Source organism: Sparassis crispa (assembly GCF_003851025.1).
Source record: "Sparassis crispa DNA, contig_000002F, whole genome shotgun sequence".
In the NCBI taxonomy this organism is placed as follows: Eukaryota; Fungi; Basidiomycota; class Agaricomycetes; order Polyporales; family Sparassidaceae; genus Sparassis; species Sparassis crispa.
In genome coordinates, this window is record NW_020939749.1 from 148,159 (window position 1) to 206,024 (window position 57,866).

Below are 57,866 nucleotides of genomic sequence, written 5' to 3' on the forward strand. Positions count from 1 at the left end.
CCAACAAATGTGAGCTAGGCTCAACAGAAATACAGGAGCTAAGCTCAATAAAAAAATATGAGCTGAGCTCAACAGAAAATATATGAGCCTAACTTAATAGAAATAAATGAGCCAGGCTCAACAGAAATATATGAGCTAAACTCAACAGAAAATATATGAGTCTAACTTAATAGAAATAAATGAGCCAGGCTCAACAGAAATATATGAGCTAAACTCAACAGAAAATATATGAGCCTAACTTAATAGAAATAAATGAGCCAGGCCCATTAAATGTGAGCTAGGCTCAACAGAAATATACGAGCTAAGCTCAAAAAATATATATATGAGCTGAGCTCAACAGAAAATATATGAGCCTAACTTAATAGAAATAAATGAGCCAGGCTCAACAGAAATATATGAGCTAAACTTAACAGAAAATATATGAGCCTAACTTAATAGAAATAAATGAGTCAGGCCCAACAAATGTGAGCTAGGCTCAACAGAAATATACAAGCTAAGTTCAATAAAAAATATATGAGCTGAGCTCAACAGAAAATATATGAGCCTAACTTAATAGAAATAAATGAGTCAGGCCCAATAAATGTGAGCTAGGCTCAACAGAAATATACGAGCTAAGCTCAAAAAATATATATATATGAGCTGAGCTCAACAGAAAATATATGAGCCTAACTTAATAGAAATAAATGAGCCAGGCTCAACAGAAATATATGAGCTAAACTCAACAGAAAATATATGAGCCTAACTTAATAGAAATAAATGAGTCAGGCCCAACAAATGTGAGCTAGGCTCAACAGAAATACAGGAGCTAAGCTCAATAAAAAAATATGAGCTGAGCTCAACAGAAAATATATGAGCCTAACTTAATAGAAATAAATGAGCCAGGCTCAACAAATGTGAGCTAGGCTCCACTTCAGGGTACCCTTCTGACCTAGCTCTTAGCTTCAACATAATCTATATTGTGTAGTAGCTAAGAGCCTCTCAGGTGTCAGACAGACCAAAGTACCAATACATTTCCCTGGGCATTATATGGGATTACCCAGGGCAAAGGCAGGGTATAGGCCGGTCCAATGGTGTAATTATCATATGGGATGTCCTATAGTACTAGGGCATTGATATTTATATCCCAGTATTACTGGTTGTCCCATGGTGCCAGGGGTATGTAGAGATGTCCCACTATTAGTAAAAGATGTATTTTCAGGCTATTATATGGTAGTTTTTTAATACATTGTTATACAATTATACATCAGAAAAAACCCAATTCACTCTAGACACCACTATGGTCTCCCTAGTCTCCCTAGTCTTGATAGCTCTGACTAGGTGATAGATAGGCCTCATTAGTAATAGAGAGCAGTCTTACCAGTCCATCTGGTCCAAGATTGTCTAGAGAGCTTCAGTGAATCTTGTATCATTGTTACAGCCTTCAGAGGTACTGAATGCACTCTAATGCTAGGAGATGTACATCTGAACTTCCCCAGTCATGTCAGTGAGTACTAGGAAAGTGCGGTTAGACATAATCACAAATCTATGTATTTAATTCTTCTAAGTAATGGAACATTAAGAAATCATCATGCCGTAGGTATAGATTCACATAAAATGATGTAGCCTGGTCCAGAGTCTCTGCAGATGTCCATGATGGTACCACTAATTGTCCTTAGTGTGGTATCAAGTGACAACTCTGTACAATCTGTGTGACTGGAATGATTGAACTTCGGCGGGCATTATGTCAATGAGAATATGGAATCTTGTACATACTAATATCTGAGATCAGTAAGCGAAAAGGTGTAAACTATTCAACATAGGCCAAAAGGTCCTTGAATTGTCTGCCATATTCTTCAGGAACTCTGAAAATTGCATGGACTCGAGCAACACATAAACCTTGGAACTATGTCAGTACACTCAGGCAGCACAGAATGGTAAATAAAAAATTTGCCTTCAAGTGATTTATTTTACTTCTTGTCCAAGGGATTGAGGAAATGTTCTTGTGCAATCACTGTGTCAAAATGCCCTGAAACTGCCTTATGCAATCCCCTCATGGTGGTGTTGCCTGGATAGTATCCTTTGTTAGAGTACATGAGACTTGTCGTGCCACTGGAAGACTGATTTACACATATTTGTAGACTGCAAACTGTGTTCGATCATGAAGACCTTGAGCTGCAATAGGGACTTGCTGGTTAGGTGAGTGTTTATGCAAGAAATCCTCCAGATTTTGCACAAATCTTGTGCATCCAAAGTTCTTAACTAGAGAGTGAACAGGTGTGTTAGGAAAGTCGGGTTGCTTGGCAATTTTGTAAGGAAGATTTGAAGGTGAGTTCTGGGAATTTTGGTTCTGAGGTTTAAGTCGTGGCAGTTCAGCTCACTGCAAATAGGCATCAAACACTACTGCCAGGTAACTGGGGTATTGTTATACAACAATGGCCACCACTGGTGCAAGGGCATGCTCCGAAATCCCGACATCGCTCCCAGTGCTAGCATCAATCGCTGGATAGTCGCGATCCTCATATTCCATTTCACCCTAGTTCATGTTCCTGGTACCTCTCATGAACCAGATGGCCTTTCGCAATGTCCCCCTCAGCCAGGCGATAGTGAAATTGAAGAAGATGACGACTTTGATGATTGGATTGACCACATACACAGTTTCCTATATTTCGTCAACCCGATTCATCGCATCGCGCCCTCGAGAACTATTGCGACATTTTTGAACGAAGAAGTCTCCGAGATCTGCGAGAGTTCCAACCTCATTTCTCACACCGATATTGCAAAAGCTGCTGACATTTATCTTGACTTAGTTCGCAACTGGCTCAATACTCTCGTTCATCCCCCAGAGCTTTCCGACGTCGAGTATATGAACTTCACGCGATACTGCGTCAACTTCTTTATAGATGATCAGCGACTTTGGCGAAAAGATTCGCAAGGAGCGCACAAGCTTGTTGTCAGTCCAGAAGATCGCATGCAAATTCTCCACTCTTGTCACGACCTACAAGGACATCATGGTATTTTCGCGAAGCGCTCTCTCATCTGCGAGCGATTTTGGTGGCCTCAGTCACATAGCAACATCACATGGTATGTTTGCACTTGCCATATGTGCCAACAGCGACAGACGCGACAAGTTCGCATCCCTCCGAGCGTTGCGACATCTGCTCTGCTTTTTGCGAAGACTCATATGGACACAATACATCTTCCGACATCGAATGGGTACAAATATCTCATCCAAGCTCACTGCATTCTCTCCTTCTATCCAGAATGGTGCGCACTTCATGCTGAAAATGCAAAATCTCTCAGAGAGTGGATTTTCCAGGATATTCTATGTCGCTGAGGATCTCTGAGCGAAATAGTCACAGATAATTGGTCAGCCTTCATGAAAGCGACAGCATATCTCGCAAAGTGATACCATATCAATCATATTCGCATTAGTGGCTACAAATCACGAGCAAATGGCATAGTCGAGCGACCTCACTTCGATATCCGACAAGCCACCAGTCCAAGTACCCAAATTATAATACCCTACAGTAATTACTGCCAAGCTCAATACAATGTGACCAGTGATACCCATACCAAGAGACATTATAATGTCCTGCTAAGTCTCCGTAGCTATCATGATGTGCCTTGAAAAAACATACGACAGGCTCTGACATGCAGAATAAAAAACAGAAAGCCTGTTTTGGCATTAAATATGATCTAAAACATATGGAAAATAAAAAAAACAAAACATACAGAATTTTACACTTCGGCTACTTCCCAATGGACAGCTCAATTGCCAAATTTGGCAAAACATATCCTATTCATTTTCGAGCAATAGCATACGGATTCCGCACAGTGCAGCACGAAATACTCGGTTTCTGGGTGCATATCATGGGAACTAACATAATGGGCCCACAGGGCCACTACACAGAGACTCTAATATCAAGCAGCATGGCAAAAGCAAAAAAAAGCACAGGTAACTAATGAATGCGCAAAAAGCGAAGCGGAAAGGGTAAGAACGAGGAAAGCAAGACAAAGTGGCGACAACAATGACGAGCGAGAGTAACTGCATTGTGGAGAGAGTGACGAAAGCAAGAGCGTGGAAGAAAGTGCGACGAATGTAAACAAAATGGCGATATGCAGCTAGATATGCCAGACACAGATCCTCGACGACACGATGGGGGTGCAAACAAGAGGTCGACAACGCGGGGGAAGTAGCGAGCAGATCAAGCCTGCGACTTCCTCTTCTTGGTGATAGAGCTGGAGTTCTGAGTCTCAGCCTTCCTGTACAACGTTTCAGTACACATACACATGATGAGTCAATGCGATCCATATCTTTTCGACAACACAGATGAGCCCTTCCATGCAGACAGTGTTGATGTCATGCCGTGGAGAGACAGACTCTCCTGAGAGGTGGTAGAGCCATCATGGTTGGACGAAGAAGAGCCGCTCAGTGATGACAAGATCTGGTCGAGTGTCCAAGCCACGTCAGCGACAGCAGCACGGCAGTCATTTTCCTAATCTGCAGAAGCCTTTCCAACAACCACCATGCCCCACCATGCCAGGCAGACAACCACTAGGAGAAGGCCGTTGGGGCCCGTGATGCAGAGTGAATCCCAAACGACAGCACTCCGATCCTGCTGCAGCTTCCCATCATCGCCAACTGCCCGAGTAGAGGGCTGAAGAGATGTCCACCAACCCCACCACCCCTTTGCAAATGCAACGGAGTCATCAATCTCCATGTCCCTCGCCAGCCGCGCTATCTTCATCCAGCTAGCCACCTCGGCCAGACGTGCCTTATTTCCTCCCAACCTCTTCACTGTAGCCGGCGCCTCCTTCTCGAGGAGCACTAGGCTTGTCAGCATCCGCGACCACTCGCTGCCCCAACCTCGTTCACGAATGAGGTTCTCGTAAAGCTTCTTCTCATGGTCCGAGAAGCATGTAAGGTCGAGGACCGGGATCGTTGCTACAAGGTCACTGTCCCTCGCAGTTGAGGTAGAGCTGGGAATGGCAGGAGTGACGGGAGATGGAGACGAATTGATATCAGACCTGGAGTTCGAACTATGTAAGGCGGACTGGCTCCAGAGAGGTGTGGCACCGGGTAGAGATAGCTGCACAGAGGTCTCTGTCGCACTAGCAGAGATCAGATCAATCACAAAAGGGTGTGTGCCTCCAGTAACAGGTTGGGAGGATATAGAGGTCTCCGCTGTAGTAATGGAAGTCGGAGCGGACAAAGAGGGGAGTGCGTCGCTAGCCACGGGTTGGGGTGGCACGACAGCAGCAGAAGGAGATGAAGTTGCAGAGGATGAAAATACATCGCCCGACCTCCCAACGGTGAGTGACTGGAAATCAGTCAGCGGCACCATGACCCTGTTGATGACAGTCGGCAAAATGAACAGACCTCTGGCACACGCTGTCTCATGCACGCGTCCATCCTCCCGTACCAGCGTGGGGATTGACGTCAATGTTGGTTGCGAGGGCGTCGGGAATGAGGCAGTGGCATTGCTGGACACGTCAACCGATTCCGCCTGAGCAGAAGGAACTGGAAGGGATACCGAAGCCGAAGAAGTTGCAATGACAGCCCCGAATGGGTTAACGACCACAGACGCAGTGGACGATATGCGTACAGGTGAGGATGAACCAACGTGAGAGGACGAAGAGGCTTGACCAGAAGGACCGGGCTCCGCCTTGGCCTGAGCAGAGGTTTTGACTTGAGGGGCGGGACTGCCATCTGCCATGGCAACATCAGCAGTGCCTGGCGCAGTGCTGCTGCTCGCCATGCACAACACCCGCTTGTCGCATTCAGGTTGAGCTTAGCACGGAGGTTAGAGGAGGCATCGAGAGCGGAGGATATTGGGGGAACGTACGATACAGGCACTCGGCAAAGTGAACCATCGAGGCCTTCACGTCGGCGTAGCCAATGGGATCAAACTCTGGCCAGCAGAGGTTCACGAGACCTGGGGTCTGGCCCGCGTGGGCGCTGCGTAAGCAACGGTGATTAGCCAGCGATCAACGCGTGCATAAAAATAGGCAGCTTACCTGCGCACCTCGATAGCGCCGTTGAGGTCTGCAATGGGTCCTGCAAGCAGAATAGAGACGGCCATACTGAATTTGTCAGACAGGTAGTCTGCAAGAGGCTTCAGCCAATACATGGCACTGGTAAGCTCGCTGAAAACATACACATTAGAGCAGCAGGGAAGCAGAGAAAATTGACGTACTGATGATAGCGTTCGGCTTGCTCTGGGCCATCAGCCAATGGCATCTCACGGAGATGCTTCCAATTCTTCACTGCCTTGGCGTGGTCATCGGCAACGCTCTTCTCGAAGGTGGTCCGACACTAGTAGGCACCCTTTATGTATACAATATCCCCACTTGACTGGGAGAGAAATTGTGCACAACCTGGCCACCATTGTAATGTGCACATTGTAGATATATTGTACACAATATTGTCCAGATTGTACATGCATTGTATAAATGTATTGTACACATTATTAACAAACCTGTACATGCATTGTGCACATTGTATACAACATGTACAAAATAAAGTTACACTCAGCCAGGATTGAACCGCTGACCTCCTGACACATGCTTACATAAGCCACTATTGTATACACACTTTTCCACTCAGCCATTTTGTCTTATTGTTTTTTCAACCTCAGTTGTATATAAGACTACAATCTATGTTAAGAAATATTATAATGTCTTGTAATAGCCACTACAGTTCACTTATTACACATAATCTAACTCTTTACTAATAAATATTGAACTTATATAATAGCTTTATTACAACATATTTTAGCACTTCGTAGAGGATTAGATTATATGTAATAAGTGGACTGTAGTGGCCATTACAAGACATTATAATATTTTTTAACATAGATTGTAGTCTTATATACAACTGAGGTTTAAAAAAACAATAAGACAAAATGGCTGAGTGAAAAAGTGTGTAAACAATAGTGGCTTATGTAAGCATGTGCCAGGAGGTCAGCGGTTCAATCCTGGCTGAGTGTAACTTTATTTTGTACATGTTGTATACAATGTGCACAATGCATGTACAATCTTGTTAATAATGTGTATAATACATTTATACAATGCATGTACAATCTGGACAATATTGTGTACAATATATCTACAATGTGCACATTACAATGGTGGCCAGGTTGTGCACAATTTCTCTCCCAGTCAAGTGGGGATATTGTATACAAAGGTGTGGCCCATAACCGGGTCCGAAACTCCAGAGGCTCTGCAGCGTACTTCGCCTTCGTGATGGTGGCGCGAACTGCGACATCTTTGGGCATGGGGCCACCATTCGCAATGGCCTCATAAGTTAGCCTCTTCATTTCGAGGTTGTAAGCATCTTGTATGCGCTCGCGATAATATTCACGAGAGTAGGCGTGAAGAATCTGCGGCTTGTGCGGCATGCCAGGTGCTAGGTCCGTAAACGCTTGCATGATCTTCGCGCAAGCACCAGTGAGCTCGGCCTTCTGGTCGGAGTCAGACGTGACGATCTTCTTACAGTGGTGGTGGTACCACTGGCCCATACTCTGCATCGATCGCAAAGTGAGCTGTTAAACACGCAAGTTATGAAAAAATGAGTACGCACCAAACACAACTTCTGGAATACCTCCCGGTGATGCGCTGCCTCAGCATCTTCGAGCTCGGAGAAGTCCATCAGAGCCGCGATTTCCTCAGGAGAAGGATCTTCGAGGCCGTTGGGATCATCCGCCACAAGAGCATCATTGTCGGTGAGCAAGAAATCTCAGCCATGCTTGGCGAGTAGGTACTTGGCGACCTTTGTGTAAAAATCGCCTGTCTTCTTCACGGAGTCACAGGCCTCCCACTCGGTGCATTTGGAATAGAGATACTGGAGGAGGGTGCCACCAAACTTGCCTTTAGGACTGGGCTTCTTTCTCTTCTTGCCAGTGTATATCTTCATGACCTTGGGATGTGTCACCATCAGAGATAGACTTTAGAGTAGGAGCTATGTAGCACGCACTTAAGGTGAGGATGAGAGATAATACCAAATGGGGAAAGGAATAGAAGCGATGATCCTCGTGATGGCCAGTTTGACGCTCTGACCCGAATCATTCCGAGCCTCTTAGCCGACAGCCCCATATGAACCCCCACCCCACGCCTTTCACTCCTTGCCCCCGACCTCCATGGTCACTGCCTGCAATGATGAGTATGACTCCTACCTCTCTCCTCTGTCCGCTCAGGACATTTCTTCCATTGACCACGCCGCTGCAGATGCTCTCACCAGGCTGTCCATCACCTCTACGCCCTCTTCACCATCACCGTCTCCTCGCTTCCACAGCCTTCACTCTTCATTGTCGCAGGAGGCCCCGAAGACCACTACGTCTGGGCTGGTAGCAGACACTGGTAAAGTTTTTTTTTTTGATCCTGTCTTGATTGCACTCACGTTGACGAGATTGTAGTTCCATCACAAGCCGGAAAGGAGGAGTACGAGTGAAATCAAGTCCGCATGGGGTCTGCGATGCAATGAAGGAGAAGAGTCTATTCCAGAGATATGAGGTGGGTGGCCCGAAAGCGTAGCTAGGAAAATCTCTGTAGTCGCAATAATCGCTGGAAATGCATCGGGGTAAAATTGCACTGCTCTAAGGAGAACACTGAAATGCGGAAATGCAAGACTGCCCAGAAAATGCACAAATGCAAGACTGCCCAAAGACGCACTAACTGAATGGGATGAGAATGTGAATGAGGCTTTTGCAAGCATACCTTCTGGGACGGTGGGTTCTCCCCTTTCCTCTTCCCCTGCCATCATACTTAAAACTGGTCCTGACCTTTCCTGCCCTCCCGATACTGCATGCATCTGCTTAAGAATGGCTCTGCTGAACCACTGCCCATCACGCCATATCTCGCAATCCCGTCCCCTCATGCTCCTACTCAATCCAAGGGGTCATCCATCACTGGTCTCGCCCGAGTGCCTAATAAGCACCCACCTGCCTCGGAGGCATATCTTCTATCCTGAACTCAATCTCCCATCCATAGACGCCAGCATCATCCTTCGCAAATACACCCTCGTGGAAGCGCTTCTTCGCATTGAGATCTTTACCGAGCCCTTCAATCCGATCCTGTGGAAAGCATGGGCAGTCCGGATGCACGTCCTGCTGGTGAGGCCCTCATGGGCATATGATCCTTCGCCATCTGACCCTCACACGTCCCTCAGGTTCTCATGGTCCAAGCTCAGTCTGAAGCGGCCAGCGTGGAGATCATCCTACCCCTTCCATGCGATATCCCTGTCCTGGCCCAAGTGAAAATACACCTGGCAACAGCTCGCACTGTAGAAGGTGGTCATCAGATGATACCTCGAATTGCAGATCACCTTCCTGCGGTCATTCCTCATGGTTTGACTGCCCGCATTCTGTATGACGACCCCGCTGTCCGCGAGGACTTTGGTTTAGGCCACTCGTCGGATGGTCTCCCTGACATTGGTGCACGGTCGTCCTGTCCCTATTTTCCTGGAATCGTATTCCTCAGCTTTTTATCACCATCAGGAACCTTGCACCTTCAGGTTGAGACATTGCGCAATGCGGCCCGTGAACTGTACAATGTCATGCGTGGAATCACTGGTAGATGCGAGCTGGCAAATGGTACCTTGAGGTGGTTGCGGATCATAGTCGAGGAATTGGAAGTAGCATTCGGGCTCGTAGCATGCCCTCCTCCAATAACCAGCTTCCAACTGTTGTCGGACTAGGGGTCAGTTGTGTAGCACCCTGTAGTATCTCCAAAATGTAAGACCGCTTCGCAGATGTGATTCCCACCTCAGCGCACTCTGCATCCCTTCAACATTGCAATACGTGCAGAGGCTATGCCCGGGCCTTTATGTGAAGGCCCGTTGGGAATGCCAATTCAGGCGAAGGGCGAGACATTGTATCATGTGGAGCAAGCGAGGGAGACGGGCGTGACAGACTGCTGGTACGTTAAGTATTGTTTATAACACCATTTACTCACACTTTCTCTACAGGTACAAGGCTGTTGCTGCGATGCAGTTCTACCAAAATGCGAAGTTCCATTCCTTCTGTCCTCTACCATCCACCCAAGGCTGCGCAGCGCCGTGGGGAGAAGATGTACATCGTGTTCAGGGGTCTTGCTCTGGGGCCCGGTGTATATGAGACTTGGTACGTACTTACATTGTTCAGTACCTACGGGTATATAGTGACACAAACAGGGATGAGGTGAAAGCTATGTGCATCGGAGTCAGCAGATCCCTCTACCAGCAGGCCCTCAGTGAGCAACAAGCCAATGAGTTTCTCACTGATGCTCGCACTGTCCATAATTTAGTAGCGTTGTTGCCGCCATCTGCGCAGCTCAAGCAGATCCCATACGACTGTACTAACATACAGCTTCTATCATCGGTCGCCCGTACAATTAGCGGTGCATCCGTCACATTAAAAAGCCCCATAGTCGCATCGGGGGGAAACTCCTCGAGTCCGGCATCAGGGTTGCCAAGTCCTACCGTGCCACCATTGTGCACACCATCGCGTTCAGTGCTGCAGTCCCCAGGTGGCCGTAGTGCGAAGCGTCAGTCGGCATCAGTTAGTACGCGTCGGGCACAGACTCCGACGGGAAGCACATCATTGTTGTCGGTGGACTTTGCTAGTGACAGCGCATGTGCCATCTCGTCTCATGACTGTGAAGTTACCTGTGCGTGTGACCATAAGTGGTTTGCAGTATTTTGCGGGCGTGCTCCTGGTGTATTCAGTTCTGAGTAGGTATTTTTTTTTCTTTCGCTGCAGTTCTCACAGCCACACAGGTCTGTTGCGAATCAATTGACGGAGCATTCTCCAATTGGTTTCTACCAGGAGTTCGAAACTCAGGACCTCACAGTGGCGGAGTTTGTCTTTGCGCACTCTCGTAGCCATGTTCTCACTCTCGTGTGAGGGAGGGCCCTTCGTCGAATAGTACATCGCGCGGGGCTTGTACGGGCTATGTTGCATTGCGTCTCTTGTTGTTAGTGTATGTTGTGTATGGTCACGCTCCCTGCTGTTGCCATTGCTCGCCGTTGCTGTCGATGTATTTGTCATAGATTTGTGCATGAGAATATTGCAATGCATGTTTTTTTGTCTTTATTTTTTGAATGTTTGAATCTTCACAGTGAAAGAATCGTGCTTTGTTGGTTAGTGTGTTCCATTACCAATCGAACATCCTTGGTGGTGACGTGTTGGGCGTAGAAGTGCATTCACCTTGCGATTTTTTGGTTGTAGGGAGAGGAATTGTATTCTATAATGTATCTACAATACGAAATATAGTAGACAATACAAACGTATTACATCACATCAAAAACTGTGGTGAGAAGCGTTGAGATGCTGCAGAAACTGAGTGGAAGTTGAGTGAGTGTCTGGAGTAGCCTGAGGGAACTTGACGCGTCAAGCGACGTGTCGAGTGTGCCACAGCCAAGGCTCTATCTTGACTCTCACATCGACCATCATTCTCGCCACCCAAGTCGCGCTCTGTTTTCTATTTTCATGTAAGTGTGTTTGATTACATGCTTTTTTGTTTATTCTTCACATCCGTTAAGTCTGCTACTCCCGAGGAGACGTGTACGCTGGGTCAACACTTGGCCCTATGGCACTGACACTTGAGTCGTCCGTTGCGGCAGCTGCTCCTCCGCTTTTTTTCTTTCTTAGTTTCGCAGTGTTATATAGTGTTATGTGCACTGACCTGCTTTTTTTCCAGCCCCCACTCCTCTATTTGAATGTGATATGTGCAAGGTAGGTCTTTTTCAACACAACATGGCAGGATGGCTGAATTCTCGAACAGACCCACTCGGGGCATTTCTTCTCGCCCTATGCCACGATCGTCTCTACACCTCTCTCTCTGAAGCCGCTCATGCAAAAGGCAGTTGGTGTTGAATTGCTGCGGGAGGTCATAGGTCAGAACTGTTCGCCTCACCCAGTGTTGCCTCTCACATCACCACCATCGTTGCCTCTCTCACCACTGCCGTTGTTGCCTTTATCTATCTTTTCCTCCCCACTGTCTTTGTGCTCATCAGGAAGGACAATGCCAGTGTATGAAGGCGAGATGCTCCCACCTCCAATCCTCGAACCTGCGAGAACTTCGCAACCTGTACTTCCCTCGCTGTGGACTTCCCCTGCGTCGGTTTCTTTTCCACCTGCCACATGAAATACCGGTGGGATGCACGCAAAGAATGGGAAGAGGAAATGCAGGCAGGCTAAACGCCTGCAACTCAAGGCATCGCAAACTTTCACGTACAAGGTGCGCTCTTCGACAGCTTTGCAGCTGTGCGAGTTACATGCCATGGTGTCCAGGCTGCGTAGAGCCACCCTCCCGATCTGCAGTGATGGCTTTGTTGGGAAGGTTGTGGGGTCATTGAAAGAAAGGAAGCTGTGGGAGATGGACAAGTTGCTGAGACGTGGGTTTCGTGTGCATGCATGGGATGGCAGGTGCGTCACACTGTTGTCGCGCCCTTTCAGATCACTGACATCCTGCTCGATACGTCAGGACACCCCACGCTCTTCTAGATGCTGATAGGCAAATCATCGCCATTCTTGCAGGGCAGCCCAATGATGCAATGTGGGGAGAGGCTGTATCAAATGTGAGCACCACGTTAGCGTCTGTGGAGAAGACGTGCACTTTCTCACGCCTCCAGAGGAGTCATAGAAGGGGCCGCTTCCCGACACTCGCTACCGGCATCTCCCACGGAGGAGGCCAGCGCAAACCCCAAGACATATACAACACAGCCGCAAACCAGATGAAGCTGACAGAGCTCTGTTGCAATTGTGGAATCCAGCAGATCGCCAGCTTTGAAAATGGTAGGACAATATAATCTACATTGCGCTGAGGGATGCTCACATACATACATAGGTGCATTTGCAGCATTTGCGCCAAAGGCCTTTGGTCGAGCAGCAGTATGCCTGCAAGAGCTCTACAATCACAAACCCTCTCTACGCCAAAACTTCCCGAATAGTATCTACCCCACTGCCACCTTCAATTTTGGCCCCAACGCCGTGTGTTTTGACCACACCAATGAGAAGAATAGCCCAGCTACATAGTGCGCTAGTACTGCGCTCGGAAGATTCGACCCTAAACGCGGCGGCCACCTGGTGTTATTCGACCTCAAGTTGATCGTCGAGTTTCTGCCCAGCTCGACGATCCTAATTCCATCAGCTTTGTTGTGGCACGGAAACCTCGTGATCCGCGAGGGGGAGACTCGCCAGTCGTTCATGCAGTATTGTCCTGGTGGTTTGATCAGATGGGTGGAGTATGGCTTTCAAACTGAGGGGCAGTTTGCCTCTGAAGATCCAGCCGGCCAATGCGCATTTGATGACGCAGTCGATACGAGGACTAGCGATTCTCTCGGCCTGAGGTCTTACGTCTTGAAGGCTGAGGGCCCTCTCATTCCAACATTTGTGTGCTCTATGACGCGGAAGCAGACTTCTTTTTTCGCTGCAGAGATTGTTGTGCCAGCGACGTCCTCTGCCAGCAGTGTATTGTTAGCCACCATCTGCATTCTCCGTTGCACACCGTCGAGGTATGTTATAATGTTTCAACTTGAATCTTCCAATATCTGAAAATGCAATAGTTTTGGACAGGGACGTACTTCAAGAGGACTAACCTGCATGAGCTTGGACTTGTTGTGCAGCTCGGCCATAGGCCGAGCGTCCTCTGTGGTCTGCGTGACGAACCACGTTCCATCACTGTCCTGCATACAAACGAAATTCATACCGTGAAGGTCACGTTCTGTGTGTGCTTGGGCATGCCAGAGCACAAGCAGTTTCTACAGTTTGGGTGGTGACCTGCGACACCTCTGGAGCTGCAGTCCTGCACCACCATGCGCCTCCTCTGTCTTTTTCACACTCTCAACCTTCAAGGGAAGGTTACAGCATACAATTTCTACAAGTCATTGGAGCTGATGACGGATAACACGGGTCTCCTGAAACTTTTGGTAAGTGGCGAGTCACATATCTGTGGATTTTTCTCACCACATTTGTCATATTAGGACCGTCTTCCTGCCTTCATGCTCATGGTGAGGCAGTGGCGTCACATCAAAATGGCTAAGTGTGCAGGCCATAGCTATGACAGCGGAAGTATCAGCTCCACCAACCCTGGGGCTTTGGCCGTCCAGTGTCGAGCCTGCCTGCATTCTGGCATCAATTTATCTGACAGATGGAAGGATTCTTCTAGTGCAGATAGGTGCGTTTCTTCTATATATTTGTCATTTGTGTGCTCATGATCTTAATAGATGGCTATATACACTCTTCATCTCACACGAAGCCAATTTTCGCCTCTCAAATTGTGTGCATGCTTGTGACCAGCGAGACCTCTGGCTTGCACCCGGCATGGTGTACTTCGTCCACAACGAGCAATATGCAGATTTCATCAAGAATTTCATCAAACAAGAGGAGATCCGCACCTGTGTTGGGTTTGCCGCGCTGATGAATACTCTGAATCGAAAGGCGAAGGGCTTGCGATCTACTGGAGTGGGCAGTGTGAGCTGCTCGCGGCATGAGCTTTTTCGACCAATGGGATTAGGTGACTTGCAAAAGGGCGAACGGTATGGATGCACCATTATGATTTTTTTTTGTTGGCTCACAATCATACAGGTATTGCAACATGGACTATATATTCATCTCCAGTGTTAAGTCCGTCGAGGTCAAGAGGCTTATCGTGTCGTATGACATAGCCTGCTAATGGTACCAGAATTTTTGGCAGTGACACGAGCAAATTCCTGCCAGCCTTCAAATGATGCTGCCTGCAGATGCCCTAGATGCATTTGTTCCGAAGTTCCATCTCCCGGCTCATCAAGAGGAATGCCATGCGCCGTACTCTTTCAACTTTGCAAAGTGGTGTAGGCGGACAGACGGCGAGGGCGTTGAGCGCAACTGGACCGCACTGAATCCTGTAGCTCCCAGCACAAAGGAGATGGGTCCGGGCCACAGATGAGAGACGATCGACGACATCTGCGGCTTCCGTAACTGGAGGAAGATGGTCGAAGTCGGTGAGTTCCATTTCTGTCCCTACTCTGTTTTAAAGCCTTCAGCTGACGAATGCATTCATATAGGCAATGCATTTCTGTGTCAGATGCTGGAGGCTATCCCTGAGGCTGTCGTGCACTATGAGGATTTTGCAAAGTTCACAAGTGGATTGCGAGTGCAGCGTCCTGCTGATGTCGTGGCATGGGGGGTCATAGTTGAGGAATGGGAGGCAGACATATTGAAGCCTAACCCATACGCGTTGCCCAAGAGCAGTAAGTATTTCCCTTTTTTTGTTTCAATTCTTGTGTTGACGTTGCTTCTAGAGATCACACTCGCCAACGTTTATTTGAAATTGGCCAAAGAAGAGCAGGCTAGGATTCAGGAAGGCCAAGATGCACAATCGGACATTAGTCTGAGCTCATTTTTGCTGTTAGGTATGGAGCTCGAGGAGCAGCAGTAAGTACATCATACAATATATCACTGTCCAGTACTGAAAAAATGTTTGTGCTGCAGATGCAGCCTTCATCGCCTCGTGCGTGGTGAACTGACCACACTTCAGGATGCTATGCTGCAAGAGCAGCATGCAGCTCTTCTCAAGAAGATCTTATAGTTTCAAGAGGTTCGTCTGGCCTACATGCCGTCCCTCCCTACCTTCCGCGATGCAGACTCAGTCCACGCTGAGGCAGAGAACATCGAACTCACCATGCCATCTACCTTGTCTGTGATGCTTCGTGCTCGGATCTGTGTCCCTGGCTTGGGAGAGATGGAAGACGAGCTTCGATATGCTGATGCAATGGAGGCTCTGAACAACATCCGCTGCCAACTGCGTACACGTACTGTGTACAGTCACTCGAAGATGAAGAATGTCAAAGGACAGCGGCTGAACATCCGGGCTCATGCAGCTCAATCCAGTGTGAATGTGCACATACGAGCAGCCACATTGCGGTATTGCCACGTGCGTTCCACGTTGCTCTCTCTGCATGCTTGAGAGGATACTTTACAGGAGCTCAATGACGCAGATGTGCGGGGTCTGGGGGAGCGTGCTTTGATGAATGAAGAGAGGGCAGAGCAAGAACGGATATGCGAACTTAGCGGCTCCTCATCGAACAGCTTTGGCGTCAGGCACACGGGGGTGGTCGCAGTTGGAGAGGGCTGCTGCATGCTTTCTTGGCTGTGATATGATGTGGCGAATGAAGGCGGAGAGGCCGGGTTGGCTGACTGTGAGTATTGTCCACTGTGGCCATCTACATACTCGAACTAATTTTGTGAATACAGCTTTGAGAGTGGAATGGGTAAAGGTAAGGGCTCGTGCAGCAAGATGGCATGAGGAGGTCCGTTTACTCAATGAGGAGATGCGCCGTGTCATGGAGTATAGCCGCTGGCAGGCTGCCATCTGGAATGGAAGATGCGATCATCTCGACAGTGGGATGGATGCGGGTCTCGTCGAAGATCTTCGGGCATATGTCCTGATGGGGAGGAAACCCTTGAGTTGGCTGTGAAATCTGCCTTCGATGCAGTTGAAGTAGACATCGATCTCGGACTGGATGAAGATCTCGAGAATGATGTCGACCCTGTCTAAACCCGACGTCTCACTTCTGTTGCGTTCAATTCTCCTGTCCTCACACAGATTTTTGATGGCACGGATGCATCTCATATTTGCTCAGTTTCTGTCCTGCACCTTTTGTTCATCCCCCCTCTCCTGTGCTGTTTTTCTCCAGTGATGTCAGTTATGAGGAATAATCTTTAGTGCTTATAAGTTACAATTAAGGCTGAAATCCGGGTTTAATAAGCAGGCCATGTACAAGGATAATCTACTGGAGGATTATCTCTTTGAAGTATTCTAAGCTAATCTGAAGATAATCTAAAGGGATAATCCAGAGGATTATCTAAAGCCAAAATTAATTTAAAAACTTGCACTCAGCCAGGATTAAACTCTCAACCTCAGAAGAAAGTCACATGACCAAGAAACTTCAGACACTTTAACCACTACTCCATATAACCTTAACAGTTTACACTCATGCATAATATATATAGTAAATTTTGCTGAAAGGACTTAGACAAATTCTGCTCATCACAAAAGTAGTGACTGAGTTAGACATAAGAAAAAGGATGTTTCTAGTCACTTTAGGGTACCCTTCAGACCTAGCTCTTAGCTTCAACATAACTTGTAGTGTATTGTAGCTAAGGGCTTCTCAGATGACTGACTGACCATTGTACTAACACATGTTCCAGGGCATTATATGTGACTATCCAGTATAGATATGATATAGGCTGATCCATCTTATAGTACTAGTGTATTTACTAGTTGTTCTATAATGTCAGGGGTACAGAAGATGTCCCACTGTTTACTTCAGAGTATCAATGTTCTAGCTTAGTAGGATATCCCTCACAAGATTCATCACATATGCCCAGCTTACATCCTATCTATGGCCTGAGCAATCTTTTAATACTCTGAGACATGTATTGATACTATGATCATACTGCACTTAAGAGGCACTTAGCAATGACATACTATAGAACATTTTGTTGCTGAGAGCTAGAGATAAAAAGTACTCTAAAGTGAACAGTGGGACATCTTATGTACCTGACATTATAGAACAATTAGTAAATACACTAGTACTATAAGATGGACCAGCCTATATCATATCTATACTGGATAGTCACATATAATGCCCTGGAACATGTGTTAGTACAATGGTCAGTCAGTCATCTGAGAAGCCCTTAGCTACAATACACTACAAGTTATGTTGAAGCTAAGAGCTAGGTCTGAAGGGTACCCTAAAGTGACTAGAAACATCCTTTTTCTTATGTCTAACTCAGTCACTACTTTTGTGATGAGCAGAATTTGTCTAAGTCCTTTCAGCAAAATTTACTATATATATTATGCATGAGTGTAAACTGTTAAGGTTATATGGAGTAGTGGTTAAAGTGTCTGAAGTTTCTTGGTCATGTGACTTTCTTCTGAGGTTAAGAGTTCAATCCTGGCTGAGTGCAAGTTTTTAAATCAATTTTGGCTTTGGATAATCCTTTGGATGATCTTTAGGATTATCCCTTTGGATTATCTTCAGATTAGCTTAGACTACTTCAAAAAGATAATCTACTGAGGGGATAATCCCTCAGTAGATTATCCTTGTACATGACCTGCTTATTAAACCTGGATTTCAGCCTTAATTGTAACTTATAAGCACTAAAGATTACACTTCAGGGTACCCATTATCCCTAGCTCTTAGCAACAAGATTTTCTATAGTATGTCATAGCTAAGAGCTTCTTAAGTGTCAGACTGACCATGGTACCTATTATGTCCCAGGGCATTCTGTGGCATTGCCCAGGGCATAGATAGGGTAGTGGCTGGGCATATGGGATGATTATTATGTGGGATATCCTACTAGGCTAGGACATTAATTGTTTATTCCAGTATTACTGGTGGTCCCATGGTGTCAGGGGTATATAAGGATGTCCCACTGTTAGCAGAAGATGTATTTTTAAGCTGTTGTATATTTGTTGTTTCATATTTTCATCTACTGCCATACTGTATAAACCTTAATTACATAGTACAGTAAACCAGTGCTTTACTGATACTTCAAATGAGATGGGAGATCCACAAATAGTGGGATATCTCATACTAAGTTTTATATTCACCTGCAGTGTTATAATACTAATTACTATTAGTGGTATGTATAACATGTTCATTAGATCAAATAACAACTATAACAGGCCAAACAACAGTTCTTATTCTCGTGTTTCAAAAGTAATTGTATCTTTTCTGATGCAATGTTCAAATTGATGTGATGTCACCTTTAGTATATTGCATCCAACCTGAATATTCTATAACTTTCATTAATAACCAGAAGAAACACAGTAACTCAGTCTACTTATACACTAGCAAATAAGAGACACCTTAGTTAAGTCTGCTACTATAGAATGTACCTGAATAAAGCAAGGAAGACATTTGACCTAAGATTGCAGTAAAGTTGCATTCACAAACATATATCCAATGACTTCTTATACTCTGGGACATTATGCTATAGGATGGGATATCCCATTTAAGAACCTGTTACTCTCCAATCTTAATAATACAATGACTAATATAGGTCTTTAGGTAATTATAGTAGTCTAACAGATATATTCAGACAAATAATAGCCTGAATAACTGTCAGCATACAAATAAATCACATTTTAGGATGTCCTTAAAATGAGATGTCCTTAAAATGGAATATCCTTAAAATGGAATGTCCCATTTTTATACAAAGTGTTAATAAAGCACTGATTTACTGCACTATGTAATTATATTTTATATAATATGGCAGTAGATGAAAAGATGAAACAACAAATATACAGCCTAAAATACATCTTCTGCTAACAGTGGGACATCCTTATGTACCTCTGACACCATGGAACAACCAGTAATACTGGGATAAACAATTAATGTCCTAGCCTAGTAGGATATCCCACATAATAATCATCCTATATGCCCAGCCACTACCCTATCTATGCCCTGGGCAATGCCACAGAATGCCCTGGGACATAATAGGTACCATGGTCAGTCTGACACTTAAGAAGCTCTTAGCTATGACATACTATAGAAGATCTCACTGCTAAGAGCTAGGGATAAAGGGTACCCTGAAGTGAAAGATTATTCTTTATAACTGACAATGATGTTTTCTCCCATGTATTATTTATCTACCTGTCATCTTTAATGGCATACGACTTGTCCTCCCTTGCAGAAGGGATGCAGAGTGTGGATTTCCCCACCCCGTATTTGAGCTGCCAGCTGCCAGGTATTTTTTGTATGTTTTGCCAGCATGGCAAATTTCAGTATGTTTTTTTCTTTTTTGGTATATTCCGTATGTTTTGCCAGCATGGCAAATTCCAGTATGTTTTTTCTTTTTTGGTATTTTCTGTATGTTTTAAGCATCCCAAAAAGAGATTTTACATTTTATTCTGGAGGGCAAAGTACCCATATGTTTTTTTGACACACATCATAATGTCCGCAGAGAATTAGCGGGAGATTATAATGCAACCCGGTGTGGGCTGTACTGGTCACATTGTATTGAGCTTGACAGTGATTACTGTAAGGTATTATATTTTTAGTACAAGGACACCTGAGCTTCCTATCTTCGACTTTCGCGACTTTGTCGTAGATTGTCGCCTGACTTTGCGTTTACATCGCGAGCCCTCGTTTCTTCACAGGTTGCATCCCCCTTTGGCTTAGGTCGAGGTTCTGGGACCCACTCGCAATATTTTACAGTTGCGATGCCCTTCCCTTACACACAGAGCGACCCTGCTTCTCATCTTGTTTAGTTGAGTTTAGGTGTTTGTGTTGGGTGTGCGCTCATCAACATTTTTGCACAATCTATGAAGGCTCTTTTGGTCACTCTCACACCTGAAGAGCTGCTTTCTATTTCGCCTGAAGTTTGAGTGAAGTATCATGATGCTGTTACTCCCCATCGCGTTCCAGTCTCGAATTCACCTGTAGTCGCAATGAACACAATACAGGTCAGTGACGAGAGGACATGATGACCAACCGCGACTATTGTTGAAGATGAAGACGAGGACTCCGACCCTTTTCCTTTCACATCAAATTCACCCAATGCACCTGCGATCCCAGTGCCCTCATACTTAGTTTGCGACGGCATTCTGATGTGCCCAGGGGTCTTAGTCGTGCCAGACCCTTATGAGACATAGCTTAAAATGCTCGCACCTGTCCAAGAACCAGAGATTCTTATAGTCACAAAGGAGTCTCATGCTTTGCGATCAATTTGGGGGCCTTGTCGATAACAAGAAGCGAATAGAGAGCATCATCAACCCAGGTTTCCAGATTGTCACAATGTCGGAAGAAGTGTGCCATGCTCTAGGGCTCGCATATGACCCAATTATTCATCTGAACATGCAATCAGCTAATGAAGAAGTTGATCCTTCACTCGGCTTAGTCCACAATGTCGCATTCCAAGTCGCCGACATTGTTGTCTATCTTCAGATTCATGTTATTCGCACTGCAGCCTACGACATTTTATTAGGTCGCCCTTTCAACGTTCTTACAGAAAGTGTCATCAAGAACTACCACAATGCAGACCAGAATATTACAATCTCATGTCCGAACACAGGACAGCGCGTGACAATTCCTACTTTAGCATGAGGTGCTCCAAGATTTTTGTCGGGTCTGGTTTTTTGCAACTCGAGGATTTGACCAAAAGTCGAGAAGATATTGCGATATTACTCAGATATGATCCAGGATCCATCGACCCTCTTTCCACTTTTTCTCTAGCCCAGCTTTCTTTCTTTAGCCCAGACTCTCTTACAGCTCAGTATCTCTCTGCTTGCAATTTTCCTTTTCCAGCATCCAGTTATCTAGCATCCACCAATCCCCTTTCCATATCATCCAACAATCATTTTAGTATATCCAGCGACTCATTCTCGAGAAGTTTCGCACTTCGCGACTTTTCACGCGACATCTTTGTCACTTCGAAGAAAAAGTATAAGCCAGTAGCTCAGAAGGTCCGACCTTTGCTCGCAACGTTACCTGACAAGTTTCGCATTATCCACCACATCAAAGGCGACCCTCTCGTGATGTTACTGCTACTCACTCCGAATCCTCCGACTTTCATTCCCACTGGTCGATACACCCAAGAACGTCGCAACAAATTTCAGAAAGCACACAAAGGTGATTTCCTTTCGCAAGCTGAGTGCGATCTCATAGATGATTTCATGTGCAAGCATGACAAAGCTTTCACCTGAAACGACAACGAGTGAGGTCGATTTCGTTCTGACTTCTTTCCTCCAGTTGAGTTTCCTGTCGTTGACCACAAGCCATGGGTCGAAAGGAATATTCCGATACCACCAGGCATTACAACGAAGTTTGTTGCATTATTTGGAAAAAGATCGCAGCTGGAGTTTATGAGCCCTCCAACTCATCCTACAGGTCACAATGGTTTTGTATTCTCAAAAAGGACGGAAAGTCGCTTCGCCTCATTCACAGTCTCAAGCCTCTCAATGCAGTCACAATTCAGCATTCAGGTGTCCCTTTGATTCCAGAACATCTCACTGAAAAGTTTGGAGGTCGCACTTGTGGTGCGATGCTCGATCTTTATGTCGGATATGATGAACGACTTATCGCGGAGTCATCACGAGATCTCACTACATTCCAGACACCCTATGGAGCACTTCACCTTGTCACTCTACCCATGGGATGGTCGAATTCTGTCCCAATATTCCATGACAACATTACTCACATACTTCGCAATGAAATCCCACATGTCACTATTCCCTATGTTGACGATGTTCCTGTTGCAGGCCCAACTTCATGATATATCATGTTGGATGGCACTTGCGAGACTCTCTCCAACAATCCAGGAGTTCGCCGATTTGTTTGAGAACACTTGCAGAACCTGAATCATGTCATTCAGTGAATTAAGTACAGTGGAGGCACATTTTCTGGCACCAAGAGTATTCTCTGTGCTGAGAAGATTATGGTGGTCGGACATTGATGCACATATGAAGGATGTCTACCCGACGAATCGCGAGTAGCTGTGATCCGAAATTGGGGACCTTGTTAGTCTCTTTCCGAAGTTCGCACTTTTCTCGAAACAGTCGGAGTCATTCGCATTTTCATTAAAAACTTCGCGAAGTGTGCCAGCGTATTCATAAAGCTCACACGAAAAGGAGTTCCTTTCGAATTCGGCGAAGAACAGATAGCTGCACAAAAGTCGCTCAAAGATGCACTTCACACGATCAATTATACATCGTCCTCTCCAGTTATTCTCGCTGTCGACTCTTCCTACATCACCATCGGATTCCACCTCTGTCAATGCGATGAGAAAAATCTGCGACTTCACTACTACAATCGCGAATGTCGCTTTTTGCAAGCAAAGCTCGAGATATACAGACTCTTTCGCACTCTTCGATATTTGCAACTTTACCTCATTGGAGTGCAGAATCTAGTCATCGAAGTAGATGCTCACTATATCAAGGGCATGCTCCGAAATCCCGACATTGCTCCCAGTGCTAGCATCAATCGCTGGATAGTCGTGATCCTCACTTTGCATTTCACCCTAGTTCATGTTCCTGATACCTCTCATGGACCAGATGGCCTTTCGCGACATCCCCCTCAGCCAGGTGATAGCAAAATCAAAGAAGATGACGACTTTGACAATTGGATCGACCACATACACAGTTTCCTACATTTCATCAACCTGATTCATCATGTCGTGCCCTCGAGAACTATCACAACATTTTCGAACGAAGAAGTCTCCGAGATCTGCGAGAGCTACAACCTCATTCCTCATACCGATGTCGCAAAAGCAGCCGACATTCATCTCAACCTAGTTCGCAACTGGCTCAATACTCTCATTTATCCCCCAGAGCTTTCCGACATCAAGTATACAAACTTCACATGATATTGTGTCAACTTCTTTATAGATGACCAGCAACTTTGGAGAAAAGACTCGCAAGGAGCACACAAGCTTGTTGTCAGTCCAGAAGATCGCATGCAAATTCTCCACTCTTGTCACGACCTACAAGGACATCAAGGTATCTTCGTGATGCACTCTCTCATCTGTGAGTGATTTTGGTGGCCTCAGTCATATAGCGACATCGTGTGGTATGTTTGCTCTTGCCATATGTGCCAACAGCAGCAGACGGGACAAGTTCTCATCCCTCCGACCATTGCGACACCTGCTCTGCTTTTCGCGAAGACCCATATGAACACAATGCATCTTTCGATGTCGAATGGGTACAAATATCTCATCCAAGCTCACTGCGTTCTCTCCTTCTATCCAGAATGGCGTGCACTTCGTTCTGAAAATGCGAAATCTCTCAGAGAGTGGATCTTCCAGGATATTCTATGTCGCTGAGGATCTCTGAGTGAAATAGTCACAGATAATGGGTCAGCCTTCGTGAAAGCGACAGCATATCTCGCAAAGTGATACCATATCAATCATATTCGCATCAGTGGCTACAAATCACGAGCAAATGGCATAGTCGAGCGACCTCACTTCGATATTCGACAAGTGCTATTTAAGGCAGCTGATGGCGACATGAAAAAGTGGTCGCAAGTCGTGCACTCTGTCTTTTGGTCAGAGAGAATTACAATCTGATGTCACATGGGCTGTTCGCCCTATTTCGCAGTTACTGGAGTTCATTCTATCATCCCACTGGACATTTCCAAAGTGACATATCTCCAACCCCCTCCGACTTCAATTCTCTCCACTACCGATCTTATCGCACGTCATGCTATTGCTTTGCAAAAGCATTCAGACCAACTCGCGACACTTCATTTGAAAGTCTACGAAGCCCGTATCCAAGCCGCGATTCATTTTGAGCATGACCACAATCAGACAATTCACGACTACAATTTTATTCGCGGAGTTCTCATTCTCATTCGCAACACACAGATAGAGCAGGCTCTCAATCGCAAAATGCATGCAAGATACCTCGGACCTCTCATTGTTGTTTCGCAAAATCGCAGAGGTGCATATATCCTTTGCGAACTCGACAGCTCGGTACTCGATCGACCCATTGCTGCTTTTTAAGTAATTTCCTACCTTGCGCGAAAGTATCTTCCACTCCCCAATGATTTCTTTGACCTCCCCAAATCGCAACTTCCGAGATGCAGAACTCGACAAGTCAAGGAGACGATGATGATTTAGATTTTGACCTTGCAGCGACTCCAGAAGATGACTCCGAAGATTGTGATGATGAAGAAGATTAGTTTTTATCCACAGACCACCTCCTCTCAGTTTCCTCCATATAGTTCCACAGTTCAACTCTCTCTGACTTCGCGCTCTTGTTTAATCTCTCACAACTTTTCTCTCTTTCATTATAGATCATTGCCTGACCTCACTGACTGAGGACAGTCACAGTTTCAGTTGGGAGAAGGACAAGTATACCATTCATAATGTTCCGACATCACAACATTTTTTGATTCTCTCATTTTTCTCTAAGTCCCCACTCAGTTCCTTTGCGATATTTTTCCATCTCTCAAAAATCACAAAAAGACGTATTCCCTTTCGCTTTCCACCAGAAATTTTCTCTTTCATACAGATACTGCATTACAGGATGTTTACAAGGACAGAAGATGACGAAGAAAGACGATGAAGAAATGTCACGACATTGCGCAGCATCGCGAGGACTCGGTTTACTTTGCACCAGCCCCTACTCCTCATCCTCATCCTTGCTTTTGCTTCAGATCTCAGTCGACCCCTCCAGCGACAGTTTTTGTGATCGTGCCCACGACATTTTCTATTCACAGTGATATTCTCGCGACTTCAGAGATCGCACTACCATTTCTATGCAGACTTGGATTCCAGTTTCGCATTTTGCATCACAGATATCGGAAGACCTACCAGAGCAGAGACGAGACAGAGAGCGATGAAGAGAGCACTAGGTCGACTTTCAGGCACAATCTTGAGGTAGCCTCAAAGCATCGGAAGTCATCGTATCATCACATTTCCAGTTCGCATTACAATGCAGACACTCGAGTGACATATTCGACTACTGCGCTTCACGATCCGATCAGACCGAGGACCGAGGATGGTTCATAATTCAGTTGGGAGGAGATGATATGCTCCCAGACCTCCTGGCCTCTAAAAACGTGTTTTTCAGCAATCGCTCAGACCTCACTACTCTATGTATTAGCCTCTGAGATGCATCCGACCCTTTTGCGACCTTCTGCAAACTTTCCGACAATGCGTGACCTCTCGTTTGACTTTGCTCAATTCCTCGCGACTTCTCTCTGAGATTCGACATTCTTTCGTCACTCATACGCCACTCTTGCATCTCTCCACTGTCGGATATGACTTACCTGTTGTCCTTTGGTCTAGTCCAATGCGCTCTGGCTAATTTTCTTCTAAGTCCGTACCTCCCCGACATCGTGCCACCTTTTTGGATGTCGCACTGACTCCCTGGTTCATCATGCCGACTTATCGGTGTCGCACGATGGTCGTGACCCCTTGTTTTGCAAATCTCATTCCTTTTATCGTTCGACTTTCCCCTTCAAGCCCCCTACCTTTGTGCTGGACTGGAGATGCCGTTAGAGTGTTCCATGTGGTTCAGGACAAGTAGCATATGTTGTCTTTCGATTTTCCTCTACTTTACCATTCTTCTCTATCGCTAACGTACGACATTCACCTCTCCACTCCCTTTACCTATTTTTCCATTGGTCCTAGACCATTGCGACTCTTTCTGATGTTAGGATCTATCTTTCGATATTTCACGACTTTCGCATTTCACTTCCCCATTTTCCCCCTCTATAAATACCTGCTGTATCTATGTCAATTATGGTCGAAGACCAGTAGGAGACTTCCCCCTTCACTTCAGATCACCGAGAAACTGTGTTTACTGCGATAGCGACTTCGAACTGCGATATACCCCACTGTGATATAGCGAGACTGCTATACTTTGAGACTGTATACTGCAACTGTTACGCGGCAGTGAAACACGAGCGTATAGTCGAGTCGTCACAAGACAAGGTCTTAGTCTAAGACACAAGTCCGTTCAAGTGACACTTCTGGCGATGTCCTCCCACTGAAGGTCGATCAGAGTTTGTTCTTATGACTCGTAGTAGCTGTCTGCTACTGACGGTCGATCTTAGTCAAAGGCAAGTGAAAAGCTGGTTTAATGATAACCAGGTCGAGATGGGGATCCAGCTCGATGAGGTTGTCTACTTATACAAAAGGTATCCGCAGTACTACACAGTAATATGGGATCGTTCATTGGCTAGATAAGGTGAAACGATGTCTGGGCAAGGTAACAGCGAGGAAGTAATATGTATGAGAAAGCTGAGTAAGGTCGTGAGAGATAATCAGTACTAATGGGGATAACAAGTCGTGTATCAGAATGAAGTAAAGATGAGGCATACATGCATGTCTTGCATGTGTGATAAGAAGAAGGTCCGGAGTTGGATCCGATGTAACCCTATGTTAGGAGTTCTGGACATCTTGGATAAAGAATCAGAGGTTGCGCTCCGATGAGTCGCGTGTTGGATCACGTGGTCTGGTAACATAAAGGGAGCAAAGAGAAAGAAAAAGGAAAAGACGCACCACAAGTGAGGAGCATTGTAACAGCAACTGTGATAGCAAACTGCGACACTGCAATAGTGACATAGCGATATAGCGATAGCAACCTGTGTTAGTCTTAATCCAACTTTTGCATTAGACTGACTGCAACTTCGTCGAGATGGTGAATACTGTGTTTCCTCATAGTGTTCTACCCCCACAGATAGTTCCCTTCCCATTTGCAATTTAGTTCGCCTTCGCCTACGAGTTTATCGTGTTGCGACTTTAGCTTCCTACCTTCGACTTTCGCGACTTTGTCGTAGATTGTCACCCGACTTCACGTTTACATCGCAAGCCCTCATTTCTTTACAGGTTGCATCCCCCTTTGGCTTAGGTCGAGGTTCTGGGACCCACTTGCTTTATTTTACAGTTGTGATGTCCTTCCCTCACACACAAATTGCACCCTACTTCTCATTTGTTTTAGTTGGGTTTAGGTGTTTGTGTCGGGTGTGCACTCATCAGCATTCCTGTCGACTTCACAGACATTCTAGTTGCCCTACAGAATCGCCCACAAGATCGACAAGCAGTGGTTTCTATGCCAGCTGTGGTTCCCACCATTGTATTACAATTGCCCACAACACTGGGTAGGCCATTGTGCACAACTCATGAACCATTGTAATTGTAATAACACTGGGCACATTGTAATACAATGACAATTACAATGCCGGCCACATTGTAATACAATGACAATTACAATGCTGGCCACATTGTAATTGAAAAAAAAAGTATTCACAGTGAGAGTTGAACCCCTGACCTCATGGCCAGATATTTGCTTATGTAAGCTACACAAGTTATGTGCTCTAACCACTACATTATTGGTGCTTGCTGTTGCTTCAAGCTCAATTGTATATAATGAGTCTGTCCACTACAATATAATATACAAGCTTCTATTACAAATACTTCTAATGCTTTAAAGTAATAGTATTAGATATAATATTAGAATGTGCATTATATCTTAAAAGGATATTAGAAAGAAACATAATGAGAAATAAGGAGTTAGAATGTTATATAATGGAACAGTAACAAGTGTTAGTATTTGTAATAGAAGCTTATATATTATAGTGTAGTGGACAGACTCATTATATACAATTGAGGTTGAAGCAACAGCAAGCACCAATAATGTAGTGGTTAGAGCACATAACTTGTGTAGCTTACATAAGCAAATCTCCGGCCATAAGGTCAGGGGTTTATCACTGTGAACACTTCTTTTTTCAATTACAATGTGGCCGGCATTGTAATTGCCATTGTATTACAATGTGCCCAGTGTTATTACAATTACAATGGCTGGTGAGTTGTGCACAATGGCCTGCCCAGTGTTGTGATGCCCAGTGTTGTGAGCAATTGTAATACAATGATGGCCACCACTAGTGTCTATGCAGCGAGCATTAGAAATGGTCAAGTGAATGCAGACGGTCAGACAAGAGCTCATCGCAGCAGAGAAAAGGACAAGTAGAGCCCGAACCAGAGTTGACCAAGTATGGTCTTTGATGCACAGTATGGTCACTCGTACAGTGTAAGAGATCTGGAGGGAGCATGGGGATGAAAACATCGGACACATTCTTGGATACACCAATAATGCAATACCCACATCCGCCCCTCGCTCATCACCAGAACCAATTTCTGTTCGACCTCGCCCTCCTCATTCACACGTATCTACAGGTCGATTCCCACTATCACAACCCTCCTTCTCACTTGCATCGACTTCTTCGCATCGCAGTCATCCTTACTGTGATGAACGTACACATGAATAAGGACCACGAACTGGCTGACGAATATGCTACAGATGTGGAGGTGATCATTATGTTCGAGGCTGCCCCCGATGACGATGAAGGCTATAATATATCTTGTGGGACAAGAAATGTTAGACGAGAGCTGATGTTACAATGCTCCTCAGTTATGGCACGTCTTTTTTTTTTCTTTTCTTCGTTCCCATTACTTTATCAGACCATGTGATCTACCACGTGACTCATCGGAATGCAACCTCCGATTCTCCACCCAGGCACTCAGAACCCCTAGTCTAGGGTTACACCGGATCCAACTCCGGACCTTTTTCTTATCACACATGCAAGACAAGCATGTATACCTCATCTTTACCTTGTTCTGATACATGACTTGTTATCCCCATTAGTACTGATTATCTCTCACAATCTTACTCAGCTTTCCCATACATATTACTTCCTCGCTGTTACCTTGTCCAGACATCGTTTCACCTTATCTAGCCAATGAATGATCCCGTATTACTGTGTAGTACTGCGGATACCTTTTGTATAAGTAGTTGACCTCGTCAATGTTACGCGGCAGCGAAACACGAGCGTCAAGTCGAGTTGTCACGAGACAAGGTCTTAGTCTAAGACACAAGTCCGTTCAAGTGACACTTCTGGCGATGTCCTCGCACTGAAGGTTGATCAGAGTTCGTTCTTATGACTTGTAGTAGCTGTCTGCTACTAACGGTCGATTTCAGTCAAAGGCAAGTGAAAAGCTGGTTTAATGGTAACCAGGTCGAGATGGGGATCCAGCTCGACAAGGTCGTCTATTTATACAAAAGGTATCTGCAGTACTACGCAGTAATGCGGGATCCTTCATTGGCTAGATAAGGTGAAACAATATCTGGGCAGGGTAACGGCAAGAAAGTAATATGTATGAGAAAGCTGAGTAAGGTCGTGAAAGATAATCAGTACTAATGGGGATAACGAGTCGTGTATCAGAACGAGGTAAAGATGAGGCATACATGCACGTCTTGCATGTGTGATAAGAAGAAGGTCCGGAGTTGGATCCGGTGTAACCCCAGACTAGGGGTTCTGGACATCTGGGTAAAGAATCAGAGGTTGCGCTCCGATGAGTCACGTGTTGGATCACGTGGTCTGGTAACGTAAAGGGAACAAGGAAAAGAAAAAGAAAAGATGTGCCACAAGTGAGGAGCGTTGTAACATCAGCTCCCGTCTAACGTTTCTTGTCCCACAAGAAATATTGTGATCTTCATCGTCGTCGGGGGCAGTCGCGAACATAATGATCTCCTCCACATCTGTAGCATGTCCGCCGACTGGTTCGTGATCCTTGTTCGGGGATACGTCCATCCCTGTAGGGATGACTGCGACACGAAGAAGTGGATGCGGTCGAGAAAGATGGTTGGGATAACGGAGATCGTCCGCTGGGTACGTGCGAACGAGGAGGGCGAGGTCGAACGGGAATTGGTTCTGGCAACGAGCGAGGAGTGGATGCGGGTATTCCATCAGTGGTGTATCCGAGGATGTGTCCAATGTCTTCGTCCCCATGCTCCCTCCAAATCTCCTGTGCTGTACGAGTGACCGTACTGCGCATTAATGACCAGACTTGGTCGACTCTGGTTCGGGCTCTACTCGTCCTTTCCTCTGCTGCGATGAGCTCTTGTCTGGCCGTCTGCATCCACTCGACCATTTCTAATGCTCATTGCATGGAAACCACCGCTTGTCGATCTTGCGGGCAATTTCGTAAGGCGACGAGGATATCTGTGAAGTCGACAGGAACACGGATAGCTGAGACCAGACGTGTGGCAAATTCTTGTTCGTCCGATGCGTGACTGAGTTCGATAGAAGGTGAGGGCGATGAGGCGCGGATAAAGGGTGTCTGTGCTCGAGAGGGTACTCCATTGACAAGCGTAGGCGATGCGGGTATGCTCATAATTGTGGAGGCGACTTCAGCGAGTATATTGTGAACAAGGTCGTCTATAGCGGAAGTGGGCATTGATGATATATCATCTTCTCCTCCTTTTATACCTTTCGGTCATTAAGGGGATCACGGTTATCTGTGATGTGAAATAGAATGTCGTGGATCCGGGTAATAATCAAATAGATGAAAATCCATTGGACGATAAAGAGTATTCCCACAGAGATAAGAGCTGCCTGATCAGTTCCAGGCATCGTTCTGATCACCCCAGCCGTTAGCGTGTGGGCTGTCTCACGTGAAGAGTGTGTGTTCGACAAGTCGTCTGATAAGGATTCGGTGGATGATCCAAAGAAAAGTGAGGGTTGTGCAGTGGAGGACGATTAGGAAGACGATGAGGAAAACCGTCGTGGTAGTCATTCCGGGTTTCTTCTCCTCTACTGGATTCTCCTGGTCCTTTTATATGCATCGAGGATTCGCTTGGCATTCTGTAAATTGTGGGTAGGTTCCCACGAGTTTTCTGCTGAAGAATATCCCTTCCACTTGACTAAGTACCTCAGATGACCTCGGTACGTCTTGTGATTCAGGATGGCTTCGACTTCATACTCTTCTTCGTTATCATCGACATCAGGTGGTGGGTTCACGTAATTCGGACCATGTATGTCGTTTTCACGATAAGGAGATAAAAGGGCAGCGTGGAATACGGAATGAACTCGCCAGGTCTTCGGGAGTTTGAGACGATAGTTGGCTGGTCCGATGACTTCGACAATTTCGAATGGCCCCTCACGCTTTGGTGCTATCTTGCGCGAGGCGTAATTGACCTTCAGGTTCCTCGAGTCTAGCCAGACCTTCTGTCCTAGTGTAAACTTCGGTGATCCTTGTCTGACTTGGTCCGCCATCTGTTGTCGGGCTAACTCATGCATGGCTAGTGCTTCTAGTCTTATCTTCTGCAACATGTCAAGCCTGGATTTAACTGATGGAATGTTCGTGGTCGGAAATACGGAAGGGAGTCCACGTGGTTTGTATCCCATCATGATGCGAAATGGGCTCATCTTCCGTGCCGAGTGTTCCCTTGTGTTATGACAAAACTCGAGGTCTGGCAGGCGGTTGGCCCATGTTTCAGGGTTGTTTCCGCAATAAAGTCAAAGATAGATTTCCAGCTCCTGGTTGACTCGCTCTGTTTCTCCGTCTGTCTGAGGGTGATAAGCTGTGCTCATTGATGATCTGATCTGGAGTAGTCGATTTAACTCTTGGAAAACCTTGGAGGCATATTGAGGTCCTCTATCCGAGATGATTCGGTCGGGTAGTCCAAATCGCAAGTATACTTTGTCATGAAAAATCTTGGCCGTTCCTTCGGCTGTGATCGTTTTGAGGCAGGGCGTAAGAATCACCCCCTTCGTAAGGTCATGGTCTACTATGACCATAATTGAATCAAAACTGTTGGAAACGGGGAGGTCGGTAATAAAATCGGTGGTACAACAGGAAAATGGTAATGCGTTTGGGTCGGCGGGAATTGGTTCCAAAGGAATACGAGTTGGATGAGTATTCAGTTTCATTTGTTGACAGGCGGCACAGCCTTCAACATAATTGTAGACAAATGTATACATGCCGGGCCACCAGAATTCACGACGTAACAGTTCAAGAGTATTGAACTTTCCAGGGTGACCCATGGCAGGGGAGTCGTGATGCAGTCGAACGAGGTCACGACGAAGAGTTTCGGATGGTGGAACGTAAATCTTTCCCTTGTAGAGGATGACACCATCGTGAACTTCCCAGTCGGAAAGCGATGATTTCATGGGGAATGGCCCTTTGTGCGCAATTGCTTCGAGGGCTTCGTGAACAATGAGGTCTTTTGCTGCGTGATTCCTGATTTCGTCGAATAGTGTCAGGGAAATGGATCGCACGAATAGTGCATTGGGTAAAAGAATGCAATCTTCATTGTCACTTTCACTGTCATCGAGTCCATTACGACGAGATAGCGCATCAGATTGGATCATCTGAGTGCCAGGGACATGGATGAGGTGAAGATCAAATTGTGATAATTTAAGACTCCATCGTGCTTGTCGGGGGTTTAACTTCTGAGCTGTACGGAAGTACGTGAGGTTCTTGTGATCACTGCGAACTTCGACGGGATGGGGAGAGCCTTCAAGATAATGGCGCCATTCAGTGAGGGCTCGAATGATTCCGAGGAGTTCGCGGTCGTAGATTTTGTAGTTCCGTTCAGCTGGATTGAGCATCTGTGAAATGTAGGCACAAGGATGGAGGTCTCCATTGATGTCGGCTTGGCGTAAAACTGCACCCATAGCAAACTTGGAAGCGTCAGATTCAACAATAAAGGGTTTTGCCTTGTCAGGCAATAACAGTACTGGGGCGGTACTGAATTGTTGCTTCAATGTGTCGAAAGCTGTCTGACATTCTGTTGTCCATTCAAAAGGTGGAGATCCAGTGGCAGTGCGCGTAAGATTCGTCAATGGTTTGGCAATATCCGAGAAGTTGGCAATAAACTTCCGATAGAAGTTTCCAAACCCTAGGAAAGAGCGAACACCTTTTACCGTGCTTGGTTCAGGCCATTCTGCAATTCCTTTAAGTTTGATAGGGTCCATGCCAATGTAGTTTTCTCGAATGATCATGCCTAGGAATTCAACTTCTTTAACGTCAAAGAAACACTTTTCCGGTTTAAGGAATAAGTCGTTATCTTTGAGTCGTTGGAGTACACGTCGGGTTCGAACGTGATGTTCTTCCAAATCATTTGAGAAGATGAGGATATCATCCATGTAAATGACTATCCATCCCTCATCGATCATGTCCTTGAAGAGTGCGTTCATCATCATTTGGAAAGTCGCCGGGGAGTTGCAGAGTCCAAAGAACATGACCATAGGTTCGAAAAGTCCGTGATTTGTCTTAAATGCGCCCTTCCATTGGTCACCATCTTTGATTCTGACATTGTTATATCCGGAGCGTAAATCCATTTTTGTAAAGACCGATGCGCCTTTAAATTGATCCATAAGGTCAGAAATGAGCGGAAGAGGATAGGCGTTCTTCACCGTCCCTTCATTCAGGTATCGGTAATCCTGACAGGGACATAGTGCTCCGTCTTTCTTTCCTACGAAGAAAAATGGTGAAGCCATGGGAGATTTCGACGGTCGGATGTATCCTTTTCACAGAGTCTCTTCCAGGAAGTCATCCATCGCTCCTTGTTCTTTGAGCGATAATGGATAGACTTTACAGTCGCGTGGAATAAAATTGGGTTTCAAGTCAATGGCGTGGTCCCAAGGCCTGGTTTCTGGAAAGCGTTCAGCTGCTTTCTTTTCAAAGACGGACTTCAAATCGTGGAGGTAGTTGGGGACCAACTCCTCGACGATTTTGGGTTTGTCTACAGCTGATGCTTCCTTGTGTGCCTGTTGTGCCAATTCTTGTGATTTACCAGATGGTTTGTAAAAGACCGTATTCTGTGCGTTACAGAATAATGGGGATCGAGTACTGTGTGTCATTCTTCTAATGGCGGGGCCTCTTCGTATGGTGAAGACTGCGGTTTCAGTCTCTTCATTCGTCAAAGGTGACTCCTTCCTGATGGGTTCAAATATCCCAATAACTGGCTCTCCTGCGATATAGGATATAACTAGATCGTCGTCATCGAGCTGATCCATAGGGGGTTCTGATGGTGGGTCATCTGGTTCGGTATCATTCCGCACTGCGGGTAACTCGCCACGCTCAGTGTTATCGGCCATGATTTCTCTGATAGATTCCGAATGCCCAAACGAGGTAGGGGAAGTTTCGGTGGTGATTAACTCTGGGAGTCCATCTTCCTTGAAAATTGAAACTTCTTCATCTGGTGCATCTTTGATGGTGGGTTTCGGTGGCCATTTGGCATCTTTACCAAACCAAAAGTCACCGGTTTCCCAGTTGATCATCGGATTGAGGCATTTAAGCCACAGCATGCCGAGAAGTATGTTTTCTTTGCCAATGCCAGTCAAGAGGAAGCGAGTAAGTGTCTTCTTTCCTCCGATTTTCATCATCTTCCAGGTACAATGAGTAATGGTACCCATTTGATTTGGTGTGCCATCTGCATTCATGACTTTAATCGGTTTCGGTAATTCCCATCTGATGAAATCGTTTTCTTCTGCAAAACGAATGTTCATGAACGTTTCGGCTGCACCGAAATCGATCAAGGCTTCTGTTGTAACGTCTTCCTTCTCTCCCAACGAAATATTCACAGTGATTGAATTTCCGCTAGTGTTACAAATAACGAGGGGAGATACGGTGAGATGCGACGGTTCATGCATTACTAGTGACCGTCGTCTCAAAAACCCAATTGGGTTCGTTCTTCATCAGTCATGTCATTGAAGACGTTTCGCATATAGGCGATCTGTTCCTCTCTGGTTTCTTCCTTCGATGTCTCCTTCTTTTGTGCGAGGTCTTCTCGCATCTTTTTGATCCATGTGATCGTGTCTGTGTCCAACCCGGGCTGTATCGTTCTAGCACGGGTGAAACTTCCAGACTGGGGGTGAAATTGTCTGTCGTTGGCTATATGGCCCTTCTTTCCGCATAGGAAACATAATCCTTCTTTCATTCGCTTCTGTCGCTCGTCCGGGGATAAGCGCGAGATATTGACACGATCAACATCCATTGCATTTGGATCCTTTGCAGAAGCCAAGTAGTAGGGACAATGGACAGATCGGCCCTTTCCTCGCGTTGTCGTAGTAGCTCCTCGCTTGAAGATCTGAGCAGATCTCCATTGGTTATCAAACCACGAGGCGTATTCATACCACTTGTCAAGTGTCTTGGGCATGCTTTCCATCCCATATATCCTTTGTCGGAGTGGGTCGTTAAGTCCCCACTTGAAATACTCGATATTTCCGGCATCTTCTAATTTCGCCTTGGATTCAATCGATCGGAATTCGGCAATGTAGTCGTCTGCAGTACGAGTTCCTTGCTTGATGTTATGCAGCAAGGTACGAGCGGTTTCTTCAATATTTTCATCGCCAAATGCTTTGTTCACACTCGCAATGAAGTCTCTCCAACTCCCATAAGAAAGGAAGTCGTCATTGGTGAGTTCCGTTTCTATGAAGCTCTGTGCCCATGATCCTGCTGTTCCTCCTTGCATGTGCGATAGCACGAATGTGATCTTCTGATTGTCCTCCTGGTAGACATGGCTATTTCCGGCCATGTAATTCTTGCATTGGTTTATAAATTCCCTAAGCTTCGAACGGTCTGAACCATTGAAGATCTCGGGTTTTCTAAAACCAAGTTCCTTCTGGCTGACATGGTGACGTCCTTCATCCATGGTAACTGTAGCCATCGGTGGTATGTAATCAAATATGATTGGTGCAAGAATCGGTTGGGGTATGGGATCCTGGACAGGCAAGGGGCGTCTGGTCTTTCTCCTGGATAAGAGATAGGTATGCCACTGTCTGCGATGTGTGATAGTACGAGCCCTCCAACGTTATGGGGTAGGGCTGCTTCGTAGTCACCACTTGGGTGATCAATGTGTTGATCTGGTCTGATGAGTAAAGGTCATCCGTTTAAAATGTGTACGTTCCTCTGTGCATCCCACTCTGCCTGAGATAAAAGGAGATCGATGTACTGCCTGGGAAGAGCAGTCGGTTTGATGTAGTTCAAAGCCAGCGTGGATAAATTCTTCTGTGTGGCCTATGTCTACATGTTGACTGCACACCATCCTCAACTAAGTGGGTTCGTTCGTCGTTGGCTAACAAGCCCGTAGAGTGTCTTCTATCTTCAAACTGATACACCTATTTGCTGATTGCTCGAGTGATTACCTCAGCCTCCTCGGCCTATTGGTCTCTCGGACAGACCTCTCTCCGAAGATGAGTGATCAGTCTATCCCTTCAGCTGCCTTAATTACAAAGTAATCTCAAACGGTGCTTTAGCAATCGAATCGGGTGTATCGTTCAGTCTTCAAGGTTCGGTCCGGTTGGTAGTTCGTTGTTAGACTCTAGGAAGTCACAGAGAGTAATAAGATCTCGACCTAATGTTACGCGGCAGTGAAACACGAGCGTCAAGTCGAGTTGTCACGAGACAAGGTCTTAGTCTAAGACACAAGTCCGTTCAAGTGACACTTCTGGCGATGTCCTCGCACTGAAGGTTGATCAGAGTTCGTTCTTATGACTTGTAGTAGCTGTCTGCTACTAACGGTCGATTTCAGTCAAAGGCAAGTGAAAAGCTGGTTTAATGGTAACCAGATCGAGATGGGGATCCAGCTCGACAAGGTCGTCTATTTATACAAAAGGTATCTGCAGTACTATGCAGTAATGCGGGATCCTTCATTGGCTAGATAAGGTGAAACAATATCTGGGCAGGGTAACGGCAAGAAAGTAATATGTATGAGAAAGCTGAGTAAGGTCGTGAGAGATAATCAGTACTAATGGGGATAACGAGTCGTGTATCAGAACGAGGTAAAGATGAGGCATACATGCACGTCTTGCATGTGTGATAAGAAGAAGGTCCGGAGTTGGATCCGGTGTAACCCCAGACTAGGGGTTCTGGACATCTGGGTAAAGAATCAGAGGTTGCGCTCCGATGAGTCACGTGTTGGATCACGTGGTCTGGTAACGTAAAGGGAACAAGGAAAAGAAAAAGAAAAGACGTGCCACAAGTGAGGAGCGTTGTAACAGTCAAGCTGGATCCCCATCTCGACCTGGTTACCATTAAATCAGCTTTTCACTTGCCTTTGACTAAGATCGACCGTTAGTAGCAGACAGCTACTGCAAGTCATAACAATAAACTCTGATCGACCTTCAGTGCGAGGACATCGCCAGAAGTATCACTTGAATGGACTTGTGTCTTAGACTAAGACCTTGTCTCGTGACGACTCGACTTGATGCTCGTGTTTTGCTGCTGCGTAACACATATATACTATAGGTAGTGATACCCTCCAAGGGTACAAGGGTTTGAAAATCCATACCCCTACCCTTACCCTTTGATACCCTTACCCTTGACCCTTAAGGGTTATCCATACCCTTGCTCTGCACTACTTATTCCACCGTCCAGACAAAATGTGGTTCCGGAGGACCCTCATCCACCATCCGGACAAAAATGTCAAAAAAATGCTGAACCATTATCCAATCCGGACAAAAACATCGGATTTGGCCTTTCGGCGCTTGGACATTTTTGCCTCCGCTGGATAAGGGTTCCTGGCTTACTATCACGTGGGCGAAGTTGCAAAATCGTAAAAATCAGCAACACTGCTGTCGCTGCTTCCACACCCAATAAATAAATCAGATAAAATTGTAGGACGATACTATACATCAGTAGATGTGTTCTACCAAGCCAGGGGTTCAGGCATTCCGGGATTGCTGAATGAGACGTCAAATACCACATTTGCAACTATGGTAGATGTACTAATATCAAAGATCTCTCTTGATACTGAGAATGACTGACCCAAGTGATGTTTGGGTGATAGCAATATGTGCTACAGCACTGTGTTCCACCATCCCGATAAGTGTTTTGGGCAATCAGACATGCTTCAGCCTGCATTTTGTAACACTCCCGATGAAAAGCGTGACGACGTATAGCCCGATATGGCAGCCGCGTGAGCGCTCCGTCCGCGAGATGAGCGTGACATCTGTGTGACAAAATCAGCAACACCACCCCCCGTCAACACCCACCACCGGCATCTTGCCGTCTCTCCCTCCTCACCACGAGAACATGTAAAAAAATTTGCAAAATGTAATGTGGAAGTGCATACATCTGCCCATGTAAAAATGAAGACAAAGCATCCCGGAATACAGAAGAGGAAGCCCGAGCGCTCAAAGATCGGTAACTCCCCCCTCATGATAGTATATTCCGAGGTCCTCGGCTAGGCCACGGCGCGTTACGGCCACCAGCGGCATATACCGAGGGGCACCGGCCCGGGCGTGGGAAGGTACCACGGGTCGGTCACCGGCCAAGCGCGGTGACCACCACAGCCCAGGACATGGGTGTATATCTCGGGGCGTCTTCGTTTGCTAGAATTACTGCTTGAAGCGGGCTGGGTGGACGTGAAGGTATTCGAATAAGAAGCCTATGGAAGTGTGATGGAGGTGTGTGCGCGCGACGAGGGGGATGACCGGCACCGGCTCGGGTACGTTGTCGTATCGTTTTTTATTCGCGGTTTTGCGTGTGCCATGGGCTGACTGGTGGTCAGGGTTGATGGCGCGTTTGAGCTGTGGGTAGACAAGCTCGAGGACGTGCTGCTGGCGTTGCACCCCTCCCGCCCGACGTGGTGATCCCACCAGTTCCCTTTCCCCGAGTGTTGCTCTTTGACGCGGACGGGGCAAACTCCAGTGCTCTCATGGGTCCGCTCCTGCTGGACTACCGATATCATACCGCGGCGATGTCGTGCAACCGCTGGATCACCGTGGAGGACTGGTACCAGGATTTGCGGCACTTTTGATTTTGACTTCGAGGAGGATGTATGGTGCGTGCATGCGCCCGGGTTGGTCATGTTCTGTTGCTGACGAGATGAGGCGGTGGGCAGGTATGAGCCTGGTGACGTCCTTGTTATCCACCCCGAAGCTGCAGCGCTGGATGTGGATGTGGTGCTTGTGATGCTCGGCTTCACGTTTAAGTCATTCGGAGGTGGCCTCGTTCTATACATGGCATGTTCTTGGACACTAACGCTCTATGATCAGGCCTTTACTACTACCTACTACCTTGGTTCCGTCGTCAAACCCAGCCGGGATCCCGAGGTTCACTTCAAATACATTCAGGTGGCCACCCGTACAGGCCATATTCGTGAGGTCGCTTGTAGTGAGAGCAACTACTACAACCCGGAGAAAGTCAAGAACTTCCTGAGGCAAAGCTTTCGGACCAACCTCTCATCATCGTCTGCGACCGCTTCGACTTCGTCCATGACCTCGTGCTGTACCTGTATCAGAATGGTCTCACCAGCTTCCTCGAGGTTTACTTTCAAACGGGTCAACTCGGTCAGGATGCCGCAGGTCATTGGGGGTCTGTTAGATGTCGAGACGACTATCGAGTCGTTGCTTTTGTTCCCGGCAACTTTCCTATCGGCAAACTCGTGAACGAGGTAGAAACAAGGAACCAGCTGAAGTTGATCCTTCCGTGGTTGGAGGCACACGTGCAGTCGGGAAGCCAAGACCCTGCTATGCACAATGCACTCGCGAATCTATATCGACTGGAACAACAACTCGGAGGCGTTCTTGAAGGAGAGCAATGTAAGTCAGTTCAGTCCTCACTGCTAACCCTTTCTAAAATGTGACCGTTCAGCTGTACGAGCCGCTGGTTGTCGGCAAATTCTGTGAGGCCAGAGATCCGTACCTTGCCTACACTGTGTACATGAAGGGCCTGTGTGACTGCGAGCTCATCGCCATCACGAATGATAACTTGATGTTCAAGCAACAAGCTCGCTATCTCATCAAGTGTCATGAACTGGGACCTTTGAGCGCAAGTTCTTGCACCGGACAACATGCATTGCCGTCAGCTGATTGATCAGGTGAGATTTCCGCGTCGTTTTCGTCTGATTCTCCTACTAACTTCACTGCAACTAGATCATTGCAACTGCCCTTCCTGAGTCTACAGACCCCGATGATGTGTCCGTCACTGTGAAGGCATTCTTCACAGCAGATCTTCCCATCGAGTTGACCGAGCTGCTCGAGAAGCTCATCCTCGAGCTTTCACCATTCAGTGACAATCACAACCTTCAGAATTTGTTGATGTTGACGGCCATTCGCGCAGACGAGGGCAAGGTCATTAGGTACATCGACAGGCCCAAGAACTACGATATCGCTAGGATTCCCAAGATCGCGACCGACCATAGTCTGTATGACGAGGCATTCCTCATATACAAGAAGTATGAACGGCACGCCAGGGCCATCAACGTGCTCGTCGAGCATATCGTCTGGACCCTGGCGTTGAGTATGCCGTTAAGGTCAACAGGCCCGAGGTGTGGAGCAGGTTCACGAAGGCACAGCTCGATGGTCTGCGAATCAAGGATGCCATCGGAATCTGGGCGTGAACATTTCGGGTGCTAATCCCAGATAAATGTTTGCAGGTTCGTACATCAAGGCTGAGGATCCCTCGAACTACACTCAAGTCATCGAGATTCCTAGTCACGCTCGTAAGCATGACGACCTCGTCAGGTGCCTCCGGATGGCGTGCAAGGCTCTGCCCGAGCCTAAGATCGCCATGGAGTTGGCGTACACCTGTGCGAAGACGGGGCGTCTGCACGATATGGAGGCCTTCTTGGGTGTAATGAATGTTGTTGACATTCTTGAGATCGGAGACAAGTGTTTCGAGGACGAGCTTTATCAGGCGGCGAAGTTGGGAGCACAAACAGTTTAAGGACGTGATCGTTCATGTCGCTAACGTCGAGATGTAAGTGTTAGCTTTGTTCAATCTGTAGCATCATGGTAGCTATTACAAGTCGCTTACGTTCTATCTGCAAGAAGAACCGACTCTCCTGACACATCTTCTCGCTGTCTTGATTCCTCGTACTGACCATGCCCGCGTCATGACGATGTCCACCCAGATGGACCACATCCCCCTCATCCACTCGTATCTTATCGCCATGCAACATGTGAGTTATTCAATACTAAAGGACAAGTCGAAGTTAGTCTAATAGTTTTCAAAGCTGAACATCGAGGCTGTCAATACCGCGTTCAACGACTTCCTCAACGAGGAGGAAGACTACATAACGTTGCGGGACTCTATCGACGGCGTTAACAATTGCAACAATATCAAACCCTGCTCAACAGGACAGTCGAGGAGATGGAGGACGACCGCAGGGGCGAACGCGTCGGGCGAAGATCGTGAGTGTGTCTCGTACTTTGCGCCACGAGTATCAATTTACCTTGCCTCGCCGAAAGTGTCGACATCCATCAGCACGCTATTGTCCGCAATGTCGCCCTTGACCACTTCGTCCGTGTCATGTCTACCTTGCATCTTTGGCTGTGCCACTCAGCATTCGTCCGCCGGTTCTTCGAGCGCGTGCTCGCGGACGAGACGCGTTGCCTTACGAAGATCGTATCTTCCCCACACTGGTCTTCAAGTATGCGGATGGGACGGCTCTTCTGGAAGAGCTGGTTCCCCGTCGGTGAGGACTTGCTCGACGTGCTCAAGATGAATCTGGCTGCAGTGCTTTTTCGGCTGCACAAGCGACACATCAAACAAGGCCTGACGTGCTTCAGGCTCGGCGGTGTCGCGCGCGCGCTGAGGTGGCGCACCATGAGCAGGCTGGAGGATGAGACACTCGCGATCGTGATCCTGCTGGATGTGGATGCATTCGAGCTGGTGAGCCCCCCTCCCGGAGGTACGCTCTTCAGAAGTATCTGCATTGGGCCCGGCTTGCAATGACGTTCGTCTATCTCGGTGAGAACCAGGCTGCAGTGGAAAGTGCGCGGAAGGCCGAAAACACTCAGTCAGAATGATTTGCAGGTTCGCAGGCTTCTGAATTCTGATCCACCGTGTTATCTCGGATATAATTCAACATACCGCGCTCAACTTCCGCGGGCACGTAGCCTCTTGTTTGCGTTCGACCACGCTGCAACGGCGAGGTGGATTACTCTCAGATTAGTTATTATGTACTTCGCTGTGGCATTGTTGAGATGGACAGGCCCCGTGACCATACCTCAATCTTGTCATGACCTCCACATCGCCCTTCATTTGCTTATCGGTGAGTTCTTTTTCGTGAACATTGACATGTGCTGTATGTGCTACCATTGACAGTGCAACTCTACAAATTTCTTTTCTTATGTACAATGCCTAACACAATCCAAGCTAGCGCGTGTGGCGAAGTTCAAGTTGCAATAAGTCTTTCGGTAGAAAGAAGGGTGCACCCTCCGGTTCTGTTTTTGTTGGATCTAGTACCGCAACCCCTTACCCCCGCGCCAAGATGAATGGAATGGATTGTCAGTGCGATGTTGGTGCAGTATCTCATCTTCTAGCGGACGCTGCGCTCAAGGTCTGGCCGTTAATCACAGTGCACACCATAGAAGGGGCACGGCCCACCTATCTGGATCGGACAGGCATGCGCTCTGCGTTTCAGCATGTCTCTCTCTGTACGCCAGGAGACGCAGGAACGGGGGTCATGAACACCTCACTTCGTACGCGTGGCTGCTCGGCGTGCAGTGCCCTTCATCGATTCCCAAGTAATGCGAGCACACAATAGACAGAACTTGACCGTTTCCAGGTTCTCAACGTGCTCGAGCACCACTTCGATTCGCTCGTGACGATCGTCCGCCATATCACCTCATTCTCCGGTCCATTCCTTACTGACCACATCGGGGCTCGAGGCGTTTCCTCTCTATCCTGGTGTCACAATCGCCTCTATCAGTCACCACTGGTCTCCGTCGACTGCGCTCTCTAAGATGCCTTTTCTGTAGCTACGGATGGTCGAGGCGCTCTTTTTCTTGACCTGAAAATTTGAACGATCTTGCAGTTTTCGAGCCAAGCATTTTCTATTTGCCTTGCGAACGTGAAGGACGATAACATTACGCCTATCCGCCCTCGAGAACGCCACTTTGAATAAGGACAATCGCCATTTGAGGTCACACCCTTTGCTCGTCCCATACAAGGGAAGGATGGCTGCAAAGAATAACCGGAAATCTTTGCAAGCTGTTCTCCGAATGCACCTCCTGGACTACACCGAGGATCTGACGCGCTTGTTTGCAGAAAAATGTAATCGGTATGATATCAACCATGGTCATGGTCGAGGGATTGTCGTTTTGAAGCTTTCTTGCGGGTATCTCAATTCTACCATTTTTTTTTCTCAGACCTGCATGTCCATATCTGTGGCTGAGCGAGTTCATTACCGATTTGAACATCTGATTTTGGCCAACCAAAATCAGGCTCAGGTGTGCAGCGAGACTAGGCGGCCTTCACTGATTGACATATATTAATCACACACTACTTACAGTGCAAAGTCCCGGACTGTCCTCATATAGGCTGATGGCGCTCGCCCGGAACTCGCTAAAAGTATCAAGACGTCCCTCGCGTGTGCCGAGCTGGCGTTCTTCTTTGTCTATGAAATCCGCCCATGGTGATTAGCAGCCATCGGAAGAGGCGATGCACCTGACTGCGGGGATGCTGTTCATTGCAACGATGTGGTCGATCAACGACGGCGCAGCTCTGAAGATCGTGGAGGAAGCGTATACGCACCATTTCAGGACCCTTGACTCGGAGCTCCAGCCTGATAGCAGAGATGCTGCGTTTGCGTGGTACAACATCATCCGGAGATTGCGCGAGGGGCCCGAGTTCCATATCTTCACGTCGGGCTACGAGCGCATTCTCCAAAGTTTTGAACTGCTGCTGCTGGCCGGCGCACGTGAACTGCGTTCCAACCGAGACGTGCATGCCCTTGTGTCACGCCATACACAGTCGCATTGGACTTCGTCAGTGTCCAGATGAAAAGCCAGAGGTCCTGAAAAGTGAATATCGTTCATAATGATGATCTAGGAAATTTAACTGAACACGTCTATTAATACAAAAAATCAGTCGAGGTCAACCAGACAAAAAAGGACCGCATACACCTGTACGAATCGTCCGGATGACGCATGACGGCACTGAGTGGGCTGAACGCACCCCACACCTCGTGGACACGATGGCGCTGGCGAACTGTGAGCAAGACGATCAGCTTAGACCCCGTAGATCAAGTCTCGTGTCTTTTCAAATTCACCGAACACTTTCCACCTCCACCACGTAGGACTGTGTTCAGAGAAGGTAGAACAGTGACGTCGACCCCGACCGATCCCAGCATAACTCCCTTCCCTCCGCGGCTTCATCTGCGTCGCAAGAACCAAAGTCACGCCGAGCGCAGTGTCCCTCAGCCTGACCCTCCATTTCGTACCCGAGCGTGCGGGTTTTGGCTAGCAGATTCTGCCACCGCTGTTTACGCGCCAAAACCTGGAAGTTCGCGGACATCGTTGAGCCTGAAGTTGAGTGCTAGCGGCGAGGTGAATCTCCACGTGTGAGCTAGTTACGAGAGACCGCAAAAGCACAGCGGGTGGATGCGAGAGCAGATGGCAAGCAGAAGGTGAGGAATAACGAAAGCAAGTTCTCGCGCGGGTCATTCATCTGTACAGTAACAGTGCTGTTCGTGCTGTTCGTGCTGCATGGGTGGTAGCAGGGGAATAAACTTTCCAGTAGGACGTAAGACTGGAGAACTGCAGAGCAACAAGGAAAGGAAACACACGAGAAATTTGACAACACCAAAGACCTAGAAGACTTTCCTTCGTCGCAGGAACAGAAAAACAAATTACTATCGAGCATCAAATCTGGACGATGTCCCAGCACAAGGAGACCTCGAGGCGCAATCTACATGTGAAGGGTCACAGCTAAACGTGAGTTGACAGTGGTGGAAACGAACGATGTACACAGAATCTTGAGTGATGCTTGTCGTCGTCCCAGTCGGCCAATAATTTGAATGAGTAATGGATCTGACGATTCGACACTCACTCTCGCTGCTCCATCTGCCCTCGAAATAAACATCTCATCATCCACCGTTGGCGTCCAGATTTGTTCGTGATCTAGTGATTTCTGGGACGACGACTTCGATCTCGTCGATCTTGTCAGGTAACATCGGTGTAGGGATGAGCTACAGTGACCTTGACCAAAGCGTCCGGGATATGAGCGTCTAGACTCTGCCCTGAACTCACTTTCCTGCTGGCACAGCTGGTCGATGAGGATTAGTTTGTATCTTGGTCTTTTTCGTTCCGTGACGCTTGACGGTTCGAGGATTCACCCTGCTGCATCATAGCATCCGCAGGTAATTCTTCTGCATTTACATGTCGAGTCAATAGTACTGATGGACATCCGCACCAGCTTTCCTGCTTCACCACCATGCAATAACCTTTCCTGACAAGATTGACTACATGTGGAGACGCAAAACATCCGGAATGACGATTTCTTCCCTTTGAACCGTTTTCTCCTTCGTAATGTCTGTGAGCTTTGTGTTGTTGCTACCCTCGTGGAGTACAAATCCCGTAAATACTAAATACTACTGCTCGTCCACTCACCATCTACTAGAGGTATGGTCATTTATTCAGGAGAAATAGAGAGCTACTCATTCTCTCGCCTTGACAGCTGTTATATCTACTAGCTGAAGCCTATCTCGATGCGCTTTCATTGTCTGAGCTGGTACGTCTCGATAGCGGCTTGACATCTCTCACAATCATCACCGATCTGAAGCATTCTCGGCTCTCTGAGTGTATGCAGTAGGAGGTCGGGCTTGACTTCCTGCTGCAGTAGTGTCTTGGTGCGTTTTGCAACAAACCTGGTAGTGTTGATCCCGCTGGAGTCTATGTAGCATGCACTGACTTGTGACGTCTCAGTATAGCCATGCCACCATATCCTATTTCGTCGCCGCCATCCCCAAAATGTTGGTGTACGTATCCGCTCTTTCGAGTCGAGTCTTCTGCCGATCAACTTGCAGATGTGCGCTTTGTTCATTGTGTACAATGGGCATGTCACCCACTAGACTCTGCTGATCCTTCGACAGTCACCATTGCGACACGAGGTAGTAGCGTCGTGGCCGACATCATTGTCCTTGTGGTAACCTAGATGAAGACCTATAGCACCAAGAGATATGTGAACTTGGCACACATGAAAGTTCCGCTGGCGAATCTCATGTTGCAGAATGGTACCATTAATCGAACATGTCAGCTCAGTCTTCCGCTAATTCGCACAGGCGTGCCGCACTTTGCAAGCACTTTGGGTGTGTGCAACATACTCTTGATGAAGCATTAACATTCAAGGTGACGGTGCATTTACAGGTCACTTCTTTTGCATAACGTTGCCCAAATACTGTCGACTACTACGGCATGCATTCCGCAGCCAACCTATTCCGCCTACCATTGACATGCTTTTCCCGTGGCAGGCCTCCGCGTACATCATCTCAATGTGAGCCCTAGCTGACCCTAAGTCCTACAGGTGTCACAGTGTTCTACAGGGCCTCAGAGACTATATGACTACAGTACTAGCCAACACTAGCCAGTTCTCCTGTAGGAATGGCCTTTTTACAGAGTGCTACATAATCGGGGACATTGCTACAGGCCTCTCGGGCCTACGTGAGCTACATAGCATGACATAGGTATTGTCCCTTTCTCAAATGAAGATTAAACTGGATCAGGTCCACTAACTGATTTAGTCTTTATTGATTCGATCTCAGTCCAGTCTCAGTCTTTGAGGAGTCCTAGGACTAGATTTTGCAACACTATACAATAGCCCAGACTATAGAGCCTGAAGTTGATGCCATTTAATTGAAAATGACTTCAAAAGTTATAATCTCCAGTAAAGCAACTAGTTCATGAGCCAGTCACTAAAAAAACAGGATCAGATTTTCTTCATACTTTACATATAGTAAACTTACTTATCACTTTGTAAGATGACCTTGTTTTCAAAACTGTTAAAGGAGGCTATAGTTTTGGAGATGTAAGCATTGATGCCACAATCCACTTGTGATAAAGGATTTATAATCTTGAGTTTCTCCCATGCTTGAGCAAAAAACTGATAGAATGAAACATATCTTTGAATCTCTATCTCCAAGATTTTCACCTCTTCAGTCCATCTATCCATGTTTGCTTTACATTCAAACCATTCAACTCGCTTTGCTATTTAATTATTTTAATAATGAATCAACTTAACTAGCAAAGCTTACTAACCTTCCAAATTCCACTGATATAACTTTTTTGAGTCTGTGAATTTGACCTTCCAGATCCAACTAAGATTTTGATATCCTCTTCCTAAAATTGAATTTATAAATGGCTTGCTTTGTAGATCTTGTTCTGTCATAATAGGATAGTGGGCAAGATCTATTTCTGAGTCTAATTTCTTCAAAGCCTTGTGTGCTTCATTATAAATGTTTTGAGAAGTGTAAAGCAGCGAGGATAATTGCTTGATACGCCTATTTGCTCGTGTATTGACAAGTTTTGGTCTTTTTTGACCTGATTTGTCATAAATGAGAAACGTTCTTTGTCGTAGAAGCATCTGAGCATCTTGTAATGCATCTTGAAGTTGACCCATTCGAAGTTGTTTTTCTAAAGCAGCAAGTTCTTGAAGCCGATTATTTTTGACTACATCATTGGAGAGCATGGAAGGCATTATGGGCGAGTTGATCTTGTGCTTTTTAAACAATGGTGACTCTTCCTCTAGCTGAACCAAAGGCATATAGATATTCTTGAGAGTTTCCCAGGATGAATATTGCTTAGAATACTCTGTGATCAATGAAATAGTTTGAGTTGGATCACTTTCAGCTAATATCTGATAGCTGGTAGAATTAATAAGTCATGTGTAACTTTCTCAACTAGAAATATGTTACATACCTAAGATTTTCCAGCTGAAGTGCTTGATGTACAAAAGTTGTCATGCCCTGAGAATTTAATGAACTTGAATTTGGACTTTTAGAACATATGAGGGTTTCAAAAATCTGTGTTTGAGAAGGTACTTTGTGAAATGCATTAGAATATAAGAAAGATCACCATTAATCTGAATAGACTTACATAAATCACTTCTCATTCTATATACACTCTGAATATTTGCTCCATTTATTGTGAGGGTTTTGTCCATGTCTTTCCATGTATCTACATGTTCTTGACTTGCAGTAGAAAGTTCTTCAAATTCTTGTGAAACTTGTGTCAATTGATTAGTTGCATGTTGCAACTTTGATTGTAATGTTTCACCTAATAAAAATTGAGTAGTAATTTATATATGCATATATCTAACTTACCAAGTGTTGTAGTCTTATCAAAATTCAGAGCTGAGTGCTGATTATTAAGCACATCATGCCGATGTCCACTATCCATTTCCTTTGTACTTTCAATATGTTCATTATCTTGCTTCCAGACACGTTCAGGAGCCTCTCCATCAGTTCTTCCCACACCTTCAGTATAATTGAATGAATACTGCAATTGACAGACTTCCTTATGCCCCAAAATATGCATTTTGGGCACAAGAAAAACCAGTTTGTCCAGAAGAGGAACTAAATCTGGAAAGTGTGTTGTGAAGCGTTGACGTATGTTGACACAATATCCACAAATTTCATCATAGGAAAGATAGATCTTGTCAATATTTCTTGCCTGCTTGAGGACACCAGCAAGTGCATAATCAACATTGGCAAATCTGATAAATTTATATAAGCAGAAGTATAAAATATACAAATGATTTACCTTTCTCCCTTTTGTAGATCGACTGTTCCTTGTGGTAGAAATAAACCATGCCTTGAACAAACAACAGAGACAATTCCAGTAACATCAAGTCCAGTTTTCTTCTTATACATGTCTTCAACAACTTTAGAGGTGTTGCATGTAATCACCTGTGAAAATGGTGAACAAAAAAAGTCAAGTTATAACAGGTATAAAGATCTACCTCATAATCATCAACTGCTTTCTTTAAATATTCATGGAAACGTTGGTTATTTGGAAAATAGCCCACACCATCAGAAAGTGCTTGAGTATGTTTTGAACTGTTTTTATGTTTTCGAACAAGTCCACGATTGCCATCCATAGCAATGAAAAGTGCTGTATGTTGCCTATAGATCTGTTCAGACAACATATAAGTAAATAAAAGGACAATTCACATACTGCTCCACTTGATTGATTATAGCTGTCGTGTTAATACCAAAATGGGGGCAAGCAGGACATAGGACACAAAGTTGATTTTGATAGCATGAAGGTAAATGATCTGAGATTCCTAAAGCTTGTCCACTTCGCTTCTTAGCCTGAAGATGTTGCCACAGTCTAGACACTCGAAGAAATTCTCGATATCGGCTCTGTCAAACATTGTCAGTAGAGTTGGATGAAAATCAAATAACCTTAACATACTGAAGTGGCTTCAGGTGAGATACGATCGGTCAGTCGCTCTAGCTTGCGAATATAGTCATATGCTGTAACCCGAGAGCATGTGGTATCCATATGAAAATCTCTGAGCATTTTCTCAGTGAAAACTGTGCGAGGACGCTTAGCAGTTGCAGGGAAAAGACCATGTTGGATTAGCTGAATAGGATAACCTGAGCTTTGAGGGCAGCCACAATAGACAATAGTACATGGAACAACTCCATTGGTGTCAAGCACAGTAAAATGCTTCTTGGCACCACCAAGGGGACATTGCACACCACCGTGGCCTAGAAAAACCACTAGCCCTAATTGCTGGAGGGATGTTCGTTGGAAATAAGTCCCCGTCCAGGTTTCAACAGAGTGAAATGGAGTATCTTGATGCTTCTGCACAAGACATGCCGCACACATGACTTCTGCCCTCCAACAAGTGCGACAGCGTGTTGTAGCAACACTTCCCGAACTGCCACATTGCTGACATGATGTGCCCGTCGTAGTGTCGCATTCACGGGAGAATATACTTGCAAGAATGTCCTTCTCCATGGCCAAGAGGTCATCAAGTGGTTCGTCTTTGGCAAGCTTCAAGTACATGAGTCAAGATGCCCCGAGAAATAGTAATGACAAGCGTACTGTATTCTGCTCGTCGGCATCCTGACTACCGCCATCCTGTGCGTCATCCATACCAACACCAGTGACTGCGTCATCATCTGCAGTCTCCTCGTCAGTGAGGGCACCATCTCTAGTAGGATCATCGGGATCCGACATAATCCAGTCCTCGAGCGGGTCGATCGGACGGCCTTCATTGTGACCTCCGAATGTCGTTTCCACCACATCTCCTCCGAGCAACTCGACCTGTGGCTCATCAGCCAACGACGAGCTGATTTGCCTTCTTCGAATACGACTAGATTTCATGGATATTGCGAAAGGATCAGGTATGGATCAAGTATGAATGAAGTGTGGAAAGACGCGCAATCCACGGCGCCAGAAGAAATATCGTCACGGAGCAAATGTTGTGCGACGTTCCACAGACACGTGGAAGTCGCTGAAAGTCAAGTAGACGCTCCAACTGGCCATGGTCAATGCCAAAAGCGCGTTGCGTCTTGCATCTCTCCGCCTACTTCGTCGACACCTCCGCGAGCCTGACTCCGTAGTGCCCAGGCGGCAATGGCGAGGCTTCGAAGAAATCTATGCGTGTGTTATCTTGCGGAGAAGACCAGGTAGCTACCTCTGACTCAGCCACGCTGCCACAGTCCACAGCCGATTTTCCACCGGATCAGTTTCCTTGAACCACCGCAGTGAATGCGGTGCCCTTCACCGCAATGCAAGCGTTCTTCTCGGATCCATCTCCGCGTACTCGAACAGCCTTGCACTGACCACAGCACTGCCATTCCAAGCCGACGTCTAATTTCTCAACTTTCATTTCGTGAATCTATTCTGCCGCACTTAGGTCGCCTGCGAGGGTAATTGATCGATTCGCAGGAGTAGTGTGTAGGCGTCCCAGTGAGGGTGCAGAGCAGTGGTCCACAGCCTGTGTCAGCACACCGGGTAAGATAGTCTGAGAAATGCTGGCCTGTTGTGGTCCATAACTCTAATGTGGATTCGTTACTCAAGCATGCCTTCTACTTATTAAAACCATCCCACAACTTAGGTCCATATGGTCTTCTCCGGGTTTATGCTGTCGGCTGCTGTATTTCGACATCTTGCGAATGGCCTTGTATCCAGTACCGCATGTCCCTTCTACAAGACGAAATGAACGAAATGGGACACTCCGGCGATGTAGGTGCGTGACCTCGTCTTCCTGCGTCTCAGACTTGGCCGTCTAACCACAGCACACAGCATATAGAAGGCGGATAGCCCGCACATATGGACTTCGACAGGCGCGCACTGCGGGATTCACACGTGTTTCTCGCCCTAAATACTAGAATACATAGGAACAGGTGTCATGAACACCTCACTTCGTACCCATGCCTACTCGGTGTGCAAAGCTCTTCATCGGTTCCTATCGCCCAGTAAGGTAATCACACGATAGACAGAAGTTGACCCTTTCGAGGTTCTCAGCGTGCTCGTGCACCTTCACCCATGTAGATTCGCGAGTGGCGCTCGTACATCATGTCACATCATTCTCGTATCTATTCCTTACACTCCGCATCGACACTCGAGGCCTTTCCTCCCTGTGTCACAGTCGCCGGTTCGCTCGTTTTTCAGGACCTTGAATGATCTTGCAATTTTTGAGCGAAGCATCTTCTAACTGCCTCGCGAACATGACGGGCGATAATATTACAAGTTTGGTCCCGTTCTAGATGTGCGCTGTTGCCCTTACTTATCAAAGCTCACCGCTCACGGTAAACCACCCACGCTCGCAGTCCCAGGTGCGCCGTTTGCAGGTTTAACATTCTGAATGTACCTACGCGACCTCGAGGACGCTACTTTGGATGAGGACAATCCTTTTGACGTCGCAAAGTTTGCTCGTCGCATATGCTGCGAGGGATGACAACAAAGAATTAGTGGAAATTCATGGACTACACTGAGCATCATACTTTTTTGATGTCATTCGGCGGATCTTGTCGCGAAAGGCGGATGCCTTACGGATGGCGATATCCTCGTTTGTACCACTGACGCGCTTGTACGCGCAGAAACCTCAATGTAACGCGTGTAATTCTAACCTTGGTCAAGGGATTTTGGATTTAGAGGCCCGCTCTACGTAGTTGAGAGTAAGCTATGTCGTCTTGCACTTTCTCGATTCCATCACATTTTCCTCAGACCGGTATGTCCATGCTTGCGACTGAGCTCATTCATCACCTACGTGAATATTGATACTCGTTAACCACAACCAATCCACTAAGGAACGTAGTGTGCGGGCCCTGCGTATTATCAGGCTGGATGTCTGGGTCCCGCCTGAAAAAGTGTGCATACACGATACACGTCTCTACCTGCAACGATCAGTCACTGATCGACCAGACCTGGCGCCAGCCAGGACGAGAGGCGTCCTCGCGGTGCATCTCCTCCGATAACCGTTGGGCCCAGGCGGCGGGTTTGTAAGGCGGAGGGGAAGCCCAGTAAAAGGAATATCTTGACGATTTCATTGTGTTCTAGGCGGGCATGGTTGGCCAGGATGAGCATGCGCTCTCCAGTCGGGCTACTCGCTTCTGCTCACCGTAGCACGCGAAGGACGTCCAGCTCAAGGTGTACTTCACGTCACGGCGTATACTATCATGAACCCTCCTCCAGGGCCATCAGGAAAACTACACATTGTCTTGAGCGTCTTGGACGAGACGTCCAAGACACTCAAGACCAAAAGACGAGTGTCTTGCCCAAGACGGGTCCCTTTTCTTGGGCAAGCAGCTTGGTCTTGAGCAAGATCAGTAAGACGGTCAAGACACTACAAAAGACACTGTCAAGACTGTCTTGTGTGGTCTTGCTCCCATGTCATCATGTCTTAGGCCATTCAAATAATGTCAATAGAAATATATATTGCCCTCTGATATATTGCCTATCACTACTGCCATCCATCAATACAGTATCTACACCCTCTGCAACTTGAAATTCATTGAAGCTGGAACAAGGCAATTAGTGACTGAACGACAACAGAAAAATGGCATTCACTTACTAGCCATGGCCCATTGTGCGAAACTTGTCTTAGGCATACCTTGTGCAATGTGAGAGCGGGCAAACTGAGTCCTGCCCGAGCAAGCTGATCTGCACACACACGTGAATCTGCTCGCAAATAAGTACATCAGCACCCTCATTTGAAATCGCGGCAGGGAATTGGAGTCAGTCGACAATCCGAGATACGAGCATTGGCGCGCGTGCAGAGCCTGTGGGAGTGGCGGACACAGATGCCTACCCTGGCTGGCCGTGTGCATGGATGTCGGGTGCGAGCACCGCAGTAAATCTGCACATGAACGGGCAGGGGACAACGGCTCGGGCCGGCATCACGTCAGCCATGGATTGCGCTCGGTGGAAGGTGCCTGGTGAACATCAGCGATGTCGGCAGGCTCTTCGACATTGGGTTCTGGGGCACCAGGTGAGAAAATTCAAAGGGAATCAGCGTCCGCAGTGCAAGAGAAAAGAGGAGTCCTTACATATGAAACCGTTGAGATGTGTCCATTTGGAAAGACATGTCGGCCTGAAGGCGAGACTGAATTCTCCTATACTTGTTCCACGCTCAGAGGTATTGTCATACCTCTTCCCAAGACGTTATACCCTATCTCAGTCCATTCAAATCAATTACTTTTTGTTGCCTTGTCAGGAGAGCTGTCGCTCGTCTTCCGAATGGAACAAGGAAAAGTTCAAACGTGGGAGGATCAGCACACCTCGGGGGTATTCCCCGCGAATCTTGCAAGGATAACGAATTCCTCAAAGCAGCAGGAAGGACGTACAGTGAGAGATGAGAGTTCAGTCGCAAGTATTCCGTCAACAAGCGATTCTTTGTCGCCACCGTCCAGCCTGACATCGCTAGACTCGTCTGCAACCGCCTGGAAGGCTCAGAACCGATGTCCGCCGGCGAGTGCCTATTCTCCAGAAGGTATTAATTCCAGACCTGGGAAATGGCTCTGATGTCGTTTCAAACGGAGGTTCAGACCGGGTTTAAGGTGTAGAAGAAGGATACATTCCAAATCGGGCAAGATCTTGTAGAACCCGCTTCTTCGCTGGACTTCGGACGTTGGCTCACTCAGCTGATTCTGGTTCACTGGCAGGCCGCATCGGCGCGGGAACATCACTACACTAGGTCGGACTTGATGTGATCACCGCTGAAGGACGTCCACAGGGATATTCTGGAATTTATGCGCTCCTCGACAGCCATGATGGAGTCTAACTGACGTCCACATGCGAAGGTTCTCTATCTGATCGGAAGCAATGGTCGAGATCTCTTTTTCTCTGGTTCAACAGGCTCTGACGGGCTGGAATGGTCGGTGGGTGTACAGTGTCCCTTTTGGTTGCTCTCTCCCTTGACATCGGTCGGCCTTCGTAGGTGAGAAAGCCTTTGCGATGTGTAAACGTCGACGCTCGCTAATTCCATCGCTTACTGTCATGGGTGGTGCTCTTTTCCTCCGCGCTTGCTTAGGGGTTCGTCCAGTAAGTTCCTACGATGCGTCACCCATGGTACGTGAACGATGACACTATCTGGTTCCATCGTTTACCGTTATAGGTAGTGGTATTTCCCTCTTCACTTACGCGGAGTTCGCATGACTCAGTGGCCCTCCGAGCACACATGACCGACCATAACTCGTGAGTCGCTTTTCGCTGCCTGTGACTATAATAATGTCGACGCTCTGACAAGGTGAAAGGCAGTGCGGTTGCGTGGCAAAGTAAGGAACATCCGTGCGATGGTGATGGACAGCGCGATGGAAGCTATCTGCTTCATTCTCCACTCCGCAGGTTGGTCCTGAAGCGCGGGACCGTGAGCCCAGGAATATTCGGTACAGTACATATCCAACAAGGGGGTGTGCTTTCTTGCGCTCTCCCTTCGCATCTGATTACCGTCGCGCCAACTGTCTATGGCAGCTTTTTCCATGGAACGTGCTGCGCAGGTTGGCGTCACTGTCGGCCGTCGCGCTTTCGGTCTCGTTTTATTTCTAGATTTTCTAGCGACCGATGATGGCTCCACGAGCGAAAACGCCGTGAACTGGCCAAGTCAATGGCCATGAATGGTAAGAAGTGCCTTATCGCTTTGCCGCACGGCTCTGCGTGATTCCTTCCCTTCTGGCGACCATTGTATTTCGGATAAATGGTCATACAGCTTGTTGTCACGCTTGAGCTGAAGGACAAGTCTTGAAAGGTACGCTTATTCGAAATTGCGGTAGTTCTCCTGCTGATTTGGGAGGTCAGGAAGGACCTGGAGCAGGGTTTTCCCTGTATTCCTTCGGTCTGTGACAGTCATCTCAGCGCGCTTCTCACTACGCCGGTTTCCTGGACTTGATCATGTGGTACCATGCCCATGCTAGTACCGTTGGGTATTCTTATTGTCACTCCTGATGACTTGGGCTGTTTCCTCTTGCTCTCGTATGTAAACCCTCCTGGCTTCAACATGCATTGCATCGTGGTCTCTTCGCTTGAACGTTGCTCCATCCGGTCCAGATTTGGAGAAGAATTCCGGCAATTTGTTGGTCACGTTAATGTCATTGGATAGATACGTGAAATGGCGGAGTATGATCTTGTCGTACTTTGTTGACATCTTGGATTAGGCCGCTACCCCATTTGAGGATAAGTAAGTGTCGTATGTTGTGAGTGGGAGGGTATCCCATGCTTTGATGCAACTCTTTTGCTTCCACGTCAATGTATCTGCTGACAGATCTACCCTTCCACGCAAAGAAAATGAGGCTCACGTTGTCATCGCTCGTCGTCGTCTTCTATGTCATTCTTCGCGAAATACGTTGTTTCATAACGCCTATAAGACTCCGCAGCGTTTGTCACATGTTCTAAATTTCGGTGTGGATCTGGCTACACGTCTCTGTAGATCTCTGCAGAACTTCACAAGGTTTCATTGGCTTGGGTTATTCTTGTCATGGATTACATTCAAGGGACTAAGCTGATTCCGAAGACCTCTTGAAGCCAGGCGACCTACATGGAGTTATCGAAGCGTTTGTGGTTCTGACGGTGTCGTCACCTGACGTCCATAGCCTAGTTGGTGCCTAGAGCTTAATCTCACACGTATATTGCTAACGCAGCCCAAGTAGTTGTTGCATCCTGCCTCTCCACACCAACTTCAAATAAACGCTGGCGTCGATAGCCATATCCTACCACAGAGGAACCAGCGTCTGAGAATAAATTTCTACTCATGCCAGAGACAATACCCTTGTAGGTTGTTCTTTATTGTCGCCGCTCTTTGACTTATTCAAGTCATTTGTGTTCTCCTTAGCCAATATAACGACGTTGGTGTCACAACACGCACTGACAAAATCACTGTTTTCTCCCGCAGTAATGATTGGCTTCATGATGTCCCATGCTATTGCACTGGTCAATATGTAAAGCTGGTGGTGCCCACCTCCGGCATGCATTGCGGTGATCCCTGCTTGTGTTGCAAGAAATGGGATTCCAATGACGAACGAGGGTGTACCTACTTCGGTGAGCCCGCAATCGTTCATGTCGCTCACATTGATCTGAAGATAATCAGTAAATTTGCGGCTCTTCTTAAGCTCCCGGCTGCAGGATGCTCTTTTTGTATATCCACTTCGCCCACGTGCCAACAGCCTTCCTTCCGATGCCACATACAAGGTTGCTTCAACAATTGCAGGGCGTGGCACTGGGAGCCCAGGCTGCACCACGGAATTTCGTGCGTCATCTGGTGGTGATTCCACACTCTACTTGAACTAAAGTTGATTACAGAACCGAAGAGTCACTTTGACGAACTTCCCGACAGTAGCCAAGGATGCCCAGGCTTATCTGTGGATTTAAGGCAGAATTTCGACCCGCCATTGTCTGAACCATCGTCATTGAGTCAGACGCCGTCCGAGTCAGACATTCTCGATCAGTCCGTACAAGAGCTCGCTACACTTGACATGGAAGGTAATACACCGTCATTCACTCGAGCTTTACAGTTCTCTCAACCTATATACACAGGCCTAGTCCCAGGCTATATCCATGATGCGTCGAGGCTCTGGTCGCCTCCGCCTGATGGGCTTGACTTGGTCCGTGTGCATGACCTGCCTCCGCCGACTTGTGAAGATGTACAGTCTACTATCTCTAAGTTGATCTGCCGCGATAATCCGGGGGTAACCTACACAGACTTGATGCGAGTGCTTGGCGCATGCCGCATTTGCGGATTGTGCATGAGTATTCCTTTGATTCCTAGTCATGTATGTCCCCCGCATGATGCGTGCGATTGATCGTCTGTCCTATGCAGACTTTTACTGTTTTGTGTATCGATCAGGCAGAAGGAGAGCACATTACTGCTACTCAGATCGTGGGCCTTCCATAGCCCTAGAGAATGTGTCGAAGTGGCTTCTCCCGAGGGGTGTCGTGTCTTCCCATACACCTCCGCAAAACCACATGGCATACGCACGGCAGTGTCAAAGCGGGGTTGTATCAAATCCGAGTCCACCTTTCCTCTTCAAATTGGAAACGTCTCCGCGGGGCGTATCCGGTTCGGTGGCGGGCAGGGAGAGCCTCAATGACAGCATCGTTACCGCTGTTCCTGAGGGCGTGCTCGACTGTTGATCTCTCTGCTCCAGAATTAAAACGAATGTAGGTGCCTTATATTTGAGCTCATCGTGCGTCTTGCTTTGCTCGCTGTCAGGGACGGCGCCGATGAACCAGATGTGGCCGAGCGGCGGCAGGAGACGACATCAACCCTCGGTCACCTTGCCCTGCTGGCGGAGAGTCATGTATTGTGACGGGGCGAAGAGGCGGAGGGGCGAGGGTTCCAACATCGACATGTCCCTCCATCCTGGGCCTTGAAAAGTGCTGCTTCGTCCGCACGGTAAGGTACAGGTTGGTTATAAATGTGGACACTCGTCAAAATTTCCTGTCTATTCTGTAT

The 57,866-nt window shown here is 46.9% G+C and overlaps 19 protein-coding genes across 19 annotated transcripts; 10 read left to right on the top strand and 9 right to left on the bottom strand.

Moving 5' to 3' along the window:
• Positions 1-4,475: 4,475 nt before the first annotated feature.
• Positions 4,476-6,220, bottom strand: SCP_0300440 (hypothetical protein; the record flags this gene model as incomplete). Its single annotated transcript, XM_027755441.1, has 4 exons — positions 4,476-5,770; positions 5,826-5,938; positions 5,998-6,126; positions 6,177-6,220. 4 exons carry the CDS (start codon positions 6,218-6,220, stop codon positions 4,476-4,478), a joined length of 1,581 nt encoding a protein of 526 aa, XP_027611242.1.
• Positions 6,221-7,717: 1,497 nt separating this feature from the next.
• SCP_0300450 (hypothetical protein) lies at positions 7,718-7,915 on the bottom strand (the record flags this gene model as incomplete). Its single annotated transcript, XM_027755442.1, has 1 exon — positions 7,718-7,915. One exon carries the CDS (start codon positions 7,913-7,915, stop codon positions 7,718-7,720), a length of 198 nt encoding a protein of 65 aa, XP_027611243.1.
• Positions 7,916-8,117: 202 nt separating this feature from the next.
• SCP_0300460 (hypothetical protein) lies at positions 8,118-9,673 on the top strand (the record flags this gene model as incomplete). The annotated part of the gene is made up of 3 exons (XM_027755443.1): positions 8,118-8,337; positions 8,968-9,089; positions 9,146-9,673. The coding sequence occupies 3 exons, from the start codon at positions 8,118-8,120 to the stop codon at positions 9,671-9,673; spliced, it is 870 nt and encodes a 289-aa protein (XP_027611244.1).
• A 305-nt stretch (positions 9,674-9,978) lies between these two features.
• Positions 9,979-12,102, top strand: SCP_0300470 (hypothetical protein; the record flags this gene model as incomplete). The annotated part of the gene is made up of 6 exons (XM_027755444.1): positions 9,979-10,097; positions 10,148-10,206; positions 10,261-10,500; positions 11,656-11,690; positions 11,740-11,851; positions 11,972-12,102. The coding sequence occupies 6 exons, from the start codon at positions 9,979-9,981 to the stop codon at positions 12,100-12,102; spliced, it is 696 nt and encodes a 231-aa protein (XP_027611245.1).
• Positions 12,103-12,237: 135 nt separating this feature from the next.
• SCP_0300480 (hypothetical protein) lies at positions 12,238-12,992 on the top strand (the record flags this gene model as incomplete). The annotated part of the gene is made up of 3 exons (XM_027755445.1): positions 12,238-12,383; positions 12,442-12,752; positions 12,805-12,992. 3 exons carry the CDS (start codon positions 12,238-12,240, stop codon positions 12,990-12,992), a joined length of 645 nt encoding a protein of 214 aa, XP_027611246.1.
• Positions 12,993-13,771: 779 nt separating this feature from the next.
• On the top strand, positions 13,772-14,631 carry SCP_0300490 (hypothetical protein; the record flags this gene model as incomplete). Its single annotated transcript, XM_027755446.1, has 4 exons — positions 13,772-13,885; positions 13,940-14,133; positions 14,183-14,494; positions 14,544-14,631. 4 exons carry the CDS (start codon positions 13,772-13,774, stop codon positions 14,629-14,631), a joined length of 708 nt encoding a protein of 235 aa, XP_027611247.1.
• A 294-nt stretch (positions 14,632-14,925) lies between these two features.
• On the top strand, positions 14,926-15,525 carry SCP_0300500 (hypothetical protein; the record flags this gene model as incomplete). Its single annotated transcript, XM_027755447.1, has 4 exons — positions 14,926-14,938; positions 15,002-15,187; positions 15,239-15,371; positions 15,429-15,525. 4 exons carry the CDS (start codon positions 14,926-14,928, stop codon positions 15,523-15,525), a joined length of 429 nt encoding a protein of 142 aa, XP_027611248.1.
• Positions 15,526-15,549: 24 nt separating this feature from the next.
• On the top strand, positions 15,550-16,092 carry SCP_0300510 (hypothetical protein; the record flags this gene model as incomplete). The annotated part of the gene is made up of 2 exons (XM_027755448.1): positions 15,550-15,870; positions 15,919-16,092. 2 exons carry the CDS (start codon positions 15,550-15,552, stop codon positions 16,090-16,092), a joined length of 495 nt encoding a protein of 164 aa, XP_027611249.1.
• Positions 16,093-29,818: 13,726 nt separating this feature from the next.
• On the bottom strand, positions 29,819-30,238 carry SCP_0300520 (hypothetical protein; the record flags this gene model as incomplete). The annotated part of the gene is made up of 1 exon (XM_027755449.1): positions 29,819-30,238. One exon carries the CDS (start codon positions 30,236-30,238, stop codon positions 29,819-29,821), a length of 420 nt encoding a protein of 139 aa, XP_027611250.1.
• A 151-nt stretch (positions 30,239-30,389) lies between these two features.
• On the bottom strand, positions 30,390-30,623 carry SCP_0300530 (hypothetical protein; the record flags this gene model as incomplete). The annotated part of the gene is made up of 1 exon (XM_027755450.1): positions 30,390-30,623. The coding sequence occupies one exon, from the start codon at positions 30,621-30,623 to the stop codon at positions 30,390-30,392; it is 234 nt and encodes a 77-aa protein (XP_027611251.1).
• Positions 30,624-31,042: 419 nt separating this feature from the next.
• Positions 31,043-31,528, bottom strand: SCP_0300540 (hypothetical protein; the record flags this gene model as incomplete). The annotated part of the gene is made up of 1 exon (XM_027755451.1): positions 31,043-31,528. One exon carries the CDS (start codon positions 31,526-31,528, stop codon positions 31,043-31,045), a length of 486 nt encoding a protein of 161 aa, XP_027611252.1.
• A 219-nt stretch (positions 31,529-31,747) lies between these two features.
• SCP_0300550 (hypothetical protein) lies at positions 31,748-33,733 on the bottom strand (the record flags this gene model as incomplete). The annotated part of the gene is made up of 1 exon (XM_027755452.1): positions 31,748-33,733. One exon carries the CDS (start codon positions 33,731-33,733, stop codon positions 31,748-31,750), a length of 1,986 nt encoding a protein of 661 aa, XP_027611253.1.
• A 30-nt stretch (positions 33,734-33,763) lies between these two features.
• On the bottom strand, positions 33,764-34,888 carry SCP_0300560 (hypothetical protein; the record flags this gene model as incomplete). The annotated part of the gene is made up of 1 exon (XM_027755453.1): positions 33,764-34,888. One exon carries the CDS (start codon positions 34,886-34,888, stop codon positions 33,764-33,766), a length of 1,125 nt encoding a protein of 374 aa, XP_027611254.1.
• Positions 34,889-34,905: 17 nt separating this feature from the next.
• SCP_0300570 (hypothetical protein) lies at positions 34,906-35,889 on the bottom strand (the record flags this gene model as incomplete). The annotated part of the gene is made up of 1 exon (XM_027755454.1): positions 34,906-35,889. One exon carries the CDS (start codon positions 35,887-35,889, stop codon positions 34,906-34,908), a length of 984 nt encoding a protein of 327 aa, XP_027611255.1.
• A 2,749-nt stretch (positions 35,890-38,638) lies between these two features.
• SCP_0300580 (hypothetical protein) lies at positions 38,639-38,997 on the top strand (the record flags this gene model as incomplete). The annotated part of the gene is made up of 3 exons (XM_027755455.1): positions 38,639-38,685; positions 38,749-38,826; positions 38,889-38,997. 3 exons carry the CDS (start codon positions 38,639-38,641, stop codon positions 38,995-38,997), a joined length of 234 nt encoding a protein of 77 aa, XP_027611256.1.
• Positions 38,998-40,032: 1,035 nt separating this feature from the next.
• On the top strand, positions 40,033-40,907 carry SCP_0300590 (hypothetical protein; the record flags this gene model as incomplete). Its single annotated transcript, XM_027755456.1, has 3 exons — positions 40,033-40,059; positions 40,115-40,481; positions 40,618-40,907. The coding sequence occupies 3 exons, from the start codon at positions 40,033-40,035 to the stop codon at positions 40,905-40,907; spliced, it is 684 nt and encodes a 227-aa protein (XP_027611257.1).
• Positions 40,908-41,076: 169 nt separating this feature from the next.
• SCP_0300600 (hypothetical protein) lies at positions 41,077-41,918 on the top strand (the record flags this gene model as incomplete). Its single annotated transcript, XM_027755457.1, has 3 exons — positions 41,077-41,142; positions 41,197-41,378; positions 41,432-41,918. The coding sequence occupies 3 exons, from the start codon at positions 41,077-41,079 to the stop codon at positions 41,916-41,918; spliced, it is 735 nt and encodes a 244-aa protein (XP_027611258.1).
• A 1,746-nt stretch (positions 41,919-43,664) lies between these two features.
• Positions 43,665-43,970, top strand: SCP_0300610 (hypothetical protein; the record flags this gene model as incomplete). Its single annotated transcript, XM_027755458.1, has 1 exon — positions 43,665-43,970. The coding sequence occupies one exon, from the start codon at positions 43,665-43,667 to the stop codon at positions 43,968-43,970; it is 306 nt and encodes a 101-aa protein (XP_027611259.1).
• A 6,011-nt stretch (positions 43,971-49,981) lies between these two features.
• Positions 49,982-50,299, bottom strand: SCP_0300620 (hypothetical protein; the record flags this gene model as incomplete). Its single annotated transcript, XM_027755459.1, has 1 exon — positions 49,982-50,299. One exon carries the CDS (start codon positions 50,297-50,299, stop codon positions 49,982-49,984), a length of 318 nt encoding a protein of 105 aa, XP_027611260.1.
• Between the last annotated feature and the right edge of the window lie 7,567 nt (positions 50,300-57,866).